This window comes from Saimiri boliviensis, chromosome 11 (genome assembly GCF_048565385.1).
Source record: "Saimiri boliviensis isolate mSaiBol1 chromosome 11, mSaiBol1.pri, whole genome shotgun sequence".
NCBI classification, from domain to species: Eukaryota; Metazoa; Chordata; class Mammalia; order Primates; family Cebidae; genus Saimiri; species Saimiri boliviensis.
In genome coordinates, this window is record NC_133459.1 from 102,659,367 (window position 1) to 102,713,569 (window position 54,203).

Genomic DNA, 54,203 nt, shown 5'->3' on the forward strand with positions numbered 1-54,203 from the left:
ATGACCACTAAGGCTCTAGCTAGCATCTTTCACACTGAATGTCTGTGAGTAGTCACCTGTTTTCTGTTGGTGTCCTAGGTTCTTGACCTAACCACTTCTTTTTTTTTTTTTTTAAAACATGAGAACTTAACAAAAGTTTGTTTTATAGCAGTATTATGGAACAGAGGAGACCATTTTAAATGATACGCATGTATATATTTTTTAACATATGGCCCAAACATACAAAAGATTGTTTTCTTTTTTTTTTTTTTTTTTTTTTTTTTTTTTGAGACGGAGTTTCGCCCTTGTTACCCAGGCTGGAGTGCAATGGCACGATCTCGGCTCACCGCAACCTCCGCCTCCTGGGCTCAGGCAATTCTCCTGCCTCAGCCTCCTGAGTAGCTGGGATTACAGGCATGCACCACCACGCCCAGCTACTTTTTTGCACTTTTTAGTAGAGACGGGGTTTCACCATGTTGACCAGGATGGTCTCGATCTCTCGACCTCGTGATCCACCCGCCTCGGCCTCCCAAAGTGCTGGGATTACAGGCTTGAGCCACCGCGCCCGGCAAAAGATATGTTTTCTAGGGACAGGGTCTTGCTCTGTCACCAGGCTGGAGTGTATGTAGCCTCTACCACCTGGGCTCAAGCGATCTTCCTGCCTCAGCCTCTTAAGTAGTTGGGACTACAGGTGTGTGCTACCATGCTTGATATATATATATATATATATATATATATATATATATATATTTTTTTTTTTTTTTTTTTTTTTTTGAGAGAGAGTCTTGCTGTCACCCAGGCTGGAGTGCAGTGGCTTGGTCTTGGCTTACTGCAACCTTTACCTCCCAAGGGTTCAAGCGATTCTCTTGCCTCAGCCTCCCAAGTAGCTGGAACTACAGGCGCGTGCCACCAAGCCCTGCTAATTTTTGTATTTTTACTAGAGATGGGATTTCACCATGTTGGCCAGGCTGGTCTCAAACTCCTGCCCTCATCTGATCTGCCCATCTCAGCCTCCCAAAGTTTTGGGATTACAGGCATGAGCCACTGCACCTGGCTGCTAATGTATTTTTTGTAGAGATGGCAGTCTTACCATGTTACCCAGGTGGTCTTGAACTCCTAGCCTCAAGTGATCCTCCTGCCTCAGCCTTCCAAAGTGCTGGAATTACAGGCATGAACCACCATGCCCAGCCCAAGAAGTTCACTTAAGAGTTTCTTTATACTGGCTTTGGCCTAAAAAAATACTGAAAATAGATTTTCATGGAGGGAAAAAAAAAACCTAGCTTTTTAATAAGACTGTTTTATATACTTTTTTACATTGGTCAAGTACATTATTTTTACTAAACAGCATTGTTTCCCACTATACATCCATGGTTATGTATAACAAAATGCCACTGTCAATTAAGATTTTAAAAACTTAACTTCCATAAGAGGATTAAATTCTAATCTATGATTCATTTAACCTACTGTACAAACACTAGGTAAAGTAATCTAACAAGCTGCCAAAGAACACATCCCAAATAGTAATCACAGATGATGAAGCACCTTACAGGACACCTCCACCTTGAAACACGTGAGTGTCCAGAGAAGTATTAAAGCCTTAATAATAGACTACTGAAGGTTAACTATTTACATTATTCTAAAAATATTTTAAGACGTGTTACAGTGCTATAAATTCTTCTTTTAAGGAAAGAAGTAATAGATTGTTTCCTTACCGTATTCTGAAAGGAAAAAAATACATCCATAGTAACTAGTGGTCTGCTGATTTTTTCCTTGAATTTTTAAACTCCAACAAAGCATTACTTTGCAAAAAGTCCTTTAGCCCAAAGTCAGTGTCTCTGTTTTGATCTCTTTGTAAAAGAACTCTCTGTTCATCCATTCTTTTTGCCTGAGATCGTAAAATAAGGCTGAAAAAGTCTTCATCTGGTACTGTCGGACCCTTTGTGGTAGCAGGTGGCGGAGTACATCTTTGATCATCTAACCTGGATCCCTAAAAGTTTATGAGAAAGAAATTTAAAGACATACTGTGGGAAAAAAAAAAGCATGAAGCTATGTAATATCTCTGTCAGTCATAACAAGAAAATGCAGTTGTAAGCTATTTTTTTGGCTTCTCAGAAATTAATCTTTAGACCTCAAACTACATAAAATTCTTTTTAAAAAATGAATTAAGTATAGCTGCTTCCATAAGTATAGCTGCTTCATGGGTTTAGTATGTGCATTATATTAAAGTCATACTATTTTAATTATAATTGGTCACAAGGAATAATCTGAGACAAGGTCAACTGTGTATAACAGTTCAAGATTATAATCTAACAGGCATCAACAGTGCAACAACAAATCTTTAGAAGTATGTACAAAACCCATGAGGAACCACATTTAAAAAATCACATCTTAGGCTAGGAGACAGCAAACTATAAGCCAATTCCTGCTTCTGTAAATGAGGTGTCATTTTCATTTCTCCATCAATACATTTGTTTATATATTGTCTATATGGCTGCTTTCCTACTAAATGGCAGAGTTGGGCAGTTGCAACAGAGACCATATGGCCTGCAAACTGTAAAATATTTTCTATCTGATCCTTTACAGAAAAAGTTTGCCTGCCTCTGTCTTAGGCAGTTAAATCTGTTAAGAAATAGCCCAAACTGAATTTTTTTTTTTTAGACGAAGTTTCGCTCTGTCACCAGGCTGGAGTACAGCGGTGCAATCTCGGCTCACTGCAACCTCTGCCTCCCAGGTTCCAGCGATACTCCTGCTTCAGCCTCCTGAATAGCTGGGACTACAGGTGCCTGCCACCACACCCAGCCAATTTTTTATACTTTTAGTAGAGACGGGATTTCACTATGTTGGCCAGGATGGTCTCGATCTCCTGACCTTGTGACCCACCCACCTTGGCCTCCCAACGTGTTGGGACTATAGGTGTCAGCCACCATGCCCGGCCTATGATTCTTATATTAGACATGCTACTCATCAAATAAAAAGTACAAGCAGTAACAAGTATACACCATAGTTTCTGGCATTGTAGCTCAATAATAAGAATAAAAGTGTGATAGCTGATATTTGAGTACCCACTACATTGTTGGGGATAGTGACAAGCACATAGATCCCTCAACATTTACTCCCACAACCCTCAGAGGGTACAGTTAACTGCCCTCCTAAGTCAGTGCTGCCTCCACACATACCCTGCTCACTCATTTCTCCTTCGCTCAGTTGATAATTTCAGTGTCCTCCAATTAACCCAACACTTGAACACTTCAGTTCCTAGACTTCTGATTTAGTGTTCTCATCCTTCACTTCAGCCTTAACCATCTGGCTCCCCTGGTTATAGTCTAGCCTCTTGTTATATCCACAGAAATGCCTTTTCCAGTTCTTTGCACATTCTTTTCTTTGCCCACTTTTGAATCAAGTTGTTTTCTGTTGAGTTTTAGTTCTCTATATATTCTGGAAATTGATCCCTTACTGGATATGTGATTTCCAAATATTTTATCTTGGGTTGCCTTTTTTTTGAGACAAGATTGCCAGGTTGGAGTGCAGTGGCGCAATCTCAGCTCACTGCCTCAGCCTCCCGAGTAGCTGGGATTACAGGCACATGCCACCACGCCCAGCTAGTTTTTGTTTTGTATTTTTAGTAGAGATGGGGTTTCACCATGTTGGCCAGGATGGTCTTGAACTCTTGACCTCGTGATCCACCTGCCTTGGCAGAGGCTGACAGAGCTCCTTTCTGTTTTTGGAAGGAACAGTTTGAGAAGGCATGGTGTTAGTTCTTTAAATGTTTGATAGAATGCACCAGTAAAGCTATCAGGTCCAGGGCTTTTATCAGGTTTTTGGTTACTGATGCAATCTCCTTTTACTATGGGTGTATTTTCTGTTTCTTCATCATTTCTTCTTGGTAAGTTTGTATTTCTAGTAATTTGAATCTTCTTTTAAAATTAGTCTGTCTAGCTAAAAGTTTGTCAATTTTGTTAATGTATTTTCAAAATGTCTTGGCTTTATTGATTTTCTCTATTTTTTTCTGTTCTGCATCTTATTTATCTCTGCTATAATCTTTATTTTTCTTTCCTTCTGCTAGTTTAGGGTTTTGTTCTTCTTTTTTTAGTTCCTTGTGTTGTAAAGTTAGGTTGTTGACTCGAGATCTTTTGTTACTGTAACATTTACAGCTGTGAATTTTCCCCTTGGCACTACCTTTGTTGTGTCCCATACGTTTTAGTATATTTTTTTATTTGTCTCTATTTTACAATTTCCATTGTGATGTCTTTCATGGATTAGTCGTTTTAGAGTCTGTTTAATTTCCACAAATTTGTGAGTTTTCCCCATTTTCCTTTTGTTACTGCTTATTTTATCCCATGGGGTCAGAGAAGGTACTTTTTATTTATGTTTTAAATCTATTGAGAATTTGTGGCCTAACATGTGGACTGACCTGAAAACGTTCCATGTGCACTTAAAACGACTGTGCATGCTGCTGTTGTTGGTAGAGTGTGCTATATACACACGTTAGACCTAGTTGGCGTACTCTGTTGTTCAAATCCTCCATTTCCTTATCTTCTGTGTAGTTGTCCTATCCATTAATGAGCATAGGATACTGAATTCCTCAACTATTTTTGTAGAACTATCCATTTCTCCCTTCAATTCTGTTAATTTTTGCTTCAGATACCTTGATGATTTGTTATGTATCTTTAGTATTCCTTGAATCTACTGGGACCACTGCTACTTTTTACTTCACACCTTTCATTTCTTTATTTCCCTTCCTACAGCCTAGATTCTAAAGTCCATTATTAAAACCACTTCCTGGCACATGTCTTCAAACTACCAGTCTCTCCCCTATATCCAGTTCTCCTGGTAAAATATCAATCTTGGTTTATCTCTCTGCCTCAAGCAGCTGGTTATGACTGGATAAAATACACAGTTGCACTCACCAGTTTTACTTCCAGTGACTGAGCTTCAGGTGGGGTTTTAAAAATTTTTTTGAGATGGAGTTTCACTCTTGTTGCCCAGGCTGGAGTACAATGCTGCAATCTCAGCTCACCGCAACCTCTGCCTCTCGGGTTCAAGTGGTTCTCCTGCCTCAGCCTCCTGAGTAGCTGGGATTACAGGCATGCGCCACCATGCCCGGATAATTTTTTTTTTTTTTTAGATGGAGTCTCACTCTGTCACCTGGGCTGGAGAGCAGTGGTGTGATCTCGGCTCATTGCAACCTCCGCCTCCCGGGTTCAAGCAATTTTCCTGCCTCAGCCTCCTGAGTAGCTGGGATTATAGGTGCCCACCACTATGCTCAGAGAATTTTTTGTATTTTTTTTTATAGAGATGGGGTTTCACCATGTTGGCCAGGCTGGTCTTGAACTCCTGACCTCGTGATTTGCCTGCCTCAGCCTCCCAAAGTGTTGGGATTACAGGCATAAGCCACCGTGCCCAGCCTAATTTTGTATTTTTAGAAGAGACAGGTGATCCGTCTGCCTCTGCCTCCCAAAAGTGCTGGGATTACAGGCGTGAGCCACTGTGCTGGGCCTCAGGTGGGTTCTTAGCACAGCACGGTATTCTTGATACTTTTCCACAAGTTTGTTTCTCTAAGTCAACTATTTCCCACTTCCATTCTCTTCAAATTTATAGTGTTCCCCAACCCCAATCTTAATGAATGACTCTACTTCTTTCTTGGGTGAGAAAATAAAAGCAGCCAGAGAGAATTCCTACTTGCTCCCATCTCCAAATCTATACTCTGCTTTCTCTCTGTCACCTACATAAAAACTGTTCTTCAATTATCCCAGACTCACCTACATCACTTGACTCCCTTCTTTACTTGACTATTTCTGTCTGTAAACTATGTTATCATCCAAAATAAGAAAAAAATTTTTTTGCCTTATACTTCTTTTCTAGCTAATGATCCACTGAACTCATTAAAGTTTTCTGTATTTACTGTCTCTCACGTCCTGTTTTCTCACCCCACTCAATCCTTTGTCCCCACCCTGCCACTGAAACAGTATCTTTCAAAATTATTAATAAAACTCCATGTTACCAAATCTGGTAGGTTCAGATATCATCTGACTCAGGTTCTTAGCAACATTTGCCACAGTTGAACATTGCTTAAGATACATTCTTCACTTGATTTCCACCACATCACATGCTCGGGGTATCCTTTGAACTCTCTGGCTATTGCTACTTTGGCAGCTCATCTTCCTCCATCTAACTAGTAAATTCTGAAATGCTCAGGGCTTAGTCTTGGACCTCTTTCTGTCCTATTCTTTAGGTAATTTCTTTCCAGGGCTCTCCCAAATTTATTCTCCCTTGGGCTCCAAATTTTACATCAAATTGCCTATTTAACACCTCTACTTCATTGTCTATGCCAGTCTCACCTGCCATTCCTTGAACAGGCTAACAGCTTACCAAATTGAACATGTCTAAAACAGAACTCTTGCTTTTTCTCCCCAAACTTGTTTCTCCTCTAGTCATCTCTGTTTCAGTAAATAGAACCATTCATTTCCCAGTTGCTCAAGGTATAAGTCATTCTTGATTCTCTCTTTCCCTGAAACGCTTTATCCAATTTATTAATAGGTCCTGCCAACTAACCATAATATATAACTGATATAATAACTAATAATACAGCCCTGTGCTGACTACTTCTCACTGCCACCACTCTAGTCCACATCACCAATATTTTTTGCCTGCATCACTATACAGTCTTCCTGGCTGGTTTTCATACTAATAGCCTTGCCACTCTACATTCTTCTGTCAGTAGCCAGCATCCTTTCTGAGGACACTTCCAGTACATCCTAATACATCTAAAACACAAGACTTCATTGTGGCCTCCAAGAGCCTATATGATCTAGGCCCTGATTACCTCTCCATCATTTTGTACCACTCTTCCCCTTCCCCTGCTCATCCCATGCCAGTTACATTTGCCATTCCTTGAACTGGCTAAGCTTTTATATCGAAGAGGGGACTTGCTGCCTCTGCATGGAATATTCTTTCTCTAGATACTCACATGGCTGACTGCTTCACTGCATTCATGTCTCTGTTCAAATGACAATCCACAAACGTCTTCTCTAACCACCCTATCTAAAACAGACACTCCCCCTCTACCAGCACCACCTTTGCTTACCCACTATTCCTTTATAGTTCTTCATAGCAAGTATGATTACCTAATACAACACACATACACACACACACACACATTCTCTCTCTATAACACACACTTGTACCCACTTCTGTGTCCTAAAATGTAAGATCCTTTAAAAATTTAGCATATCCTCAATGCCTAGAATAGCTCCTGAAACGTAATCAGTGTTCAATAATGATGGACAATTAAAGCCTCTAATACAAAATAAGCCCTTCCTGAATGAGAATTATAACACTGCCAATGTTCTTCATGATATCTGAGCTGTATGCAGAATGAAAAAAACATGCAGACATACTTGACATTTTACAAGGATGTCAAAGAAATCTTCATCAGCATCTTTGTTGTCATTAGTCATCAGGTGGCTAAGTACTGACTGGCTGTTGTTTTGTGTTAGACGAAGCCCTGGCAAATTACTGAAACTGGCCCTCTGGTCATCCAGACGGCGGCTCTGTGAGCTGGCGAGAAGGTCCAAAAACTCATCCGTATTGGGGGATACCACAGGAACAGATGGTGCTAAGAACAGACGAACAAAGACAAAGGTTAAAAAAAACCCTAAGCACATTTATTGTATACCTAGATCTTTTTGGCCTTGCCAGTCCCAGTACCTGCCCTGCCCTCCAGCTGTAGCGCTGACACTGACGTTAGATAGGTGCGGTTTTTATTGGTGGGAGGGAATAATGAGCCTCAGAGTACTTCAAATGACCCACTTGGAGGTTACTCAGATTTGGTTGTATTTATCTGTTTAATGCTCACTCAAAATGTAACTATAAGATACGTGACTAGATTTTAGAAGGTGAATGAACTGTTTTTCTTACATCATCTTTCAGACCAGGATGTATGAGACGGTGCTTTTTTATTCCATGCCCTGGATACAAATCATTTAGTAAACTAACAGTTAAGTGCTGCTGGCAAGTCTTGGTCTATGGTGTAAGAAGCCTTTTGGTAGCTGAAATAGAAAAATTTAAGTACCCTATTTTAGTCCTTTCTAAGTCAGCCAGGCCTTAGCCTCAGCCTTGGCCATAGGTTCCTCTTCAGTCTGTCTTCATTTTTCTTTTTTGATCCAGATATGAAATATTGACATTTTATATGTAATCACAAGGTATGTATAACTATCTTTCCTCCTCATTTTTATTTTTAAAAGTTATATTTAGGGTGGGCATGGTAGCTCATGCCTGGAATACCAGCACTTTGGGAGGCTAAGGCAGGAGGATCACTTGAGGCCAGGAGTTCAAGACCAGCCTGGACAACACAGCAAGACCTCGTCTCCACAAAAAATAAAAAAAAAATTGGCTGGGCATGGTGGTGTGTGCCCGTAGTCCCAGCCACTTCGTAGGCTGAGGTAGGAGGATCGCTTGAGCACAGGGGTTCAAGGCTGCACTGACTATGATCATGCCCAGGCACTCCAGCTTAGCTAACATCAAGATCTTGTCTCTAAATAAATAAAACCAGATTTTATTTATATATATATGTTTTAGACATAGGGTCTAACTATGTTGCCCAGTCTGGAGTGCAGTGGCTATTCACAAACACAATCATTGCAAACTATAGCCTTAAACTCCTGGCCTCAGTGATCCTCCCACTTCAGCCTCCCAAGTAGCTGAGATTACAGGCATGCAGCACCACACCTGGCTCACAGTCACATTTTCCTCAACAGATTTTTCAAAGAAAACTAGGGAGGTAGTATGATATAGTTATGAAAGCACACTGGACTAAAAACACAGATATACTTCAGGGAACTGAAAAAACCTTGTTTGAACTGTATAAACAGCATTTCAGATACACCTGGATTCAGGCTCATTTATCATATCTCTTATGATGGGAACTAAATTCTCAGAAATAAATCACAAGCATATCGAAGAGAATTATTAAAACTGGGGGAGAAAGAGATGACTTACTTTTTAGCATCATTTTGGGGGGAGTAGAAGAAGTTGCTGTTGAAGCTGTATGGCAGTTCCTTTCTTGTAAACAACATCTCTGATCATCCATCCTATTGCTTTGAAATCGGCTTAATAAGTCAAAGAACCCTTCATCGCCAATAGTATCTGCACTGATTTTCTAAAATATTGAGAGGAAGTCCAGTTCATTTGAAATATTCCAGTATTATCTTTATATCATCAGTGAACATCATGATGCATTCAAATGCAAAAGGTAAACGATGGATTAAAATAAAAATAAATTAAAAATATAAATTGACCTTTTATTTTAAAAAAGAATACAAGATGGAAAATATTGGTAATAAAAGGCTATTTTAATCCAGCTAACAAAAAGCACTTCTAGTTTTTAATTCCTGTTTCTAAGGCTAAAGAAACATATCTCAGACTTAAGAGAACTGCTACAGATACTGAATTATGCAAACACTGGTGATACAGAGGCCTGTACTTCAGGCTCCACATTCAGTTCTAAACATTATATACAGTGGAATTTTAGTATACTTATCTCTTTGTAAGAGCTGTTAAAGAAAACAGGTATATTTTCCTAGCATAGTGATTTCTAAGGTCTTTTTATTATAAGATTTGAAGATCTTGAAAAAATACAAACTTCAAATAAATGAATATTTGTGAGGAGAGGAAGACCTATATTCTTCATTTGGAAGGCTTCAAAATTAAAAGGATGAATGCAGTGCTTAATACGAGTAATTATTACTTTTTTCATAATGATGTGTTATAATAAAAGCACATATACAAAAAATGTTATGGGCCTGAGTAGAATAGAGGAACTAACTTTTAGGAGAAGTAGGGAAAATTTCACAGCACATCTTTGTGTCAGCTCCTTAAGAATGAGTAGGCATTTGCAGGTGAGAGATGTTTCATACTAGTTAATATGCAGTCCAAAAAGTTTGTAGTTTTTTTTTTTTTTTTGAGACGGAGTTTCGCTCTTGTTACCCAGGCTGGAGTGCAATGGCGCGATCTCGGCTCACCGCAACCTCCGCCTCCTGGGTTCAGGCAATTCTCCTGCCTCAGCCTCCTGAGTAGCTGGGATTATAGGCACGCGCCACCATGCCCAGCTAATTTTTTGTATTTTTAGTAGAGACGGGGTTTCACCATGTTGACCAGGATGGTCTCGATCTCTCGACCTTGTGATCCACCTGCCTCAGCCTCCCAAAGTGCTGGGATTACAGGCTTGAGCCACCGTGCCCGGCCTAAGTTTGTAGTATTAAAGAGATGATGAACTGAAGGGTAGGGGTAGGTACAGAGGAGGAAAGAGGCCTTTGTAAGCAATACTAACAAACGTAGACTTTATCCTATGTGAAATAAGATGAGCAATGGCAGTAGTCAATTTTAATCTGTTTTGTTTAGATATAATAATGGAGGCAGGGAGATCAGTTGCAGGTACCTATTGAAATCTAGGTAATAGAGTAAGAACTAGGCTAAGACATGGTAGTGGATTTTTTTTTTTTTCTTTTTTCTTTCTTTTTTTCTTGAGAAGTCTTGCTCTGTCATCCAGGCTGAAGTACAGTGGTGCAATACTGGCTTACTGGAACCTCTGCCTCCTGGGTTCAAGCGATTCTCCTGCCTCAGCCTCCGGGGTTTCACCATCTTGGCCAGGATGGTCTCAATCTCTTGACCTCATGATCCACCTGCCTTGACCTCCCACAGTATTGAGAATACAGGCGTGAGCCACTGTGCCCATCCGATTTTATTTTTTATTATTTATTTTCTTTGAGATGGGTCTCACTCTGTCACCCAGGTTGGACTGCAGTGGGGCAATCTCAGCTCACTGCAGCCTCTGCTTCCCAGGCTAAGGAGTCTTCCCACCCCAGTCTCCTGAGTAGCTGAGACCACAGGTGTGTGCTATCACACACAGCTAATTTTTTGTATTTTTGGTAGAGATGGGGTTCCACCATGTTGCCTAGGCTAGTCTCAAACTCCTAAGTTGAGGAGATCTACCCACCCTGGCCTCCCAAAGTGCTGGGATTACAGACATGAGCCACTGTGCCCAGCAGAGAAATGGGTTTGGAAATGGAAATACCTTCTTTGTAACTTACTTTGATCCTTTTATCAGATTATAGGGTAGCTGCATTAGGGATTTCCTGATACTTATGAGTAAACCCATGATATTTTAATTTCTAAGTAAATTAAACAAACTGATTGCTATGATCATTTTACTTTTTTTTGAGACACAATCTCACTCTGTTGCCCAGGCAACAGTGTTGTGCAGTGGCATGATCTCAGCTCACTGCAACCTCCACCTCCTGGGCTCTGGGACCATAGGCACACAACACCATGCCCAGCTGACTTTTTATTTTTTGGTAGAGACAGAGTTTAATCATGTTGCTCGGGCTCATTTTTCATCAAAAGTTTGTAGTTCTATCATTATAGTTTCAATAATGTGATTAATAGAAGTAGATGCTAACAGACACACTTCATTCTAAACTAATATTTAAAAATCCTTGAGCATCTGAATTTAATTTGTTCTGTCTTCTGAGCTGAGTAGAGGGTAGTTTTACTGGGAGACAATGCAGTGAAATAAATGGTAGTATTTTTCCAAACAATAGTTATTCAAATTAATAATTGGCCAAGCGTGGTGGCTCACGCCCACAATCCCAGCACTTTGGGAGGCCAAGGAAGGTCAGTCACTTGAGGTTAGGAGGTGAAACCCCATCTCTACTAAAAATACAAAAATAAGCTGGGCATGGTGACCCCACCTGTAATCCCAGCTACTTGGGAGGCTGAGGCAGGAGAAATGCTTGAGCCCGGGAGGCAGAGGTCGCAGTGAGCTGAGATTGCGCCACTGTACTCCAGCCTGGGTGACAGAGTAAGATTATGTCTCAAAAAAAAGAAAAAAGTAATTTTTGTCCAATACAAGGGAGCAATTTATCTACTAAGATAGTAATTACCATTTCTAGTTTTGAAGAAGATAGAAAAGATAGGCAACTATGAATACAAAGACATTTTATGTTAAATGTCTAAATTACTAAAAATCCAGTATGAATACAAGAAAACCCAAATGTAGGTACTCAAACAACAATACTTGAAAAAAAAATCTATTTTAAACGTACCCTCTGAGAATTTGGAATTCGGTGGTCGATAGAGTTACTGGCATCTTGGAGAACTTTAGTGGAGGAATTAGTTTTGTATTTTTTCCCCTTCAGTCTGTTGACAAAGAGTAGCTTTGCAGAAGGTTTGGCAATAAGAGGTTTTTGCTTAGCAAGAATTTCACTGTTCCAGTTCTGTACCTAAAAAATTACAAATGGAAAGGTGAAAAAACATCTCCCAAACCCCAGCTCTCTTCTGGTTTCCTGTAATATTAATCTGACATATTCACGTATTTACTATTGGGAGAGAGAGGAAGAATTTTATATCTCTTTTAAAAAAAGATATTTTGGTATACTGCGCTATTTTCAAGAGCTTATGCCCAGTGCATGCTGTGGATTCCTCATTATCAAAATATTAAAATGCTGGTTTTTAAGAACCTAAAATAAGAAAGCAAGGTTTGCCAAAACCATATAAAAATAAAATATGAATGGTCAGAGAAGGAGCCAAAGTTTTGCTCTAGACGTGAGTTACTCAAAAAATCTGTTACAACTGGAAATTTTAGATGTAGAATTTTTAAACATAAAAATTAATATCTAAAAAATAGCAGTAATTTTTAATAAAATGGTTTATGTTTTTATGAATATCATACTACATTATCAATAGGCAAAATCAATTTATAAAGGTCTAAATCTGGCTTAACTAATAGCTCTGACATTTGCAGCTTAAACATTCAGTCTTAAATGTTTACAAGTAACTCTAAAGGTTCATGCCATGTAGTAACTTTAGTGACACATTTTTTCATAGGTAAAATTTACAGTCAAATGCACAGATTTTAAGTCTGACTGGCTGTGTGTGTGTGTGTGTGTGTGTGTGTGTATTTGTTGCTGTTTTTAAAACATGTAGCTATAAGTGAACCAAGCCATCGATTCCTTTTCACATAGAGGTCATAAGGGAAAATTATTTACTACAGTGATTTCATGGTCTCTTGTTTCGAAAAAAGGAAAATGGTCCTTGATGTGAGAATATAAAGCTACACCCAAAACCCAAGAAGAAAATTAAAAATGTTTCCTATATATTTATTTGAACCTCTCAACAATACTGAAAACAAGAATAGAGGGCGAAGCAATGTCTTAAAAACTGTGAAGAAAAATTATTTCTAACCAAGAATTCTATAGTCAGCAAAATTATCAAATGTGAGGTTAATAAAACATTTTCACATATCCAAGTTCAGGCATCGAAGCCTCAAAAGTTCCCTCCCACTGCATACTCTCCCAGGAAGCCTCTTAACCTAGAAATCTTCCTTTTTCCTTACATATGCTTCTTTACTTTGTTGAGAATAATGAAATAATGAATTCTTTGACAGCTTATTATGAGGAAATGAAACCAATACAAAGAACTAATTCCACTTAAACGTATTTGAAATTAAAGAGGGCCGGGCACGGTGGCTCAAGCCTGTAATCCCAGCACTTTGGGAGGCCGAGGCAGGTGGATCACGAAGTCAAGAGATCAAGACCATACTGGTCAACATGGTGAAACCCCGTCTCTACTAAAAATACAGAAAAATCAGTTGGGCATGGTGGTGCGTGCCTGTAATCCCAGCTACCCAGGAGGCTGAGGCAGGAGAATTGCCTGAACCCAGGAGGCAGAGGTTGCGGTGAGCCGAGATCGCGCCATTGCACTCCAGCCTGGGTAACAAGAGCTAAACTCCATCTCAAAAAAAAAAAAAAAAAAAAAAAGAAAAATTAAAGATAAAATTTTATCACTTGACTCTTAGAGAATTACAAAGTCTAATCTGGTCAGCTTCTTGCATAACACTGCTAGTACCAGTACATAAGTAGGCAGAAGATAGATTATTTTTGCTACTTATTAGTATGTTCCTAAAAGAAAAACATAGACTAAAATTGCCTTAAAAGCTTTTTTAAAAACATTAATATGTGGATTTAACAAATTTATATTTGAGAACCACTCAGAGAACAGCTGGACATTTTGGGAGAATCACAAAGTCCTTTAAAAATTACTAGAGTTGGCCGGGCGCGGTGGCTCAAGCCTGTAATCCCAGCACTTTGGGAGGCCGAGGCGGGTGGATCACGAGGTCGAGAGATCAAGACCAACCTGGTCAACATGGTGAAACCCCGTCTCTACTAAAAATACAAAAAAAAATTAGCTGGGCATGGTGGTGCGTGCCTATAATCCCAGCTACTCAGGAGGCTGAGGCAAGAGAATTGCCTGAACCCAGGAGGCGGAGGTTGCGGTGAGCCAAGAACGCGCCATTGCACTCCAGCCTGGGTAACAAGAGCGAAACTCCGTCTCAAAAAAAAAAAAAAAAAAAAAAAAAAAAAAAAAAAAAAAAAAAAAAAAATTACTAGAGTTTCCAAATAACTCTGTGAATGACTGGAATAAAAATATCTTGGATTCTTTTTTTTTTTAATTTTTATTTATTTATTTAAGATGGGGTTTCACCATGATGGCCAGGCTGGTCTTGAACTCCTGACCTCAGGTGATCCACCCACCTCAGCCTCCCGAAGTGCTAGGATTACAGGCGTGAGCCACCGCGCCCGGCTTGGATATGATTCTAACACAATTTTATATGTTGGTTTTTTGAAGACTATTCACACATAAACTATCACTATTGAAATATATGCTATTATTATGATAGGGCAGAAGAATACTTAATAACATGGAAAGATGTTCCTTTTTGTTTCTTTTGATTCTTTTTTTTTTTTTTTGGAGACAGGGTCTCACTCTGTCATTCAGGCTGGAGTGCAGTGACACAATCATGGCTTATTGCAACCTCCACATCCCAGGCTCAAATGATAGTCCTGCCTCAGCCTCCCAAGTAGCTGTGACTACAGGCATGTGCCACCAAGCCCAGCTAATTTGTGTGTTTGTGTGTGTGTGTGTGTGTGTGTATGTATGTGTGTGTATATATATATATATTTTTTTTGGTAGAGACAGGGTTTTACCATGTTGCCCAGGCTGGTCTCAAAATCCTGGGTTCAAGTGATCTGCCCACCTTGGCCTCCCAAAGTGCTAGGGTTACAGGTATGAGCCACTGTGCCCAGCTGGAAAGATATTCTTGATAGAATTACCACATATTATAGTGTCTACAACATCCATATGAAAATGCCAGATGAATAGATGCCAAAATAACTGTAGTTACTATCAGGAGGCAGGATTACTGATTATCTTGATTGCTGTGTTCATATTTTCTAAAGTTGCTATAATGAAGATATTTTACAAAAAGTATCTTAAAAAATACATCACAGCTGGCGCAGTGGCTCACAGCTATACCAGCAACTCAGGAGGCTGAGGCAGGAAGATTGCTAAAGGCCAGGAGTTCAAGACCAGTTTAGACAACACAGTGAGAGACTGCCTCTGAAAAAGGAAAAAACTTAGCCAGGCATGATGATGTACGCCTGTAGTCCCAGCTACTGGGGAGGCGGAGCCAGGAGGATCACTTGAGCCCATGGCTCTACTGCACTACTGCACTCCAGCCTAGGAGACAGAGAGATCCCAACTCTAAAATAAATAAGTAAAATAAATTTAAAAATACACGCAAAAGAATAAGAGCCTATTTGACAATGTAATATTCAGTTAAAAGGAAATGGAAGAAAGTAGCCTTGATGTGTTCTTGAGTCACCTGTTTCCAATTATGAAGTCCCTTCCCTTTTACTACGCACCACCTCCCCCAAGACAAAGCCTAGGGAAGATGTATCTTCAATACAAAAGTACTTGTTTAAAAAAAAATGCTTTTCAAGAATGCAGCTAGAAAAACAACTCTCCTCTTAATCATAAATTTGATTCATCTTGGCAATAATGTTGCTATGAAGTTGGGGAAAAAGACTTTGTTTTGAGCTTCCTGATCTCTTAAAAAAAAAAAAATACATTTACATGGTAAATGATTCAAACTGTTCAAACTGATACATAAAGTATTTCTAGCCTAACCCAGACACTCAGTCCTCTTCTCAGAAGCAGTAATTGTTAGCCAGTTTCTTACATATTCTTCCAGGAATGTTTTTTGAATCTACAAAGGAAATATATGCAGGCATTTTTCTTAAAACAGATGGCAGCATACTATATGCATTCTTTTTTTTCACTGTACTTTTTCTGATTTTTTTAAAGGCAAATTTTTAAGTGACATCTACATAGGGCAAGCCTTATTTAAATTATTTCATTAAATTAAAAGTTACTAAAACATTTTATAATAGTTCATGAAATTTAAAACATAAAAACTGCCACCCACCTTTTCCGGGGTTAACTTCATAAGTTCCATATTTTCCATACTATGCCGGCGTCCCAACTTGGGGCGTACACCTTTAAAAAAAATCAATTCAGATAAACCAAGGAGTACCTAAGAGTACAAGTTCATCATCATTATATCATTCAATTCTAAAGTCTGATACACAAACCCATATGAAAGGAGAAAACATGGACAAGTATGTATTCTTCTAAGAATAATAACTTTCCATACCAGCTACACAAAAATAGAATATACATTCCCCTCTAAAATGCTTTGATGTAAGGAAGTTACAGTTTGGTTGGAAAACTCTCACTGGTTACTAAATTACCCTTTACTTTGAAAAAGGCATTTTATAATAACTGGTTTTATACTATCCATATAGTTTCAAATATAAATTGTAGAGCAGTTTACTCCTTATAACATAAGGAAAAGGCTGTAGGCCTTCGATTGTGTGAAAAGAATCAAACTAGCACCCCACTACTATGCTGTTACTCCTTTCTAAGTTACCCCTTTCCATTTAAAGATCTCATTAGAGGACAGACTTACTACCAGTCAGAAAACAAGTAAACAAGACCTCAGTTTTTTTCAGTAAAGTTATTAGAGAATTTCCATATCCATTCAATCTTTTAAAATATTTAGCACTTATTTTAAAAGGCATAAGAAATAACTAATACTTAGCTTAAAAAAATGAAACATTTATGAACACATTAAACTCCCCTTGTGTAACTCCCCTCGTAATTTCCCTTGTCTTCCCTGCACTTTTATGCATTTTCATTACAAATGTATGTATCTCTTACAAATATAGCATTTGCGGGTTTTGAAACATTTATAAATGGTATCATACTATATGTATTCTGCAACTAGCTTTGAGAAGTCTTATGTCTGTGAGATTCATCCAAGTTATATGTATACCTTAATTCATTTTCATTGCCTTTTTAGGCAAAGGTTTTATAATAACTGGTTTATACCATCCACACAGTCTCAAAAATAACAGACTGTAGAGTGGACTAGGAAATTATCCATTTTACTAGTGACAGATATTTAGGTTGCTTCCAACTTTTTGCTATGATAAACAATACTACAGATACTCTTGGAAATGTCTCTCAGTGTACATGAACAAGCATTTCTTCCAATTTGGTGGATATCAGGAGTATGTAACTGGGAGTGGAACAGGAGTGGAACAGCTGGATCATACAGTTGGAACACTGAACAGTACACAAATAGCTCATAAATATATGAGAAGATATTTGACTTCATCTCATCAGCAAAAATCACAGTGGAGTACTGTTAGAAACCTATGAGGTAAACAAAAGTTACTACCAGTATTGAAATGATGTGCAGTAACCTCACCAGAATGTTGCTGGATTGTACTTCAGAGTATACCAATTTCTATCCCATCAGTACCACATAAGAGTTTCCATTACCTCACATCATTTTATTTTATTTATTTAATTTATTTATTTATTTTTGAGACGGAGTTTCACTCATTACCCAGGCTGGAGTGCAATGGTGCGATCTCGGCTCACCACAACCTCCATCTCCTGGGTTCAAGCAATTCTCCTGCCTCAGCCTCCCGAGTAGCTGGGACTACAGGTGTGCACCACCATGCCCAGCTAATCTTTTTTTTTTTTTTTTTTTTCTTTTCTGAGATGGAGTTTCGCTCTTGTTGCCCAGGCTGGAGTGCAATGGCGCGATCTCGGCTCACCGCAACCTCCGCCTCCTGGGTTCAGGCAATTCTCCTGCCTCAGCCTCCTGAGTAGCTGGGATTACAGGCACACGCCACCATGCCCAGCTAAATTTTTGTATTTTTTTTTAGTAGAGACGGGGTTTCACCATGTTCACCAGGTTGGTCTCGATCTCTCGACCTTGTGATCCACCCGCCTCGGCCTCCCAAAGTGCTGGGATTACAGGCTTGAGCCACCGCGCCCGGCCTAATTTTTTGTATTTTTAGTAGAGATGGGGTTTCATCATGTTGACCAGGATGGTCTTGATCTATTGACCTCGTGATCTACCCGTCTCGGCCTCCCAAAGTGCTGGGATTATAGGTGTGAGCCACTGCACCCGGCCCCCTGACATCATTTTAATACTGGTAGCAATTTTTGTTCATCTCTTAGGTTTCCAATGGTACTCCACTGTGATTTTTGCTGACGAGATGAAGTTAAATGTCTTCTCATATATTTATGGGCTATTTGTGTACTGTTGGTTATCATATTGGCTAAGCTGGTCTTGAACTCCTGACCTTTGACCTTGTCCATCTTTGACTCCCAAAGTGTTGGGATTACATGCATAAGCCATCATGCCTGGCCAGTCCCTGACCTCTTTTTTGAGAAGGGGTCTTGCTTTGTTGCCCAGGCTGGAGTACAGTGGCACAATCACGGCTCATTGCAGCTTTGACTTCTTGGGCTAAGCGATCCTGCCACCTCAGCCTATCAAGTAGCTGGGACTATAGGCATGCAACACCATGTCCAACTTATTTTTGATACAGTCAGGGGTCTCCCTATGTCACCCAAGGCTGGTCTTGACTCCTGGATGCAAGCGATCCTCTTTCTTCATTTCCTTTTTTTTTTTTTTTTTTTTTTTGAGACAGAGTCTCACCCTCTTACCCAGGCTGGAGTGCAGTGGTATAATCTTGGCTCCCTGAAAATGCTGCCTCCCAGGTTCAAGAGGTTCTCCTGCCTTAGCCTCCTCAGTAGCTGGGATTACAGATGCCTGCCACCATGCTCAGCTAACTTTTGTATCTTTTTTTTTTTTTTGAAATGGAGTTTTGCTCTTGTTACCCAGGCTGGAGTACAATGGCGCGATCTCGGCTCACCGCAACCTCCACCTCCTGGGTTCAGGCAATTCTCCTGCCTCAGCCTCCTGAGTAGCTGGGATTACAGGCACGCGCCACCAGGCCCAGCTAATTTTTTGTATTTTTAGTAGAGACGGGGTTTCACCATGTTGACCAGGATGGTCTCAATCTCTTGACCTCGTGATCCACCTGCCTCGGCCTCCCAAAGTGCTGGGATTACAGGCTTGAGCCACCGCGCCTGGCCTAACTTTTGTATCTTAAGTAGAGATGGGGGTCTCACCATGTTGGCTAAGCTGTGATCCACCTGCCTTGGCCTCCCAAAGTGCTGGGATTACAAAGGTGACCCACTACACTCAGCCAACCTTCTTCATTTCTAGTAAGACCTTTTGCCTTAAAGTACTTTTTATCTGATATTAACATGCTATACTGGCTGTCTTTTGGTTAGTTTTGCATGATGAATCTTCTATCCTTTTACTTTCAGGCTTATTATTTATATACATATGTATACATATAATTTACATATACTTTTAAAATAAAAATTATATATACACACACACTTTTTTTTTTTTGAGATGGAGTTTTGCTCTGTCCCCCAGGCTGCAGTGCAGTGGTGTGATCTCGGTTCACTACAACCTCTGCTCCCGGGTTTAAGCGATACTCCTACCTCAGCCTCCCGAGTAACTTGAGACTACAGGTACATGCCAGCACGCCCGGCTAATTTTTGTATTTTTAGTAAAGACCGGGTTTCACCATGTTGGCCAGGCTGGTCTTGAACTCCTGACCTCGTGATCCATGGGCTTGCACCTCCCAAAGTGCTGGGATTACAGTTATGAGCCACTGCCCCCAGCTTACTTTTCTTGTATTGTTCTTGTCCAGTTTGGCTATCAGGGTTACATGGTTCTCAGAAAGACTGACAAAAGTATTTCCACGTATTCAGTTGCCTATAAAATTTTTGTGTCAAGTGTTATTAGTTTTCTTAAGTGGCTGGTTTATCTCACTTGTAAAACCATCTGGGCCAGGTATTTTCCTAGTGGGAAGATTTTAAGTTAATTATCTAATTTTTAAAATAATTTTAGCCATTAGCATGCCATTCACATTACATTCTACCATTAGATCAGTTTTGGCAACTTGTTTTTCCAGAAATTGCCCATTTCTCCTAGATTTTCAAATACTTTGTCATAACGTTATTCAGAATCTCTTTTTAATCTCTGCCTATTTATTATGCCCCTTTTGAGCAATCCTGCTGTAGATGTAGTCAAAATTAAACAATTTGTAACCAAATTTTGACTTGAAAAAAAATCTCTACTGAATCTTTAATTTTATTAAATTCTGCCCTGTATTAATTTTTGCCTTCTTTCAGTTTTTACTTTTTAAGCTAGATATTTAGCTCACTTTCAGCCTTTTTCCTTTTTAAATACAACATACACTTTGCTCTAAGTACCAATGTAAATCATGTGCCACAAAACTGAAACAGTATTTTTATAATTCAGTCCTATTTTTCTTTTCTTTTTTTCAAGAGGGATTTTTGCTTTTCTTGCCCAGGCTGGAGTGCAATGGCGCGATCTAGGCTCACAGCAACCTTTGGCTCACTGCAATCTCCACTTCCTGATTTTCCAGCAATTCTTCTGCCTCAGCCTCCCAAGTAGCTGGAATTACAGGCATGTACCACCACGCCCAGCTAATTTTGTATTTTTAGTGGAAATGGGGTTTCTCCATGTTGGTCAGGCTGGTCTTGAACTCCCAATCTCAGGTGATCTGCCCACCTCCAGCCTCCCAAAGTGCTGTGATTACAGGCATGAGCCACTGAGCCTGGCCTCCTAAGTTATTTGCTAATTTTAAGATTTCTTTTTCAACCTATAAGTTACTGAGAAGTGTGTTAAGTTTTCAGATGAATGTTGTATATATTATCTTAATTTCTAAATTAATTGCACTGTGCTCAGGGCATGTGTGATGTAGATGTGATACAAATACTTTTAAATTTGTTGAGATTTGCTTTATTGTCAATTTTTTGTGAATGTTTCATGAATGCTTAAAAATAATGTGAATTAGCGCCGGGCGCGGTGGCTCAAGCCTGTAATCCCAGCCCTTTGGGAGGCCGAGGCGGGTGGATCACGAGGTCAAGAGATTGAGACCATCCTGGTCAACATGGTGAAACCCCGTCTCTACTAAAAATACAAAAAATTAGCTGGGCATGGTGGCGTGTGCCTGTAATCTCAGCTACTCAGGAGGCCGAGGCAGGAGAATTGCCTGAACCCAGGAGGCGGAGGTTGCGGTGAGCCGAGATCGCACCATTGCTCTCCAGCCTGGGTAACAAGAGCGAAACTACGTCTCAAAAAAAAAAAAAAAAAAAAAATGTGAATTGAGTGGTTAGGTATTTCCATTAAATTGGTGGTTTTCACTTTTAAGCTGTGACCCCATATTAAAAAAATACACGTATATACCTAGGACAAACATACAACAAAATCTTCACACAACAGTTTTATATATACATATACACATATGTGTGTAGATTTTTGGGTTTTTTTGAAGGTAGCTTCTCCTCTGTTGCCCAGGCTAGAGTGCAATGGCACACAATCATGGCTTACTGGAGCTTCGACTTCCTGGGTCGAAGCTCCCACCTCAGCTTCCCAAGTAGCTGGGACCACAGGCTCATGCCACCATGGATGGCTAATTTAAAAAAATGTTTTGGAGAGATGGGGGTCTTCCTAGATGCCCAGGCCAGTCTCAAACTCCCGGGCTCAAGCGGTCCTCCGAAGTTCTGCGATTACAGGCATAAGCCAATGCCCCGGCTCCTGTATGTGTATTTTTAATGCTAGCTGCAATCCATGGGCTGATTTTATAACTCATTAAAGCATCAGAGACATAGTTTGCAAAATATTGCATTAGATGAAGCCTATTAATTGTGTTGGTCAAATCTCTATTTTATTATTGATACCTGACTTCTCACTGATTTTTATCTATCAATTATTGAGGTGTGTTAACATCACATTAAGACGTAACTATCACATAAGATGGATTCTGGAGCCATAGTGACTAAGTTTAACTTCCGTCTCTACCACTTACTTCACAGGTAACCCTGGGAAATTTACCTAACCTCTCTTGCCTCCATTTCTCCATCTGTAAATTAAGGATAACAGAAACTTAACTACTAGAATTGTTTTTTTTTTTTTTTTTTTTTGAGACGGAGTTTCGCTCTTGTTACCCAGGCTGGAGTGCAGTGGCGCGATCTCGGCTCACCGCAACCTCCGCCTCCTGGGTTCAGGCAATTCTCCTGCCTCAGCCTCCTGAGTAGCTGGGATTACAGGCACGCACCACCATGCCCAGCTAATTTTTTGTATTTTTAGTAGAGACGGGGTTTCACCATGTTGACCAGGATGGTCTCGATCTCTCGACCTCGTGATCCACCCGCCTCGGCCTCCCAAAGTGCTGGGATTACAGGCTTGAGCCACCGCGCCCAGCCTAGAATTGTTACAATTAAATGAGTTAAAACATGTAAACCACTTAAATCAGTGCCTAATACATCACAAGCACTCAATAAATGTTAGCTTTTTTTTTTTTTTAACCCCCTCAGGCTACCTAACCATTTTTGTTATTTTCATTTTCACTTGTTACTCTGTAAAGAACTGAACCCTGGGCACTACAAACTTAGAGGACAGAAAGATGGAGAGGAGAGAAAAGAATACAGACAAGAGTGGCTGACCAGAAAAATACAGAAATCCTGAAGGCTGAATGAAGAAAGTACTCTCAGAAGGGAATGATTGGCTATAGAAAACATTGCTGAAAAAAATCGAGTGAGCTGACATTGATGTATTTGGTAAAATGAAGGTCTGTGGTAACCTTGAAAGGTGGTTTCAGAGTCATGGAGAAGGCAAAGCCCAACGGGAGTGGGTTGAAGAGAGAATGGGAGGCAAGGAAGTAAAAACAATGAACAATTAGTATCTTTCCAGGTTTTGTTATAGAAAGGAACAAAGGAACAGGTCTATAGCTAGAATGGTCCATGAAGACAAGCGACTGTTTTTGCTTTTTAAAGATGAGAGCTCTTATGGAATAACCTATATGAAAGTTCAACACAGAAAAACTTTTTGGCCCATCATCTAACCACAAAGCATGCAGTCACAAATTATTATATGGCTCACACTTCAGAACTTTTCACTAAATATTCTTTAAAAGTATAAATCAGATGAGTAGTCAGTAATACCTTTTCCCTTTTTTTCATGACTTTAAAGAAAAAAAGTGGAAAGAGAAAAGGTAGATTTATCACTGACTTTCAACTTCAAAATATTTGTCAGTAGTTTTTTTTTTTTAGACTGAGAATTTCTCAAGCTTCGGAAAATGATCTCATACAGAATCACATACCGATGAAATTAAAAAATGTGAACCTAATCTTATTCCTTTTATTTCTTAAGTAGACTTTTTTCACTCAAAAAGAGACATTATAGCAAGTTTCCTCTCTATAGAAATGTCAAACCAAACTGGCACCTAAGCAAAGTTTCCTAAAAATAGATTTTGCCACCAAAAAAAAAAAAAAGAAAAAGAAAAATAGAGTATCTTAGATTTTCTGAATTAAAAAAATAAAGTCCTAAGAAAGTTCACCTTGGAAGTGAAATGGGGGAAAAAGAACTAAACGAATCAAATATGTAAAACTGTATGAGATAAAAAGAATAAACAACATTTAAAAATTTTGGCACCTCCACATTTATAAATTTTTGAATGAGCTGATAAATTTTTTTTTTTTTTGAGACGGAGTTTCGCTCTTGTTACCCAGGCTGGAGTGCAATGGCGCGATCTCGGCTCACCGCAACCTCTGCCTCCTGGGTTCAGGCAATTCTCCTGCCTCAGCCTCCTGAGTAGCTGGGATTACAGGCACACGCCACCATGCCCAGCTAATTTTTTGTATTTTTAGTAGAGACGGGGTTTCACCATGTTGACCAGGATGGTCTCAATCTCTTGACCTCGTGATCCACCCGCCTCGGCCTCCCAAAGTGCTGGGATTACAGGCTTGAGCCACCGCGCCCGGCTTGATAGAGAATTAAAATGTATTTTTACAAAAGAAAAGAATGATACCATCGCCATTCCTAAGTTCATGATAAAAACTATAAAATATTGTTTTCCATTTACAAATTATATATTACATATAATTACATATTTATGCTTACAAATTAACAGAGCTGTGTACAACAATAAAAAATATAAGTTGATCTTCCTATGTTATGTATTCTCTCTGAATATGGCAAACTTGTGATAAATAACTTTAAATATTGAGGATAAAAAAATTGGGTTTTAAAAGTCCTATTACTTACCATTCAAACTGCTATCGATTTCATTATTTTCAGACATTGTGGAGTTATTTGTGCTGTAGCTCAGACCAAGAACCATTTGAAGATCTGAGAGATTAAGTCGTGCTGTTAGTTCACCGCTTTTATCCCCAACCTACAACCACAAACATTTATATTTTACAGTAGTACTTACAGACAAAGAATGAAGATTATTTGTAAATGTAGGGAAACTACAGCTGGAAGAAAATATAGAGAAATGAAAATAGTATATTAGAATTATGGGACTGAATGAATATTTTTTTTCCATGAATAGTTTTTCTTAAAGAATATAGAAAGAAAAAATAATTTTCTAAAATATCACAATAGGACAGCTAATTGTACTCTTAATTCTTTACTTGTCTAAACATTAGATGCTCTTGTTCTCTGGCATCATACTAATAACATAGATTATCCTGGCCACATTAATTTGGTATATGAATAAAATTTCCTTATTTTATTTCCATAGTATAATAGTTAATGTTTATTAAGCCAGCACCAGACATTATGCTAGGCACTTGTAATATATATTATCTCTAATCGTTATAACACTTTGCAACCTAGATATTATTATTCTCCTTTTGCATATGAGAGAAATTGAGGCTCACAAAAGGTTTCCAAGCTCAAACAGCCAGTGAGTGGCAGAACTACAACAAGAAGCCGTCCTTGATTCTAAGAACCATGCTTTTCCTTCAATACCATGCTACTTTTCTCCATGTAGACATTGGGGTAGAGTAGAGGCGTATTTTAGTATTCTCCTTCCATTTCCCCATGCCCAGCCTTACCTTCCTATCTTCCTACAGCAAAGCCAACACAAACATAACTGTGATCTGTACCTCAAAATGCTTTGTGGGGTTCTATGCCAAGAGAATGATATATAATCAAATTTATTATTCAGCCATATGATCAAACTGGAGAAATAATAGGGTTCCCTTTCCCAACCACTAATTTGTAAATTATAATAGCACAGACAGCATTTTCTTTTAGTTTCATACCTCTCTTGAAATTTCCAAGTGCTTTTCAGCAAAATGCATTGCTTGATCATGATTTCCTAGTGCTGTGTATGCATTTCCTAAGCTCCAACATGCTCTTCCTTCGCCAATTCTAAAACATTATTCAAAACAAACATGCTGTTATTTGAAAAGAGGTCTTATGTAGAGAATAAAAGCTATCTAGCAGGAACTAAAGGTATAAAGAAACCTTTGGATTGATTTGGTCTTTCATATAAAGAATATGCTATCATATTATAGATATATTAAGCTACCCAGATTTTTTTAAAAAAAGTATATCCACATAATACTAAACACATAGTCAAATATTAGAAAATAGAAAAATTCTTTTAAAATATGAAATATCATGATAAAGTAATAAATCTCAGGGATAGGTATTCTGGTCCACTACCCCATTTTCTTTCTATAACAGCCCTACCAGGTAATCATCCAGTGTGTTTGAGCAGCAGGGGGGTCTCACTACCTCTTGAGGTAGCATACTTCATTTTGAACTGCAAGGAAAAGTTCTCTCTCTCATTCTTAGGTTAAAAAAAAAATCTGTCTTCTAAAGCAAACATTACAAACTAAATGCTGGCAAAAATACACTTTTTTTTTTCATACAGTAAAACAAAACAACTGAATTAGCTACTAACGTTTAAAAATCAGATTTCATATAAAACTCAGCACTTCCAGCTTCTCTTTAAAAGACAGGAAGATCTGGACATAATGGATTCCTATTCCTGCCTGGCAACAATTAGTTGGACTTGGGTACCAGGCATTATCTCTTAAGTTCACCACAATTCCCATACTTACGCAGTCAGGAAGACTTTTTTTCTGGCGATGGAGTCTCACTCTGTCACCAGGCTGGAGTACAGTACGCCATGATCTTGACTCACTGCAAACTTTGCCTCCCGGGTTCAAGTGATTCTCCTGCCTCAGCCTCCCATGTAGCTGGGATTACAGGCACGTGCCACTACGCCCACCTAATTTTTGTATTTTTAGTAGAGTCGGGGTTTCACCACGTTGGTTAGGATGGTCTCGATCTCTTGACCTCGTAATCTGCCTGCCTTGGCCTCCCAAAGTGCTGGGATTACGGGTGTGAGCCACTGTGCCTGGCCCATCAGGAAGACTTCTGAAGAGGTAATTGAGTTTGGGACCTAGTCACTGATCTTGGGTCAAGGGCATATGGAACCAGACTAATCCTCTATCACAGACTAGCCCTTCAAACAACAATATATAGAGGATATCACTGAAACAGAGAATTCCTTAAAAGGGATATTAAGGAAAATAAAGGAAAAGAAACAAGGAAAAATTCTAGGGATTCAATAACGCATCTATATTTTACCTTAGTTATGGCAAAAAGATGTAGAACATACCTATCATTCAGCTCTTGAGCAATTGCTAAGTGCTTCAGATGATAATCAATGGCCTTTTCATAGTCTTGAAGTAAAGTATATGTATTCCCAAGACTGTAACAAGACTGTGCTTCTACAGCTCGGTCTTTAAGCTGTCGAGCCAACAGTAGTGTCTTCCTACAAGAAGAAATTAATTCTTACAGAATGATCATTCTCAGTTTGGGCTATAAGAATAAAAAAATAAAACTCGTTTTTCCTCTCTGCTGCCTTTGAATCTCTGAGAGCCTAATTTTCATATCCCATACTTTTCTCCATTACTTTTAGACAAAATGAAAAGATGTTTTTGAAACACAGAAAGCAGAGTCAAGACTTACTTGTAGAATAAATTTGAGAATCCTAACAATTTACCCAAGAAATAATGAAACATGACAAGAGTTTCTAGAGATTAACATAATTATCTTTAACAGTAAAAAAAACTTTCCCTTTAGAATTGACAATAGCTAAAAGAGGCTTTTGTCCACATAACACCTGTTTTTCAGTCACACTGTCACCTTTGCATTGTCAAAATTTAAAATATTTAGGTAAAATTCTTATGTGTAGGGCATTAGTCACAAATTCATGAAAAATACTAAATACTGCATTTAAACCTTACCCAAATTCCACCTGTGTTATTGTCAGTGAAAAGCTAGCATAGCAGTTAAGACCAGAGATCTTGGAGCTACACTGGGTTTAAATCCTAACTTTGCCAAATTACTAAGCTAAGGGCAAAGTCACTCAACCTCTCTGTATACCAGTCTCCTCATAAATAAAATGGGGGAAATACCTCGAAGAACTTCTGTGAGGATTAAATGAATATATATAAAGTGCTTAGAATAGCTCTTGTGCATAGTAGATACTATATAAATGTTAATGTGCTATTTTATTATCAGTGCTTAAACCTACAGATGCTTTTGGATTCAATAATTTAAATGACTTTCCCATCATTTCTGTCAAATAGTATAATTACTTCATATCATTTATAACTGTATGACAAATTACTCTATGGTAACATAGTTTTTTTTTTTAAGCAAACAAATCTAAAATTACATATTTAATGATGATATCTTCTAATCAGTCACCTTGGAAGGCTATCTACTTATTCAAATGTTGCCTGTCTTTTCAAATATTTTTTGAAAGGTTTTTGGAATTGCCTTCAGATCCTGTGGCATAACACTTTCTGGCATATCATTATTCTTTGATGGTATAGTTGATTTGTAAATGATCAGAAATCTTTTTGGAACCAAATTCAATTACTAACATAAGTTTATCAAACTACTGCTTTGTATCCGTAGGGCTATGGATCTATAATGTTATATCAGTCTTTTTGTTTGGCCCTGAAAACAATTCCAGGCTGGGCGTGGTGGCTCACGCCTGTAATCCCAGCACTTTGGGAAGCCGAGGTGGGCTGATCACTTGAGGCCAGGAGATCGAGACTAGCCTTGCCAATGTGGTGAAACCCCATCTCTACTAAAAATACAAAAATTTGCTGGGCGTGGTAGTGGACACCTGTAATGTCAGCTCCTCAGGAAGCTGAGGCAAGAGAATTGCTTGAACCCAGGAGGCAGAGGTTGCAGTAAACCAAAATTGTGCCATTGCACGATTCATCCAGTCTGGATGAAAAAAGCAAAACTCTGTCTCAAAAATAAAATAATAATAATTCCAAAGAAGAGTCTCAAAAATGTTTCTAACAAACAATTTGGAATATAAAGTTCTGAGTTCTAGCCTGCTTATTGAGAGAAAAAAAGTAAATTTCATTACTTTCTATTCATACTTCTTTAGTCAAATAGCCACTATTCACTTTATGATAGAACCCTTCGGTATTTAACACAGATAAGCCATTTAATAATTAAGATTTCTCTGTAGGCCGGGTGCGGTGGCTCAAGCCTGTAATCCCAGCACTTTGGGAGGCCGAGGCGGGCAGATCACGAAGTCAAGAGATTGAGACCATCCTGGTCAACATGGTGAAACCCCGTCTCTACTAAAAATACAAAAAATTAGCTGGGCATGGTGGCGCGTGCCTGGAATCCCAGCTACTCAGGAGGCTGAGGCAGGAGAATTGCCTGAACCCAGGAGGCGGAGGTTGCGGTGAGCCGAGATCGCGCCATTGCACTCCAGCCTGGGTAACGAGTGAAACTCCGTCTCAAAAAAAAAAAAAAAAAAAAAAAAAAGATTTCTCTATATACCTTGGCTTTAAAATAAAAACTTTTATATTTAAAATAAAAATATATACTCCTTCACATAGTGATATATTTTATTTGGGAAGCTATTTCATATCTAACTAACCTAACCAACCAGCAAGTATTAACCACTAGTTAATGTTTAAAGCAAGGTGGAATGCTATTCAATTTTTTTTTTTTTTTTTTGAGGCGGAGTTTTGCTCTTGTTACCCAGGCTGGAGTGCAATGGCGCGATCTCGGCTCACCGCAACCTCCGCCTCCTGGGTTCAAGCAATTCTCCTGCCTCAGCCTCCTGAGTAGCTGGAATTATAGGCACACGCCGCCATGCCCAGCTAATTTTTAGTATTTTTAGTAGACACGGGGTTTCACCATGTTGACCAGGATGGTCTCGATCTCTTGACCTCGTGATCCACTCGCCTCAGCCTCCCAAAGTGCTGGGGTTACAGGCTTGAGCCACTGCGCCCGGCCCTGCTATTCAATTTTTTAGATCAGCCTAAAACAATTTTACTTTTTTTTTTTTTTTTTTGAGACAGTCTCGCTCTGTTACCCTGGCTGGAGTGCAGTGGCATGATCTTGGCTCACTGCAACCTCTGCCTCCCGGGTTCAAGCGTTTCTCCTGCCTCAGCCTCCTGTGCAGTTGGGACTACAGGCATGCGCTGCCGCACCATGCTAATTTTTTGTATTTTTAGTAGATGGGAGTTTCAGCATGTTAGCCAGGTCATCTCCTGACCTCGTGATCTGCCCGCCTCAGGCTCCCAAAGTGCTGGGATTACAAGTGTGAGCCACTGTGCCTAGCCCAATTTTACCTTTTTTATAAAGATGACACAATATCCAGAACTCATTAAAGAATCATTGGATTAACAAAATACAAATCGATCACTGTGTCTTCTGTTTAGTCAAACTGGCTTCTACTTGAAATCTATAAGGGCCTTCGATCTTCGCTGACTATGGAAAATTCAATCTAGAAAGCGCAGATCAGGCAACTTGAAGCTGTCTAAACTTTCTATCACCTATGTCTCAAACCTACTGATAAGAAAGATCCTGCCATAGAAGAAGCTGCAACTGTCAACTCTTCAGGTAAGTGAATGGGGACTCAGCTTACAGTGATAGCCAAATATGGGCAAAAACAGGGTAAAGGGAGAACTGCTCAATAAGAGGGTGGGAAGGTAGAGGAAAAATTCAGTGATCACTGGTAGAGATTATTAATATTTTTGTTACCAGGCTTTCTTTTGACCTCTATTCTAACCCATAACCGAGTGAAATAAAGCATATACACAATATATATCACATATGCTAAACAAGTTTAAAAGACATGCAAGGTTGAAAATTTCATTTAAAAACAATTACTTTTAAAGATAAAAACCAGTAATATAAAGCATTCATACAGCGATTAAACCTTAGGTACAATAATATTTATTGAGCACTGTGTGCCAGGTACTGTGCTAAGTGCTTAAAATATTATTTCATTCAATCCTCACAGCATTCCCCAAAATAAAGTACTGACATTTTCTGTTACAGATAAGGAGATTGAGGTTTAGATGCTAAAGGTCCTGCTGCAATCAGATTTTAAACCCAAAGCCTATGAATTAATGGGATTGAATAACTATTCATTTTACATTTATCTACAGAAATATTAGACTGACCTGTAGTATTCAGAGGCAGTTTCAAATTCGCCAAGAAATATATATGCATTTCCAAGGTTGCTATATGCTCTTCTTTCAGCTGCTTTATCTCCAAATTCTTTTGCAATAAGGAGACGCTGAAAAAGCAATTAGATGTAGCTATAATAAAATTAGATGTAGCTATAATAAAACTGAAGAATGATCTAATCAGTGTTCAGAACTTTAATAAAGAAATGATCTGGCTCCAAGGCCTTCCACTGTACCTGCTCATGGGCTATAACTGCATCCCTGAAGTTGCCAAGGAGGTAATGTGTGTTTCCAAGATTTCCAAAGGCACGTCCTTGTGCTGCTCGGTCACCCAAAGCAGTCACTAGTGATAGGTTTTCCCTAAGGGACAGCAAAAAGTGATGAAAAAAATAAATCTGCAAAACAATTTTATTTGATTTACATATCTAATTTTATCAGGAAAAAATGTAAGTAAGTTTACAGCCATAATGTGCAACATTTTAAGGATGACATCTGTGATGAAGAGCAATTATAGGAAATAGCTGGGAACACTTTATTTAACCATTCAGATAGGTTTCTGCCCAGGGTCAAGCACAGAGTTAATCTTGGAACCCCTATAGTTAAGAAGTTCTATGAAATTCTGTTGGTAAAAGACTAAATTACTCTAAATAACAGACTAAGCATTGATATTTCTTGTTTTTGCCACTAAGTGGCACTGGTCTGCAACTTAAATGAAAGCTGCAGATTACTAATATAACACTATAACAGTTAACCAACTGAATTGATGATTTTGCTAGTTCATAACTTTAAAACTTTTGCCAAACTTAAAACTTACTACTGAATAAAGAACATACAGCAGATCCACAACTTAGATGGGCCTACATGACTGCACATATCAGCCCCTACTCACTCATAAAAATCCACGGCTGCCTGAAGAGCATTTCTCACTTCTTCTGGAAATTCTCCTACGTCCTGGGGACCAGGACAACCAAAACTTTTCCCTTTGGCATGGTACACATTTCCAAGATTATAAAGTGCTCTTGCTTCTCCCACCTACATGAAGACATCAGCAAAGTTTACATTTTGAAAACAGAGATCAGGTTTATCATATATATTTGTAATATCCTTAGTATTACAGTCAAGGGAAAGAAATTTTTATATTGGCTCTCCATACAGAACCAATCAAATGATTACTTATGAAAGAAAGCCCTCTTGCTACTTCCTTTTCTCCATTAAAATTTTTTTTTCTCTCTTTTACTTCTATAGTCTATAAATGTTTTCTTTTTTGGCATTAATTTTTAAATAAACTATAGAATAATTAAATAGTATTAAAATGCAAAGCACTTTGAATAAAAACATTGGGCCTACCATTTAATGCTGTGGTATTACCTTGTCATTAAGCTCTCTGGAAATATCTAGGTGTCGCTGACAACAAACTATGGCTTCATCAAAATTCCCAAGAACTTTTAATGTGTTTCCCAGATTACCACTAGCTTTGGCTTCCCCCAACTGGTCTCCAATAGTCCTAGAAAAAAAGAAAAGAAAAGAAACAAATGGTATTAAAATACAAATGGTGTTAAAATATAAAGCAGCCAGAGTAGTTTTCCTAGAGGACAAACTGACATGCTTTAAGGTAAGAAAAATCCATTGGCTTTGAAACCTACTTTAAATAAATATTTAAAACTTACATTTCTGTATTTGAATGTAATTAGTTTTCATTCATTTAATTAAACTCTAGGGTCCTTTCACTACTATTCATTCAATTAAACTGTGTTCAGCCTAACAATTAGTTTTAAAAAGCGATGCTACTGAAGTAGAACTCATTAAATGTATTAAGTTAGTTTTTGTTAATTGGATAGAAATATTTTTAAAAATAATAGCTAATTTCAGAAGGAAGAATATTTAAAAGATTAAATTAATTACCTTGCAAGAGTTAAATCATGATGGTGATATTCTAATGCTTTGGCATAATCATGCAAATAGAAATAAGCATTGCCCAGCTGGCTGTAAATAGCACTAAGTGTTTTTAGGTCTTCAGTTCCAACTTGAACTGCAGCTTCAAAGAACGACACGCCAGCTCGGCAGTCTCCTGATTTACACAGACGCTCCCCTTCCAAGGCCAGCTCTAGGCAAGACGCTTCCATTCTACAAAATTATATAGGACAGACATTTAAACATAACATTACAGCTGCAACACAGTATTTTTAACTTCCAGTAATATAATTTAAATGTAGACTATGTGGCTACTCTTGTTCAGGACAGCTGCCTCTATAACTGAAGTCTATATACATTCCTGATAAAACAGCAAAACAGTTATCTGTAGCAAGAGGTAATTTGCCTATTCAAATTTATCTGAGCCTGCTCAGAGAGGTCTATTATACAGGATAGCTAAATATCTTTATGTGGAGCTCATTTTAATTGGCGCAGAGCAATTCACATTACTAGTGAAAGGATCTAAAGCAGTATTTCCCAAACAATTCTGAGTTGTGACAGACCTCTAGACTTCCTGAGAGTCTGAGGAGACGAGTATTTGGAAAGTGAGGCCCCACAATTATTAATATTGTTCTCTACACAGGTATCCAAGTAATCTAGTCACCTGTCCATCAACCCCTCTGACCATCCATCCATCCCTCTCCCTCCCTCTTATACACACACAACACACATTCTCCTTCCTCTTCTTACCACATGATCACTTATACCCTAGAAAAATACAGGAACAAAGTATTCTTGATCTGTAAGGCACATTTTCACAAGAGAACTAAGTATCAAGAAACTTAAAGTTAGAAAGCAATGATTCAAAAATTTGCAGAAATACACATTTTCAAAGTCTGTCCCTGAATTGAAAAAGCCCGAAGGATTAAATAACTGTAAACATATCTGGGAGAAAAAAATACTGATACTTTGGATTCAAATCCTAAACTTTAGATGGTGCCCCTTACTAAAGTTGTCATTGTGTTTATTCAGTATCTTCATGATTTCTGTGATATGTATGAAGTACCTATTCGTTTAATTATTTCTATAATTTGGCAAATTTCCTTTAAATTGGCACTCTAACTTACCCGTTAAAAAAACAATTGAGCTTCAACCAAATCAGTACTCATGAAACTGTGAATTTGATATGATATTTCTATTTATTTTCTTTTTCTTTTTTTTTTTGAGACGGAGTTTTGCTTTGTTACCCAGGCTGGAGTGCAATGGCGCGATCTCGGCTCACCGCAACCTCCACCTCCTGGGTTCAGGCAATTCTCCTGCCTCAGCCTCCTGAGTAGCTGGGATTACAGGCATGCGCCACCATGCCCAGCTAATTTTTTGTATTTTTAGTAGAGACAGGGTTTCACCATGTTGACCCAGGATGATCTCGATTTCTTGACCTCGTGATCCACCCGCCTCAGCCTCCCAAAGTGCTGGGATTACAGGGTTGAGCCACCGCACCCGGCCCGATACTTATATTTATTTTCTAATATAGCAGTCTCCAACCTTTTGGGCACCAGGGGCTGGTTTTGTGGAAAACAGTTTTTCCATAGATGGGTGACAGGGGATGGTTTTGGGATGATTCAAGCATATTACATTTACTGTGCACTTTATTCCTCTTGTTACTACATATTCACCATAATGTGCAATCAGTGGGAGCTCTGAACTTGTTTTCCTGCAACTAGATAGTCCCATCTGGGTGTGATGGGAGACAGTGACAGATCATCAGGCATTAGACTCTCATAAGCAGCACACAAACTGGATCCTTTGCATGTACAGTGCACAATAGGGATTGCACTCCTATGAGATGCCACTGCTGATCTGACAGGAGGCGGAGCTCAGGTGGAAATGCTCACTCGCCCTGCCCACTTGCAGCTTACTTCCTAATAGACCACAACAGTACTGGTCTGTGGTCTGGGAGTTCGGAACCCCTGTTCTAATATACACTGAACAAATATGTAATTATTAAAATCTGAAAGTGAGTAAATGGGTATATGTACCACCAATGGTATACATATCACTCTTTGAAAAGCTCTGATAGGGCTCACATTTTAATTTTTGGAACAGCACTAAATTACTCCTTACTAGAATGAGCTTTGAGCCACACCAATAGAGCAGTGGTTCTCAATGCTGGCTGTACAACAGCAGAGCTGACCTAGACAACTCTCTAAAATTCTCAATGCTAAATTCTACTCTCTGGGTGATGTCTGGCCATCTGCATTTTTTTTTTTTTAAGCCCCAGGTAATTCTAAAGCACAAGTTGGGGTTGAGAATCAGTGCTTTTATAAGAAATATGAATTAAACCACCACTCACCCTAATATCATTCAAATATGATACTTTGTATATCTAGTGGTAGATCGATGAACATGTTTGAGTGCAATTTTTCAGTCTGTAAAATTTCAAGATTCCTGAAAGCCATAAATTAAAATGGGATTGTAAAGTGGAAAATATATCTGATGAAGCTAAAAGCCTGGACAAAGATTAACAGAGCCTGTTGCAAAGGTTCAAAGCAGGCTTTTGGTTCAGAAAAAGCAGATGTATGTAGCCAATTCCAATAGGTAATTTTCAAGTTCTTTTTTTTTTTTTTTAAGAATTCAAGTGACTTAGCCAATGGCTACTGCTTGCTGATCTTCATTTTTTTTTTTTTTTTTTTTTTTTTGAGAAAGAGTCTCTCAGACTGGAGTGCAGCAGTACAATCTCAGCTCACTGCAACCTCTGCCTTCTGGGTTCAGTGATTTTTGTGCCTCAGTTTCCCACACAGCTGGGATTACAGGCATGTGCCATCATGCCTGGCTACTTTTTGTAATTTTAGTAGAGACAGGGTTTTGCCATGTTGGCCAGGCTGGTCTGAAATTCCTGACCTCAGGCAATCTGCCTGCCTTGGCCTCCCAAGGTGTTGAGATTACAGGGTGAGCCACCATGCCTGGCCCCATCTTCATTTTATGGATCTATGCAAAATAAGGCAAGTAAACCTCTAACATTTTGCTATAACATTAGACCACAAGCCAATTAGATACAGAAAAGAATATTGAAAATACATAGAAAGATAATCAGTTAAATCAGAAACCTTAAACTGCTACATTTATGTTTCTCTGTCACTTCACAATAAAAAATTATTTTTTATTAATTTGATTAATAAAATTTTATTAATAAAAATTTTGGTCTTCCAAAAATGAAAACTGTCCTTTAGAATTGCATTTCTGAAAGTGAGAGATTTCATAAAAGAAAAACTGAGTATATCTAAGATTTTACGAAGTTATTATCATATTCTCTGTATAAAGAGAAATAAGTCAACAAAAGATTTATATGTAAAAATGTGATTTTTTTTTTTTTTTTTTTTTTGAGACGGAGTTTTGGTCTTGTCACCCAGGCTGGAGTGCAATGGCACAATCTTGGCTCACTGCAACCTCTGCCTCCTGCGTTCAAGTGATTCTCCTGCCTCAGCCTACCAAGTAGCTGGTATTACAAGCGTGAGCGACTGTGTCCAGCCAAAATGTGATTTTTATTAACAGATAATTTTGCCAGATGACTACCTGAACTGGTTGTCTTTATTTGTCTAAAAACTGAAACCAATGAACTTCTAAAAAATATTATAGAAAAAAATTCAAAAAGACATTTTTATATGTAAAATATAATTTCCTATAAAAAGTTTTTAATTTAAGCATTCTAATTATGTTAAAAATTATATCTCAAACATTTTCAGTGCTAGGAATTGATCTTAAGGTATACTCATACAAATTCAAGAAGATATTTATGAAAGGATATACACAACAGCAAAAAAAAAAAAAAACCACAAATGAATTAAATGTCCACCAATAGATACTGGAGCTTAGAATATAGTAAAAAAAAATTACAGGCCACCATACAATGGAATACTAATGATGGCCCATCATTTCACTCAGGGAGAGGTGGGGAAATGGTCACACATGATAACATCATCAGTTCAGGATGACTGAGTTGCTGGCCAGGAAATCAGGAATAAGGCAGAATTGGCTATTCATGTGAACAACATTTAAAAATCGTAAGTATAAAAGTGTTTGCCTATATTCATATAAAGCTGAGAACTATCTTCTTCACACAAGTAACTTCACCACAAATAACTGATCTTCTGGATTTAAGCTTACAGAATATTTTACTGGAACCATTGAGCCAAATGATGTGGCATCCAACAAAACTTAGCTATAGGTTGAATGGCACTGTAAGTGGGACACATTTTTTAAAAGGCATTTTACGTAACTGTCGTAAGAAACAGCGGTAGCAAACTGGAAGCTTGATGGCCATGTGGCTGTCCTTGAAGTCCATGTAGTGAGAGTGCCCTACAGGACAGACTATCTTAGAAAACTTATTTCAGTGACTAATACCTGAAATAACGTCCAAAACTCCCTAGTTTATGATTAATTCTTAGATTCCAGCTCTGGTGTATTTTATTAGAAAAGAAGTCAATATTCTGGCAAACATCTCTAACCTCTGAATCAAATCTAGGTTTATGCCTGCAAAATAGGGCAGGTTGGTTTATAAATTTTTTAGAAGATCATTAAATAGTAACAGAGAAAGTAATTTCATATCCTCTCTGTCTCTATGAGAGAATAGAATTACTTTGTTTATCAGTTGGGTTGAAAACAAAGAACATACCCAGATGTAGAAGAAAAACCAAGAAAATACCCCTCTATTAAAATACATCCCACATACAAAGTTTCTTTTATTCTTCTGATAGCCTATCTAGTTGTATAATCAAAGAAAATATATTGCTAATACAGTTCAAATAGACATAGTACTACCATCCTTAACTGAAGTGTTTTCATTTTTGCTAATAAAGTGAACATTTTAGCTAAAATTCCTCATTTCCTGTGCAAACTATTTCATTTAAAATAATTTAACTTTTCTTCTACACTAGATTTTGCACTTGATTATCCTCTTTACCGCCTTAATTTTGTTTAGTGTTCACAGTATGTCAATGAGTGCAAAAGATAATTAAAATCATGATGTTACATCATTCTAAAAGACTTAATAACATTGATTTTGTCCATACCTGACTCTCGCTTCAAAGGGCTTACATAGTATTTAAGAATAAATGATGGAATTTAGGACTTAAGAGCCGAAACAAGAGTACTCTCCATTTTTTCTATTATGCTTTCCATTTCTGTGGTTGTGGAATCTTCTTTCATAAACCCTAGCTTGTATTCTAATTGGGCATGGACCTTTTCACCAGTCTTAGCCCCAGTAAACAATTTTCATCCATTCAATTTACCACATATATCAAGCTTTTCTTGTTTATTTTTTAAAAGGAAAAGTGTGCTCAATTATCTTGATTTATATTTTGTATGGTTAGGATGATTAATAACATAGAATAAGAAGAAAATGATTAAAAAATAAAAAACAAAATTGTGGCCAGGCACGATGGATCATGCCTGTAATCCCAGCACTTTGGGAAGCTGAGGTGGGTGGATCATGAGGGTCAGGAGATTGAGACCATCTTGGCTAACATGGTAAAACCTTGTATCTATTAAAAATACAAAAAATTAGCCAGGCGTGGTGGTGGACACCTGTCATCCCAACTACTTGAGAGACTGAGGCAGGAGAATTACTTGAACTTGGGAGGCAGAGGTTACAGTGAGCCAAGATTGTGCCACTGCACTCCAGCTTAGGCAACAGAGACTCTGTCTCAAATCAATCAATCAACAAAATAAAGCAAGCATGGTAATTTAGTTTTAAAAACTTTGATCAAACTTAATTCTCAAAATAACCCTCTGAGGCTGGATGCAGTGGCTCACACCTGTAATCCCAGCACTTTGGGAGGCTAAGGTGGGTGGATCACTTGAGCCCAGGAGTTTGAGACCAGCCTGGGCAACATGATGAAACCCCATCTTTACAACAACAACAACAAAAAATTAGCTGGCTGTGGTGGCATGTGCCTGTAGTCCCAGCTACTTGGGAGGCTGAGGTGGGAAGATACTTTGAGCCCAGGAGGCAGAGGGTACAGTGAGCTGAGATCATACAACTGCACTCCAGCATGGGTGACAGAGCCAGATCCTATCTCAAATAAAATAAAAATAAAATAAAATAAAATAAAATAAAATAAAAATAACCTTCTGAGATAGGCACTGCTACAGAAGGAGAAACTGATGCTTAGACTGGTTAAATGACTTGCTTAAGATCACAGGATGGCAAAGCTGAGATATGAAACTTTGTGTTTGTCTCCAGATCCAGTGTTCTTTCCATTACTCCATGTTACCTTAAACTATCCTTCAAAAAAGCACATTAACAACTACATTGGCTGGGCGCAGTGGCTCACGCCTGTAATCCCAGCACTTTGGGAGGCCGAGGCGGGTAGATCACGAGGTCAAGAGATCGAGACCATCCTGGTCAACATGGTGAAACCCCGTCTCTACTAAAAATACAAAAAATTAGCTGGGCATGGTGGCGCGTGCCTGTAATCCCAGCTACTCAGGAGGCTGAGGCAGGAGAATTGCCTGAACCCAGGAGGCGGAGGTTGCGGTGAGCCGAGATGGTGCCATTGCACTCCAGCCTGGGTAACAAGAGTGAAACTCCGTCTCAAAAAAAAAAAAAAAAAAAAACTACATTGATCTAACAAAATTAAAGAATTCAACACTGTATCTGTATTTCTTCACAATTTATGTGCAATAATCTTTTACAATATTAAAGTACTGAAATGTTTATTATTCACAGTAACAACTATAAATGACATTTCCGAAAGAAATACAAAACTAGAGAAAACTAGTGTTAGAAACCCAATGTATCTGTTTAACTTCAACAATTACACATATATAATCAATATATGTTTCATCTCTACTCCCATCCTTACTATTCCAACCCCAGATTAGTCTGAAGTACATTCCAGAAAGCATATAACTTCATTTGTAAATACCTTAGTATATATTTTTAAAAGATTAATGTTTTTCAAAGAACATAATCACAATACCATTATCATACAGAAAAAAAAATTCCTTAAAAATCAACCATGTAATTTTTTAAAACTTAGAAATAAACTATTTTAATATCAGTCTCCACCTTCTGAAATAGGTGAAAAATATTTCATAAAGCATTCTGATGTCCCTTAGGAGGTTACTTAGTATCTCAAGAAACATTGCATTTCAAAATTAAAAATTCACTGTGCCACAGAAACTCCTCCAGGGATAGATGAGGACATCCACAATGGAAGAGGCAAGTGGATAAAACATTTCACAAGTATTTACTAGAGTAGAAGAGTAACTTATATTAGGCTGTGGGCTAACATAAAGGGTTCAAATCATTACCCCCAATTACACAACAACCCAATCAATATACAGAATGCTGATCTTAGAGCACTGATAACGCCAGGGATTTGTTCGGTATAGCCCTATTACAGACAGTACAGATTTTTAAGTTTCCCTTGGTGAAGTCCTATAGTAATGTGCAGCCATGTTTGACCTAAACTGTATCACGGAAAAAAGACAATTCTAAGATCTTCCAACAGGCAGAGGTACAAGCCATTCCTCCTTACCTACTGTTCTTACAATATTAGAAAGCACACTACTCTTCAAAATGCTCAGCAAGAAAGATAAACATCTTATTACATTCATATTCCATTGAAGTTCAATATGTGCCACACAACATGCTAATTATCATGGTTGCTGAGGAGCGACCATAGCTGAAGAGCTAATGGTCAAAGGGAGAGGTGAGGAGGAAGAGAGCACCATAAAAACAGATTCATTTAATTTTAACATAGTTGGTGCTAAGAAAGAAAAATGCACAGATTATAATTTGAGCACAGGGAGGGCACAGAGCCTAACCATGGAGCTTAGAAATGGTTTCTGGGAGGACATAATCTCTGAGCGGCATCTTAGGTATTCAGTAGAATTAGCTAAACAAAGAAAGTGGGAAGGGAATTCAACACAGGGTACAGCATGAGCAAAGACACTGAGAGATGAAATAGCATGACATGCAGGGAACCAGAGCTCAAAGTGCAAGGTGAAGAATGGCAGGAAGTAAGGTCCAAGGAGTAGGCAGAAGCTAGATAACGGGAGATCTTCTGTTCTATGTTCAGCTTGGCTCAGTGACTAGGAGCCACCCCAGGTATTAAGCAGAGGTTGTACAGTTAGCTCAGTGTTTGGAGACTGAGCCCACAAGTGGCAAATCAAAACAATGGGTTCCAAGAGGTGAAGAATAGAGGGAGTTTGGAAGGAAGAGCCTGGGGATCCCAATTAAAGCTATGGTGGGGAGGACGCACATGAACAGATGAATCCGAGAAACATTTAGGAGATGAAACTGGCAATACTTCATGCTGAATATGGAGAGAAAGGAAAAAAGTATATAACTCCTAGGTTTCTGGAAATTTATGTAAATGGTAGGATGAGAGCATTTTATATGTTAAAAGTTCATCTTAATCATCTTATATGTCTGGTTTTATTTTACTTAAAACTCTTATTTTTAATAGACATGTCCTCATCTTACCTACATTAACTTCCTTGGCATGATCCTTCCTAACATGAACCATTTGCTCTACAGGATGATAAATCTCCTATTTCCTAAATATGTTAAGACATCTAAAATTTGGTAGAAAACACTCTTGTTCTAGGAGGCTGAGGCAGGAGAATTGCTTGAACCCAGGAGGCGGAGGTTGCGGTGAGCCGAGATCACGCCATTGCACTCGAGCCTGGGTAACAAGAGTGAAACTCCATCTCAAAACAAACAAACAAACAAACAAAACAAAACAAAACAAAAACACCGTTGTCCTGAAATTTTTAATTCTATTCATTGCTACGATATTCTGATGTTTATCTACTAATTAGCTTGTAACAATTTTGATAAAGAATCTATTACCAGCTGAGCACGACAGCTCATTCCCGCAATTCCAGCACTTTAGGAGGACAAGGCAGGTGGATTGCTTGAGCCCAGGAGTTCAAGACCAGCCTGGGCAACATAGTGAGATCTCGTATCTACAAAAAGATTAGCCAGGCATGCCTGTAGTCCCAGCTACTCAGGAAGCTGAGGTGGCAGGATTGCTTGAGCCCGAGAGGTTGAGGCCGCAGTAAGCTGTGATCATGCCACTGCACTCCAGTCTGAACAACAAAACAAGACTCTGTCTCAAGGAGGTGAAAAAAGGGCAGGAACGGTGGCTCATGCCTGTAATCCCAGCACTTTGGGAGTCTGAGGCAGGTGGCTCACCTGAGGTCAGGAGTTCGAGACCAGCTTGGCCAACACGGCAAAACCCCATCTCTACGAAAAATACAAAAAATTAGCCAGGGATGGTGGCACAAGCCTGTAGTCCCAGCTACTCAGTCCCAGGCTGAGGCAGGAGAATTGCTTGAACCAGGAAGGCAGAGGTTGCAGTGGGCCAAAATTGTAGCACTGCACTCACTCCAGCCTATGTGACAGGGAGAGACTCTATTCCAAAACAAAAACCAAAAACCAAAAAAACCTATTACCTAATCACCTTACTAAATGATTATGTTTAGGTTTGCATTTATCATTTAGTGAAATTGCCAGAACTTCCAGAATAAATGTTAAATAATAATCATAGTGCAGATAGCCTTGTTTTGTTCCTAATTGCATCAGAAATGTCATTAATATTTTATCACTAAATATTAAACGGGCTACTGGTTATCATGTTTATGAAGCACCCACCTATTCTGACTTTGATACCCATTCCTTCCAAATGCTCATTTATGAAGGCTGAGCTCCACACATGGATGGGGGTGGGCTGCATGCTCTCATGGACTGACACTGGGTGCCCAGTGTCTGTGGGTGACACTGACCTAAGCAACCCATCTAGAAGGATGCAATAGGAAGGTCTGTATGCAACCCTCCAGGAGTGAGGAATGAGAATGGGAGCCTGGCTTGCAGGTAGTGCCCGGGAGGAAGGCAGGTAATGAATTCTAGGCCATCCAAGGAATAACGGGCAAAGTCTGGGAGGCAGAGGAACCAGTGGGGCTTGGGGAATGGAGGGTGCGATGCGGAGACATGGAGGGTAAGGAGGTGGGCAAGACCAGGAGATGAGGACTTCACACTTGGTGCTCTGGGCCTTGAGGTACAGGAGGGTTAGCGCCTCGGAGTCCCAGGGAAAGTGTATGTTTTGTCCTGGAGAAAAGCTTTCTCAAAACCTCGGGCTCTACCTCTTCGACCTTGCCTGTGTCGTTTTTTAGAGTTGGGTCTGTTACAGGCCTTTCCCCCCCACTTAAAATGTTCAACCCACATTTAAAAAAAATTTGCATTAGTTGCCAACATTTCAGAATTTGGCAACAGGATATTAAAGATTTAGATTTCCTGCCGGGCATGGTGGCTCATGACTGTAATCTCAGGACTTTGGGAAGCCGGGGGAGACAGATCACTTGCGGCCAGGAGTTCAAGACCAGCCTGGCCAACATGGCAAAAGCCTGTATTTACTAAAAATACAAAAATTTACCTGGGCATGGTGGCACACACCTGTAATCCCAGCTACTTGGGAAGCTAAGACAAGAGAATTGCTTGAACCTGGGAGGCGGAGGTTGCAGTGAGCCAAGATTGTGCCATTATACTCCAGCCTGGGCGTCAGAGTAAGACTGTCTGAAAAAAATTCAGATTTTCAGATTTCCTGTGCTCTCCTGAAAAATCAGGAAGACCTGCCCACTCTGTACCTTTTCTGCCTAGCAGCAATTGCTTTGAGCTGACTGGCTGCTATCTGGCCAGTTTGACTCCTTTCCTGATGTATATGTCTGACTTGGATCCTGATCTAGATCAGTGGGGAGCACCACCACACTCCTGACAGACATACATGTGTATAACATTTATATATAAGATGTAGCCAAAAGGAGTATGTTGTACTTGTGAAAGATACTTGTAGATGCAGAACAAAGGTGGTAACGCTGGTCCCTACAATCTGCAACCTTCCACCTGGAATGCGGACAGTCCATTTGGGCATCCAAGGGAATGCTGTAAGTCCTACAGGAGCTAGGCCATTTCCCTCGGGCCCACGATGCTTGTGAGAGAATGTGGGTGCATTTCCTTAGCCTGATTTGCTATCTGTAGTAAACTAGGGACTACCAAACCACTACTTCATGTAACAATCTGGTCTTATGTATTAAATCAGCAAAACACCACAAAACGTCACTAGACATTACGCTTAAAAATGACATTTCTTGGCCGGGCGTGGTGGCTCAAGCCTGTAATCCCAGCACTTTGGGAGGCCGAGGCGGGTGGATCACGAGGTCAAGAGATCGAGACCATCCTGGTCAACATGGTGAAACCCCGTCTCTACTAAAAATACAAAACATTAGCTGGGCATGGTGGCGCGTGCCTGTAATCCCAGCTACTCAGGAGGCTGAGGCAGGAGAATTGCCTGAACCCAGGAGGCAGAGGTTGCGGTGAGCCGAGATCGCGCCATTGCACTCCAGCCTGGGTAACAAGAGCGAAACTCCGTCTCAAAAAAAAAAAAAAAAAAAAAAAAAAAAAAGACATTTCTTTTGAGCAATGCTTGTTTTATTTTAATAATGTATATTAATATGGATTAGGTAAATATTTAAAATAGTAAATGGTTGTGAAATAAAATTTCCTTTAAAGATAAAATAAGAAGCCAGGTGCAGTGGCATACACCTGTAGTTCCTACTACTTTGGAGGCTGAGGCAAGATTGCTTGAGCCCCGGAGTTTGAGACCTGCCTGGGCAATATAGTGAGACTCCCATTTCTAATAATACAGAAGTCAAAAAGTAAAATAAATTAAATTACAAATATACAGGAAAGGAAATAAGAAGGGAATCAAAATACCCTAGAAAAAAAAACAAAAAGTTCATTTCTAAAAGATCACCATTCAATTACAATGTAAAGGTGAGGTCCTTCAGCAAACAACATTTTTTTAAAAAATCCATCTTTCAGCCCTAAAGATTTTCAAACACATTTCATTCACATATTTGCATTTTATAAAAAGTCACAGATTATAAAGAAATTATTCATAAACTGTTCCCAAGAACATTAAACAAACCATAGTACATAATTGGTCTCTACTACCATTTTCCTGTAGAAAGGACACAAGAACTTAGAACAAAAAGAAAACATTGTCTACAGACAATACCATGGCTGGTATATTTTGAGTATTTTCAACTGAAACTTGACATGGTCAGAGATAAAAACATTTTAAAATAAGGATTAAAAGTCATACACTAAGACAGCAATAGTCTTACCTGTAACGAACATGAAAAGAATGGTCTTCCCTCATGCTTATCAAATTTTCCTCCATTGAGGCATATTATAAGCTGAATGAAATAATTTTATTTTGTGCCAATCCAGTCATTTACAATGCAGAATTGTTTGCAGAACAGTGTCCAGTTAGTATATTAATGAGTTGGCGTTAATACATCCTAAGCTCCTGCTTCTTCTTTATTAATAATGAAAGGAGGTCAATGTCAGACAGCTTAAAGGTTCAAAATGTGTCCCAAATCCTTGCATCTCTGGCCCTTTCAGCAGCACTTCAGCAACATTTCTGCAAAAGGAATACAAGATGCTTTGCATGAAGTCCTATTTTCAAAGAATAACCTACAGTAACCCTGACCTGTACATAATCACAAGCTAACTCCACAGACTGCTGTCATGTCAATCACTACAGAAGCAAGCACAGGGCTTAACTGTCATCATGGAGCTTCTCAACAGGGGTGGAATATAAGAGATTTGAGAACTGTACAGTTTAATTTTTTAAATAGGTTTGAAATTCAGTAATTGTATGCAATATTTTCTGCTATAAATGAATAGTACCATGTTTAAAAAAATTGCTGCTTCAAATTTTTAAAAACTACTATTAATAAATCTAATGGGCCGGGCGCGGTGGCTCAAGCCTGTAATCCCAGCACTTTGGGAGGCCGAGGCAGGTGGATCACAAGGTCAAGAGATCGAGACCAGCCTGGTCAATATGGTGAAACCCCGTCTCTACTAAAAATACAAAACATTAGCTGAGCATGGTCGCACGTGCCTGTAATCCCAGCTACTCAGGAGGCTGAGGCAGGAGAATTGCCTGAACCCAGGGGGCGGAGGTTGCGGTGAGCCGAGATCGCGCCATTGCACTCCAACCTGGGTAACAAGAGCGAAACTCCGTCTCACAAAAAAAAATAATAAATAAATAAAAATAAATCTAATGAAAATTCAATAATTATTTGAAATAGTCAACTCGAAACTGACAAAATTTATTTCTTCAAAGAAGATATCACACTGATAATTAGGTCATAGTTGGATTCAGTTGCTCTCAAAATATATTCTACTTAAACTCTTTAAGGTCCTTAAAATGTTTTTTATTAATATTGGGTAGGTACAAAAGAAATTTAGAAAATTTATATATAGTAAAAACAATGACACAACAAATATTTATGTAATATTATTCAGTTTAAAATAAAGCACACTACCACTGCCTTTAAAATCTCCTGGATAGGGCCGGGCGCGGTGGCTCAAGCCTGTAATCCCAGCACTTTGGGAGGCCGAGGCAGGTGGATCACGAGGTCAACAGATCGAGACCATCCCGGTCAACATAGTGAAACCCCGTCTCTACTAAAAATACAGAAAAAAATTAGCTGGGCATGGTGGCGCATATCTGTAATCCCAGCTACTCAGGAGGCTGAGGCAGGAGAATTGCCTGAACCCAGGAGGCGGAGGTTGCGGTGAGCCAAGATTGCGCCATTGCACTCCAGCTTGGGTAACAAGAACGAAACTCCGTCTCAAAAAAAAAAAAAAAAAAAAAATCTCCTGGATAGCCCAACCTAACCCATCTCCTTCCTTTTTCCTCTAAGGTGATTTCTAAACTAAAATTTGTTCCTTATTCCTTTGCTTGTCTTTACAGCTTTACAAATGCCTGTCTAGTCCTAAATAAGATACCATGCAGTTTTGTATGATTTTGCTCAACATTATGTTTGAGATTCTTCTCAATTGTTGTACACAGCTACAACTTGCATGTATCATATTCCATTGTATACCAAATATATTTTTCATTCTGCTGTTGATGGACATTTGGATTGTAGTTTTTTGCTATTATTAAAAGTATTAATGTTCACGGCACTGTACTCCAGCCTGGGTGACAGAGTAAGACCCTGCCACAAAACACAACAAAAAACTACCAGGAACACTGACATGAATAACTCAATGTTAAGGCCAGCTGCAATGGCTCATGCCTGTAATCCCAGCACTTTGGGAAGCTGAGGCAGGTAATCACGTGCGACCAGGAGTTCCAGACTAGCCTAGACAAAATGGTAAAACCCTGTCTCTACTAAAAATACAAAAATTAGCCAGGAATGGTTACGCATGCCTGCAATCCCAGCTACTCGGGAGGCTGAGGCAGGAGAATCACTTGAAGCTGGGAGGCGGAAGTTGCAGTGAGCCAAGATCATGCCATTGCATTCCAGCCTGGGTGACACAGTGAGACCCCGTCTACCCCTGCAAATCAACAACAAAAAACCCTCAATGTGCTAGTTAAGCAGCTAAAGAGAGAATGATAAACAGACAAAAAAAAAAAAATACTAAAGAGAAGTTCAGAGAAAAGGAGGACAGCATGAGCAGCTCTAAAATATATCTAATAGGAGGATGAGAAAGAAAAATAGAATAAAGGCAAAATCTTCAGTGATGAGGACCGAGAACTTTTAAATAAAAATGAATATATACCAATATATTAGAGCCGCAGCACATAAGATATAAACTATAACCTCTGAGATAACACTTGTAAAAGACAAAGGAAATACATATATATATGAGATAAATTAGTAGCTATACAATAATAAAGTCCTGGAATCTCAGTGTTATAAACAACCCCAGAGGTCAGCTAGTCCCCTATCTTACTATGGCATTCCTAGATAGGTCATAAAGCAGCTAATCCTAATTTTGAATATTCCTGTAAGAAAACTGTTCCATACTTTGAGCAGTCCTTCCATTTCTACCGATTTGTTCTACTTTTTCCTTCTGCTGCCATATACAATAAAGCGTAATTCCTCTTCTAGATAACATGCTTTTAAGTATTTCAGCTATAACATAAACCAGACTCTAAAGAATACTCACTGCTCTGCTAATTAAGTACAGCGAGAGGTTAATACGGAACAGAGCAGTAAGGAGAGAGGAAAGAAGATAGAAACAGCTTTGGGAATACTGACAAAGTTTCCTAGAGGAAATAAGGTTTTCATATTAACAACAAGTTTAGCATGCAAGAAACACAAAATATTATTCCTCTTATCCCTTCCTTTTGCCAACAAAGGAAGCGCTATCTTTTCTTGTTATTTTGTTTTTAGAGATGGGATCTTGCTATGTTGCCCAGGCTGGAATACAGTGGCTTTTCACATCTCATTCACAGCACACTGCAGCCTGGAACTCCTGGCCTTCTGTGACCCTCTTGCTTCAACCTCCCAAGTAGCTGGGATGACAGCTGCATGCCACAGAATTGGCCAGGAAGAGGTATTTTAAGAAAGGACAAAAAGACAGGGAGCAGCTATCAACACATCAAATCTCTTTTCCTTTTGTTCAGAATTTTATTGTGCCTCTTTTTCCTTAATAAAACAAATAAAGGGAATTAGTGTGGATACTCATAGCAATAGCTCGAAAGTGCTTCTAGATTACACAAATAGCTAAACTGGCAATGAAGTTATCTCTCGTTATCCTCTATGAGGTTTGGGCTGTTATTTATAAAATGGAGAAGAGAGGTATTACAATTAATTTACCTTAGAATTAAGTTACAGTAGGCCCTCCAGATCTGTGGGTTCTGCATAGTAGATTCAACCAACCACGTATCAAAAATATTCAGGAAAGAAAATGAATAGTTTTGTCTCTACTGAACATGTACAGACTTTTTTTCTTGGCATTATTCCCTAAATAATACCATTTAATAACTATTTACATAGCATTTACACTGTATTAGGCATCATAGGTAATCTAGGGAGGATTTAAAGTTTGTGGGAAGATGTGTATAGGTTATGTGCAAATATTATAATGTCTTATATAAGGAACTTGAGTATCCATGGATTTTGATATCCTCAGGGGGTCCTGGAACCAATTCCCCACAGATACTGATATTAAAGTTAAATATTTATCTCAGCCAGGCCCGGCAGCTCACATTGGTAATCCCAGTACTTTGGGAGGCCAAGGTGGGAGGATTATTTGAGACCAGCAGTTCAAGACTAGCCCAGACCACATAACAAGACCCTCTTTCTACAAAAAATTAAAAAATCAGTCAGGTGTGATGGCCTGTGCCTGTAGTCCCAGCTACTTGGGAGGCTGAAGCAGGAGGATTGCTTGAGCCTAGGAGTTGGAGGTTACAGTAACCTATGATTGCACTACTGCACCCCAGTCTGGGCCAAAGAGTGAGATCCTGTCTCTAAAAAATAAAATAATTTTCTCATCCATGAGTTCTTAATAAAATTCTAAATATCACATTATGAAATGTTAATTTCATACTCATTAAGATGTAAACATGTAAGCCGGGCGCGGTGGCTCAAGCCTGTAATCCCAGCACTTTGGGAGGCTGAGGCGGGTGGATCACGAGGTCAAGAGATCGAGACCACCCTGGTCAACATGGTGAAACCCCGTCTCTACTAAAAATACAAAACATTAGCTGGGCATGGTGGCGCGTGCCTGTAGTCCCAGCTACTCAGGAGGCTGAGGCAGGAGAATTGCCTGAACCCAGGGGGCGGAGGTTGCGGTGAGCCGAGATCGCACCATTGCACTCCAGCCTGGGTAACAAGAGTGAAACTCCATCTCAAAAAAAAAAAAAAAAAAAAAAAGATGTAAACATGTAGCATTTATATGTTTAACAAGTTAATAAATTAGTAAATGAATATAAATCAATGAAGTTTCAAAATACTTGATGGAAACTGCACAGAGAACCATTTTTAAGACCATTAAAATAAGCAAGAAGACAGAAAGAATGCTATTTACTATTTTAGTAAGTGCAATTTATAATATGGTGTTACTATTCTCAAAGGAAGAATATCCAAAAAAGTGCCTCTTACATTACAGTCTCCATAACAATTAGGTAGCATTTCACAAAAAAATTATTCACTGAACAAACAAGCAATTCTTGATTCATGATTCATGTTTCAAGAACTCTCTATAGTCAATTCAGCAACAATGTGTTCACTCATGTTCCTCATTACATGGAGTTAACAAACCTACTTCCCAGATACAATGTGTGTGTATACAGCGTAAGACTAGTAAAATTTGCAACAAATGTTAAATTACAAATTTGTTCATTAGGATAAGAAAATTTAATCACAGGATCAAGAATTGAAAAATAAAAGTTTGAAAGGAAACTGAGAAGTCATCAAGGTCAACCTCTAACCTCCATTACAATTCACAACAAACAATTTGCAAGGAACAAATCTGTCTCTTAATAGCATCTTCCAAGCAATGCTCCAAAAACCTCACGATTAACAAAATTGCTATTATCACAGCATCTAACATAAAGAAAAAGCAATCTTTTTTTTTTTTTTTTGGCCATATCCCAGAAATTGACAGAAGCATAAAGAAAGATCAACTAGTACATAGCTCTCACTGCCTCACATTGAATTATCTGATTAGAAAGTCAGAATAGACTCTCTTTAGACAATTAGGTGTACTTTCAGGCACTGTCCAAGGTATGCAATCAGAGTAGACAAAAAAGGCTAGCTCTTTATCAAAGAAGTCCTAGCCCTGCTTTACTCCACTGGCAGTAAAAAGTTTGCAAACCAAGTTACATTTTGTGCTTCCTTCAATTTATCTAAACTAAACTATCTGATCCTGACTGCCACTTAAATGCCAATAACTTTTGGTCTGTTTCTTTCATCCATGGATCTATATAAACTAGTAACACTCATCAGACAATAAATATAACTTACTTTTCTTGCCTCCAGGTTAGATCATTTGAACTATACGTAAACCTTTTCGGTAAGCATAGCCATTTATTACTACCAATGATGGTCAGTCATCAGCTTCAATCAATGAATACATACACATGATAATTTTAAAGCTCATTAGTGAAATAGAAAAGAAATGGCCCTTTCCACTAAGCATTGTTCTTGAGTTAGTAAATGACAATAAATCAGTTTTCTTAACAGAAGGACTTTAAAAAGGCAAAATTGGCTTCAGACACTTTTTTTTGAGATGGAGTCTCTGTCGCCAGGCTGGAGTGTAGTGGTGCCATTTTGGATCACTGCAACCTCCACCTCCTAGGTTAAAGTGATTATCCTGCCTCAGCCTCCCGAGTAGCTGGGATTACAGGTGCCCAGCACCATGCCTAGCAATTTTTTTCTATTTTTAGTGGAGACGGATTTCGCCATGTTGCCCAGGCTAGTCTTGACTCCTGGCCTAAAGTGATCTGCCCACTTGGACCCCTCAAAGTGCTGAGATTACAGGTGTGAGCCACTGTGCCTGGCCCAAACACATTTTTAAGCAGAAATAAATCCCATATTCAGAAAGATTATAAATGCTTAGAGAGGGTCCCTAGAGAGTTTGAGTTTAGAATTCTCCATAGGAAAACATATTAAACATGATTTTGTTTTCTCGTCCCAAAAGTTGTTACCATTCTGTGGGAAAATAAATGTTTCTATTCAACAATGTTTTGAGATAATATGGGAAGAGCAATTCTAACTAAAAGGGACGAGGAAAAGCTTTTTGGAAGCAAGGAATTTTGTACTGCATCCTGAAGGATGGTAGATCTTATTGAGCAAATGAAGGAAAGGCAGAAAGTCAAGGGAAAGAATGGCCCCCCAAAAAAGGGAGAGGTAGAAATGCACAGAATGTGTTCCAGGATAAGCACATTGGGTTCAGCATAGGGGAAGAGAAGTCTGAGAGGGCAGAGCAGTAACAAATTGTGAGGGACTCTGAATATGCGGCAGTAGCACATATTCAGTCTTTTATCTGCACAATGGGGAACCCTGCAGGATTTTTTCCCCACAAAGGAATAGTCAAATTGGATCCCTGCTAGGAAGACAAACTGGTAGCAACAGGTAAGGCAGGAATGGGGAGGGGGAAAGAAAAAAAAAACTACAAAAACTCCAGAAACAACTACTGAATAGGAAGCATTCTTTTGTCATCTCACACCACCAGACATTGCTTTGCACATAAGAGATGCCCAACAAACTTTCATTTCTTGCCTGGGAAGAAGACAGAAATTATGACGAGGCAAAAGAACCACGTAATAGTGAGAAAATCGGACTGTAATACATTTCTTCTCCACAGTAAATATTGTATTCATATTCATGTAAAAAACTCAGAAAAGTCTTACTCTTCACTTACAAATGTTTTGCATAAAAATGATTAAAAGGATATTGAAAATATGTGACTGATGATTTATGAGATAATGAAGCAAGATAGTTCCAGCAGAAAGACCAAAATATTTCTGCCAAGCTACAACAAAACACAGCACCTACAGGCATCTTTAAAGTAGAACTTGTCCCTGCAGATGGAATCCAGAGACACAGCAGAGATTTAAATGGACACACAGAAGCAATACAGCATATACTTTGGGATCAGGCCATGATTTGAATCTCAGCACAATGACTTAACTAGTTATATGATCTTACGCTAGTTAAACTCTCAGTTGGTGCGGGCATACTGACACTTACCTAACATGTATCGTGATAATTACAGACACGATTTATAAAGCATCTCACACAGGACCTGGCTCTGATACATAACAAAAGTACTTAACATAGTGCTGTAGTAATAAGAGTAACTGTTATTATAGCATAGACATATTTAATACATCTAAAATAAATTTAGAATAATCTAAATCGATGTCAGGTTTTCAATTTTAAAATCCCAGAGAACTAATCACAAAATTTTTTTAGATAGATGTTAGAAATACTTTATGAAAAAGTCATTTTTAAAACTACTATAGCTTATCACTGTTGTAATTAGTCTAGTACCAAGTCTCAGATTTATATTAAAATGTTTGTAAAACCGAATTTCTGATTTAATAACGTCAGAACATACAATTAAACTGCTTATCTGGCCAGAGAGGATTTTGGAGACATGCCTCTACAACAATATCGCACAACTTTTTACTTTGTAACCTCTCCAATACTTAAATTACAAATAATGGCCTGAGAAACTGCTTGCGAAAACGACTCCATGTAGTTGTAAAGAGGAGGAGGTGTGAGACCGCTCCGATCCCAGAGGCTCCACTCTTCTTACACACATCATGTCAACCCACAGTGGTCTTCCCGTTTTAATGTTGTTTATTCACTTCTAAACAATCAACTAAATCTGCTTTTGAATAGTGAGAACCCAAGCCAAAGCGGCATTTATCAGATGCAATCACACCGGCTGTTATCAGATCAGAAATCTTCGGTACACCCTTCTAAACTGGCAGCTGAAAACTCAGCTCGGTTGGTCCTGTTAACTTCCAACACACCCCACGAACGCTCCAGTGCAAACTCGACAGAAAGGAAAGCCAAGAACCTTCTTCGTTTAATTCTACGGTGCGGTTAAATTACGCATTAAGGAAAATAAAATTTCCATCGTTACTCGTTTTCTTTAGCAGAGTTCAAATGCTACTAGCTCAAATGCTCTAGTTGGTTACTATTAAAACAAGGAAATTACAGACCTTTTTCACTTTTTATTTGAAGGTATCCTATATATTTCAGGAAAGAGTTTTCTTCATATTTTATGTTTACTTACACTTTTTGTAGCAACTAGCAATTTCTGTGGCAAATCGACCAGGTGGTGCCCCAAAATTCAGTAATTTAAACATGGTCCACGCAGGTGTTTGCTATAAACTGCCTGGTTTAGGTGGCACGCGGCCGACTCCAAGTGACTGCAATCAGCCTCGGATTGAACTCCACGGAGATTCGGGCTTTAACTCACGATTTGTTACTCACATTCAGAGTACGCATGAGGTCGCTGGACTCTAGCATACTTTTTATCTTAAAAAGAGACTCGGGAACGAGGCTCTGGCGCTTTACTCGCATTTTAAGACTTTGCAACAAAAAAGCAGCAACTCCTCGCGCCGAGTTTCTGGTTTCTGGAGCCGGACGCCCTGGATGGACGCCGCGTCCCCGCAGCGCCCGGAGGTGCCGCAAGCCCCCGGCCCGACCTCCGCCCGGAACAAAGGACGTCGCCCCCAGACCTCTAGACAAAAGAAGCCCACTCGCACCCCTCCCTACCACCTCCCTCCGAGAGCCCCTCCAACGCCTCAGACCCCGAGTCGCGGCAGCGCTCACCTCCCGCGGGCCGGCGGGTCCTGAGTGCGCGGCGAGCCTGCAGCGGCGGCCGCCTCGGGCGACAGGGGGTGGTCACGCCCCTCCCCCAGGCAGCCCCCTGCTCCCGCCCCCGGCAGGTCACGTGGGCAGAGTTCTGGGCGCCCCTCGCTTCCCCCGAGCGTCCCTCCGCCACCCAGGGGATCCAACTGCTCCGCCGGCCTCAACGCCGCGCTCCTCTGCGCCTGCGCCCCGGCTCCAGGCGCTCTCATTCAAACCGACCACGCCCCGCGTCTTTCGGACCGGCCAATGGCGGGCGGAGCAGCGGGGCGGGGCGGGGCGGGGCGGGGCGGGGCTGCCCCCTCTTCTTAGTCCTGGTAACCCAGCTGCGTGTCAAGGTGACGGGGGACTTGGGAGCTTGATCCTCCTCTGCTCCGGGACGTGTCCTCAACGCTCAGATCGAAGTTTCTTTCCTGTCCTCTTCTTTATGCTTCAGACATTAAAAAGTAGAGCAATAGGCCGGGCGCGGTGGCTCAAGC

General features: G+C 39.2%; 1 protein-coding gene across 2 annotated transcripts; it reads right to left on the reverse strand.

The window, feature by feature from the left end:
- Positions 1–1,231: 1,231 nt before the first annotated feature.
- GPSM2 (G protein signaling modulator 2) lies at positions 1,232–53,891 on the reverse strand. Of its 2 annotated transcripts, XM_010343975.2 has the most exons (15): positions 53,689–53,891; positions 44,713–45,011; positions 32,512–32,733; positions 31,978–32,113; positions 31,499–31,641; positions 30,846–30,969; positions 30,604–30,719; positions 26,766–26,921; positions 25,396–25,504; positions 24,389–24,518; positions 16,301–16,371; positions 12,081–12,257; positions 8,977–9,136; positions 7,377–7,594; positions 1,232–1,966 (listed from the first exon to the last, which is right to left on the reverse strand). In XM_010343975.2, exons 2-15 carry the CDS (start codon positions 44,766–44,768, stop codon positions 1,727–1,729), a joined length of 2,058 nt encoding a protein of 685 aa, XP_010342277.1. In that variant the 5' UTR covers positions 44,769–45,011; positions 53,689–53,891; the 3' UTR covers positions 1,232–1,726. The 2 variants fall into 2 exon arrangements, with proteins under 2 accessions (XP_010342277.1, XP_010342278.1); XM_010343976.2 differs by lacking the exon at positions 44,713–45,011.
- Positions 53,892–54,203: the final 312 nt, after the last annotated feature.

Bases quoted from the DNA above. Each gene is read 5' to 3' on its own strand.
- GPSM2 (XM_010343975.2), bottom strand. From the start codon at position 44,768: ATGGAGGAAAATTTGATAAGCATGAGGGAAGACCATTCTTTTCATGTT. The intron at 31,642-31,977 runs GTAATACCACAG...GTCTTCATGTAG, and splicing joins CCAGAGAGCTTAATGACAAG to GTGGGAGAAGCAAGAGCACT. The intron at 1,967-7,376 runs GTATGTCTGCAT...ATAAACTTTTAG, and splicing joins ACATCCTTGTAAAATGTCAA to GGATCCAGGTTAGATGATCA.